The sequence below is a fragment of the Notamacropus eugenii genome, chromosome 1 (genome assembly GCF_028372415.1).
Source record: "Notamacropus eugenii isolate mMacEug1 chromosome 1, mMacEug1.pri_v2, whole genome shotgun sequence".
Lineage (NCBI taxonomy): Eukaryota > Metazoa > Chordata > Mammalia > Diprotodontia > Macropodidae > Notamacropus > Notamacropus eugenii.
In genome coordinates, this window is record NC_092872.1 from 204,108,454 (window position 1) to 204,180,542 (window position 72,089).

A 72,089-nucleotide genomic window follows, 5' to 3' on the forward strand; every position below is an offset into this window, starting at 1 on the left:
GGGGGTCTAGAATTTTTTGAAATTTTCCGGGACTTGCTTGCAACACTGTGATTGGTCGCGATAGATGTAACCTTCATGCAAATGAAGCCGCGACGCCACCCAGCTGCCTGGAAATCAATAGAGACTGGAGAGAAGGGGGCATTCGGACTGGGGCAAGCCCAGGGAAAACGTTCGCTAGCACAGAAACGCAAATAACCACGTTTCCCCCTCCCTGCCCCCTTTTCCTTCACCCACCCCATCCCGGCACAGAAAAAGGCAGCGTTAACCGACTCCCCCGCCCCCACTCTTTCCCCTCTCCCCCTCCCTTCCCTCCCTCCCTTTCTCCCTCCTTCCCTCCAACACCTTCCACCTAGACCATCTCTAAAGGGACTTCTTGATTTCCTGCTATTTCTTATGAACCCAGGATGGGCAGCAAAGAAGACCCTGGCAAATGTTGTCCAGCCACTGCCCCCATCTCCAGCTTCACTATCCAGTCCATCCTGGGCAGCGGGCCTTCTGAGGAGTCCAGGGAGATCCGGGCCAAAGGCGCCGCGGGCTGGGCCACCAGGAAAAGGAGTCTATCGGTATCCTCGGAGGAAGAGGAGGCGGATGACGGCTGGAAACACTCTGGCTGTTACTGCCCCGACTCGCAGGGCCCGAAGGAGTCGGGCCACAAGCACCATCAGCCTCTCACTCTAACTTGTCTCAGTAAGTAGTGCTCTGACGCCGGCTCTCTTCTGCACAGCAGGAAAGGAAGCTGAGCAGTGGGCGCCTCGGAGAGAGGCAGGCAGGATCTTTTCTCTAAGGCTACGGTTGGCCGTTCCCAGGCAGAGTTGGAGGGCGGGGAATTGGTCTCGGCAGCCTTTCTCACTCTTTAACCCTAGCCCTCTCCACCCGTCCTGAGCTCTATGTTCCCACAACCCGAAAGATGGATAGAGAACGAGACAAAAGTGAACCCCGCCGTTGGGGAGTGAATTGTGACATTTCTAGGAGGTTACTTCGAAAGGGGGGCGAAGAAAGAAAGGAGGGTCAGGGCTATAGGATTGACTGGAGGTAAGGGAATGTTCTTCTAGAAACAGTTTTTTTCCCTTTATTTTTTTCCTTTTGGACAATGAACATTTCTTTTTCTACGTTCTGGACAGTCATAGACAAAGCCGGCTGAATTCTTTATAGAAAAAGCTGTGTTGCTTTTCTTCCCTTGGCTCTTTGGAGCGATTAGCAATTTGAGGTGATTGACAAGGGTGCGTTTCAAAGATTGGTCTTTATAATGTCTGTGTGTGAGTATGAGTGTGTGTGTGTCGGGGGGGGTGGGTTGTGAGGAGGCGTTTGTTTTTAGCCTGACTTCTGAACAAACGTTCTACGAAATGCTGATCTAGACAGAGACGCAAGTCTAGTTATCTCAGAAATCTTATTATTATTATCGCTATTAATAAATCCACCAGCCGTCCATCTACCCTGATTGTGGAGTACAGCGGCTACAAATCATTTAACAAAGACAGAACAGAGAGAAGGAATGTCTTTGGGACCAAGAGCCACTGAAAGGAATTGTGTTTATTCTTCGAATTGTCTTGGGTGTCACATCAAAATGTTTCACTAAATGGTTATTTCAAACAAACTAAAAACTTCCCCGGTTCAAGGCCGCGTGTGTTGTGTAGAAGTGAGCGCTAGTAGAGGAGTCTTCCTTAGGAAATCTTCCAACCCCGTAGGCCCATTTTCAATCAATTCCCTGTGCTCCTTGAGGAACTTACAATCGTCATTGTTATTGTATTAAAGGTAACTCAAAGGCCAGCGGAGGAGGCGGATCAGTGAGTTCGGACAGGACGCCTTTCCTTTCCCAACCCCAACAAGACTTTAAGGAAGAGAAAGAGAAACACTTCCACCCCGGGTCACCATCGCCTGGAGCAGAGAGGCCACGAGATTCTGGAGGAGATCGGCAGGCTGGATCCGCCAAGAAGAAGACCCGCACGGTCTTCTCTCGCAGTCAGGTGTATCAGCTGGAGTCTACATTCGATATGAAGCGCTACCTGAGCAGTTCGGAACGTGCTTGCCTTGCTTCCAGCCTACAGCTCACCGAAACGCAGGTGAAGACTTGGTTCCAGAACCGGCGGAACAAATGGAAGAGGCAGCTCTCTGCAGAACTGGAGGCGGCCAACATGGCCCACGCCTCTGCCCAGACTCTGGTGGGGATGCCACTGGTGTTCAGAGACAATTCCCTCCTGCGGGTCCCCGTGCCCCGATCGATAGCTTTCCCGGCCCCTTTGTACTATCCGGGGAGCAACCTGTCAGCCTTACCTCTCTATAATCTGTACAACAAGATTGACTACTGACCAAACTGAACCCCAAAGGACCTGACCGCCCCCTTGTAGATTTCAAACCCTTTCTCCATCCCATTTTTTCTCCTTTGCTATTGAAACAGACTTCTGAAATTGACGCATTTCCCCATTTGTATAGGAATGAAGGCAATGTGCTTCTCTAAATATTAAGAAATACACCATGTGTATTAATTATTTCTTATTTATGGACTCCTTTCCTTATTTTTATTTTATTATTATAGAGTTTTTAAAGGTGCTTTTTAAGGAGAATCGCCTGCTTTCTACCCAACCTAATTTTCTTTTAAAATATTGAGGTTTTCTTTAGGAGGCAAGGGAAGAAATTTCCCTAGTTTGGGAAAAAGAATCTTGTCCAGATCTGCTTCGGCAGAGAAAAAATTGGAAGGGAAAAAAATAAAGATTTTATATACATATATATCTATAGTCTATATATAAACTTGCATATAGATATATAGATATAGATAATGTTTCCAAGCAGGACACTTGTTGACTTTTGCCTATTGTATAGATTCCCTTCCTTGTTCCTCTCATCCGGGAATGAGTAGGTACGAAAGAAGGATTTCAAATCTGTAAATATTTTTAAAAGAAAAAAAGGTGAAGACAAATAAAACACTTTAAACGTCGTTTGCTAACTTTGACTGGTTTGATTCTAAACGTCACCTTCCTCTGTTATGAAACTCTGCTGATTCCCCTTCAGGTCCCCCAACTCCTTTCCTCTCCATCTCCCCACCTAAAGTAATCCCTCTCCGTCTGGAGAGAAGGCAAAGGTCTCCTAAGCAGATATCCTTCAGAGAGTTGGAAAGGGGATATGGATTATAAACTGCTGCGGGACAGGATCAAAAAAGTCAGAAGCGTTATTTTCAACACGTGTGTTGAAGGTGTTCGCAGAGGAGTTAGCTGTTTCATAAATGTAGGGGGTGGGGAGAGTGACGGTGCGTTAAGAGAAACAAAACCTATAATTTTATAAGCGAACCCACACGAAGCCGGGAAAAAAAATGAAGGGAGACAGGGATTTGTGGGCTGAAGGAAGCCAGATCTCGAGCCGTAGGGGGAGCCAGGATGCTAAGGATTGGGCTACAAGACTAGTAACTTCTACTCTGGGACTTGGAAATGGTGGAATTCATTTGAATAATAATAAAAAAAAAGAAAGCTAATTGTCTCTAGCTGAGTTGTTAATTTCCTTTCCAAAGATGGTTTTGTTTTGTCTTGTTTTTAGGGATCAGTTGAGAAGAAGCAGTTTTGCTTAGTGTTGATTTACTCTCCTTTGAGGAGAAGCTGTGACTAAGTTTAGCTTTTCCTTTGCCCAGAGGGTCTCCTTCCCCTTTCCCTATCTTTCTAATCCCCAGTTCCACCCGAAATTGCTGGGCTTTCCACCTCACTGCTCTCTTCCTTTTTCACACACCGCACCTTGATCTTGTAAGCCTTTGAGGATGACCGCGGGAGACCCCTGAGCCTTATAGACGACACTTCTCTAGATGCATACAGAACCGCAGCAAATACCTCGTTGAGTGGCTCAGAATCCTGAGGACTGGCTCAGGGGACGGAAGGGGAGAGGTGGATTTATTTTTTTAATAGTTTACATTGTGTTCTGTTAAATGCCAAGATGACATGCAAAGCTCTCGGCAGCTCGGGTTTAATAGAAATGTGACATGAGAACTGAGGTTGTGATTGATTTTAGAGCCAAGGCTGCAGCTTGGTCTTTCCTCTACAGTAGGGGACACCTGCAGCCTCTGCCTGGGCAGCCCGGGAGTGGGTGATGTGACTGGGGTGGGGGGGAGGGAGGAAGGAAGGAATCGTTGAAACAAAAAGTAAATACTTCAGTGAATGTTATTCAAACCGCAGACACTCGGCGTGTTTTATCACAGCCACCTGTTCCCTTGAGAAGCAGAAAGAGGTCGGGGGTGGGGGGTGGGATATCCTTGAAAATGAGCCCAGCAAACAAGATGGATATTTATACTGGTTTCTTTGCTGCCGAGTGGGTCTAGTTTAAGCAATACTCGGTTGGACCGAGGGAAAAATAGGCCAATGTGACTTGAAGTGTGTGATAATCTGCTCTTTTGGACAGAAAACACAAATGCGAATAAAAGGCCTTTTCGAATTGAAACAAATCAGATCTATCTTCCTGATAAATATGGGACAACTTTATGGAACGATAATATGAAACTATGTAATATTTGTAATATTTAGTTATCTCATGTTCCTTTTCTAGCACAAGCTCAATAGATTCCATCTGACATCCCTTCCCTTAAGTCATAGTTTATTTTCCTCTACAAAATTTTGTAAGATTGTAGACTATATATTTAAGGCTAGAAGAGACCTTAACAGTTTGTGAAGTAGTCCAACTCCTTATTTTAAGAATTCATTCATGAAATGAATCAAAAGGAAGTTTTAAGTGTTGAAAAGTGATGTTATCCAACAATCACAGATCCTGATTTGGGCATTTAATAGTATACTGGAGAATATAAATAGGGACCTTGCACTATACAAAAAAACAAACCTCTGGCTACATTAGGCTTTTCCTTCCTGACTTTTATAGGCCCAAACAAATAAAGATCCAGGAAAATATGGACTTCAGTTTTTCATTTAGATACTCCATCTTATATACAAGCAGCTAACCTCATCATTCTTTACTCACAAAATTAACAGATAAAGAAATTGTGAATATCTCATTGTGTAACTGCAAGATGAGTAAAAGTAAGCAGCCAAGTGGTCCCCAGTTGCTATTTGATGATGCATGATATAACTGCCTAATATTTTAGGGTTTTGAGATTATGAAGGGAACAAGACAAACATTTATATCAATTTATCTTTCCATATCTTTCCCTACCACTCCTTCAAGAAGTAGTTTCTTACTACAGGGAAAGTATAAGGATATCTACACTAATAATAACTAAGCTTTTAAATGTAAGGAACTCTTTAAATTTTCCTCCTCCATTATAATTTTAAACCTTTCACCTAACTATTAATCATGAAACAGGAAGCCCAAGGTAATGCAACAGTGGAACACTGTTGGAATAGCTCTGGGAACACTTGAGTGTTGATCTTACTAAACTTATATAGTTAAGTATTGTCAATTAAAAGCCTAGATTTTTAATAAGTGTTTGGAAATTTTTCTTCAAAATTTTATTATTTCTAGGTTCTCCAGCCATCTGTTTATCAGAATATTTGAATAGTCAAAATAATCTTCCTCTTCCTGGTTCCCAGTTATATTGGAGTTTAAAGGATTTTTAGAGGATTAACATTTCTTAAAGCTAAAGTGAAATTCAGTTGAAACCCCATACTCAGAAATAATTGAATAATCCATATACAGTTTAATGAAATTATGCAGTTGTACCTAAAAAAAAAAGTTATAGTGTCATTCATTCTCAGAATTGCAAAGCAAAGAAAGAGCCAAATAAAGAAAAGTGGTGAAAGGACAAAACATCAGGAAATAGAATGATGTAGTCAGAGACAGTGTGGAGGAAGAGGATTGGAATTTTTTATTCTGCAGTTACCCTCTAGCACACCTGTAGTAATGTAGAGAATCATTCCCTAGATTTTGTTAATAATAATGATAATATTAATAAGGAGAATGACAGTTGGCATATATTGAACTTTGAATTTTAAAAAGCACTGTAATGCATTATCTCATTTTGATCTTCACAACAGTATCATGAAATAGACACTTCACCACTATAATGAATAGAAAGGTTTTTAAATCTATTTATAGCATGAATAGAAAAAAAAGTAAGAGTACCTAACACTGTGTGTTTGAATGTAGTATAAACATTATATTTCATTGAATACTCTCTATCATTTTGACCTCAAACCTTCCCTCCTGCAACAGCTGTTTCTCTGTGCAAGTCTCTGAAATCCTCTGGTCCCCAGCTGAATCTATTTGAAAATAATTGGGTGGGACTGGGTGATTATTAAGAACCCTTTCAGCTGTCAGTCCTATGATCTTCATACTGTCATTTGATTAAGGATTATATAGGGGTTAGGAGGCAGGAGATCTGGGGTAAATTTTCCTCTTACTAGTCCTGTGTCCCTAGAGATCAATTCACTTCATTGAACCTCAGTTTCCTCATCTGTAAAAGCAAAAGATTGAGCTAGATGATGTCTATGATTTGGTTTGGTCTGTGATTCTTATCAATGAAAATAATGAAGCCATCTCCCCAAATCCCTTCCTGAGACACAGAAAAATGGGGAAACCAAGATGGAGATACGGAGGGGAATAAACATGTGTTTGTGGAGACAAATCTTGTTTTTGTTTTTTCATTTTTAAAGAAAATCGATTGACATTACTGGTTGATGTCTTGACTTTCCAGTGATTGGATGTAAGTGAGGCAGAGTTGCACAAAGCCTCACTCTCTTCCAGAGTCATCAAAGTCTAGTGGCAAGACAAAAGTCAGGATCATTGGCCATGGCTTGGGAATGACCATGGCATCTTTGATGTCTGACTAAGCTCTAAGCCAGAGATCAGAAACCTGCAGCCTCTAGGTCCCTTAATAAAAGGATTTGTTCTGTAAAATTTGGATTCAAAGGGCTGCATTTGAGGACCTAGAGGGTCACATGTGGCCTTGAGGCTGAAGGTTCCCTACTCCTGCAGTCTAAACCCTCTGAAGTGCCTGATTTGGCTGCCTTCTCAGCCATTGTAACAGATTGTCCTAATCTGCCCATTCTGCTGGGAGAGGTCTTCACATGCTTAGGGTAAACAGCCCCCTAACTCATCGATGGGTTTGACACCTGTCAGTTACCCTCAACCTGGTTTAGCCCATCTGCTGGGAAGGGTTACTGGGGAGTGCTTGCTGTTCATGTTATAGTTTCTTGGAGGCACAGGTGAGAGTTAGGTGAATCAGGTGGACATCAAAGGAGGATGAGCAGCCCTGAAAAGGGCTTAGCAAGACCTTACACCAAAAGTGCTAGTCCTCCTGGAACACTCCATAAAGAGAAACTAAAAGAAACGGAGACAGATAGACAGACAGATGAAAGGCAGAGGCATAGGAAAAGAGATAGATGGGAAAGGGAAGAGAGAAAATAAAGCAAGTTAGGAGAAGAGAGATTGAGATATTGCTTAAGTCTGAATCTAGTGCAGTATGTTCAGGACAAGGTCCAATGGGATCAAACTAGTTTAATTTAGGTCTGACACAAGAGCTCTGTGAGTTCAGTTTAATGGGGAAGTGAGGACTTCAGGGAATCATGGATAATGCAGACTAAAAAGGAGTTTGTTTCTTAAAATATAGGAATTAGCGGTTTCTCTTCTCTTTATCCGCCCCCACCCCTTCATATATGAACCCAGCAGAATCAAACAAATAATCACCAAACATTTTTTTTTGCATTACGTATCAGGCATTGGGAAGACAGATAAAAATGAAACAGTCCTTGAATTCAAAGAGCTTACATTCTGTCACTAAGATAATGTGCTCATGTGTAAGTATACAAACATGTAAGTGATTTAGGGGAAAGATTGGCACCAGCAGCTGAGGAGATGAGGAAGCACTATGCAGAAGGTGGCACTTGGGCTGAGTTTTAAAGGAAACAAGGGATTCTCAAAGGAGGAGGTGAGGAGGGAGCATATTTCAGGTAAGGGAGCACAGCTAGGGCAAAAGCAAGGATGCTGTAGAAGAGCATTATACTAATTATACTGATGTATAATGAAGCACGAAAGATAGGGTGTAGATAGATTATAAAAGGCTTTCAAAATGTCAGACAGAGGGGTATGCATTTCAGCCTAGAAACAGTAGGGGGAAAACTGGCATTTGTGGAGTGGAAGAATGGCATGGTAAAATCTGTAGTTTAGAGGGCAGGGGAACAAATGGTCTGTGAAGTCCGGATTCAGTCAAAGGGCCACACTTGAGGACTAGGTAGGAGGCTGCAGGGTCCCCACCCCTGGTTAGGACAATCTTTTTTGGCAACTGTATCAAGAATAGTTTGGAGAGGGTAGTGATTGGAGGAAGAAAACAAGGCTGAAGGCCATTACCATTGCTCAGGGAGAGATAACGGGAGCCTGATCCAAGGTGACAATCTTGTGAATGGAGAGGACCCAGATGTGAGAAAGGGCAGGACTTGGTAACGGATAAGATAATACGGAGTGGGAGAGAATGAAGTCAAGGAGAATGAAGCTGGGTGATCGGGTAAGATGGTGGGTAAGATGTCTCAAAAGGCATCGAGAACTTGGCAACGGGATGTGTTCTGATGGGAAGGATCCATGACATCTGAGATACCTGTGGGACCCCCCATATCCCATAAACAGTTGGAGATGTGAAAGAAGTTCAAGAGGGAGGTTGGGGCAGGATATTTAAATTATATTATAACTCTAGGAGAGATGATATTTAAATGAATGATGAGGTTCCCTAGTTAGAGAGCCTAGAGAGAAGAAAGTCCCCAATTGAACCTGGCGGTGGCGGGGTATCTACCTACAATGAAGGGGTATATAATATGGCTGGAAAACCAGCAAAAGAGTCTAACTGATAATAGCAGCAGGTGAACCAAGAGAAATGTTAATGGAAGAGAGGGAATCGAGAAGGCAAAGAGGGAGAAAAGACTGAGGCTGTCATATTTAGTAATGAAGATATAATTTCACAATTAAGAAATTAAGTGTCCTTTTCTGGATATTAACAAGGGAAAGGACAGCAATTTACATACTTTTTCATTTAACTCTGCGGACAAAAGGAAGTTGCCTCCGCCACCCAAACACTACATTTCCCAATACAAAACACGCCAAGCCGGGGCGCACGCGCTTGAGACAACACGGCCTATTGAATTATGGGAATTGTGGTTTCGTTATCACAGTAGGCGGTGGTTGGGACCCAGCTTCTCCCACTATTGCGAATATGAAACCTCGTGACCCCGGGATGTTGTGCTTCCTTGTGACCCGGAACAGGATGGTGTTGATTGAAGTCCATGAGACAGCCTTCCGGACTAATCAGCGACTTAAAACTAGGCGTTGGCGTTTGAAACGGCCCAATCAGGGTCGCGCGCTGGGGTTTGTTCCTTAAAGAGAGCGCTGAGGAAGAAGGCGGCCAGGAGCAACGGACGGTGGCCTGCGAGCGGACGACAAGGTAGCCGGGGGAAGGCGAGGTGGCGGGACGCCGAGGGGCTGCGGTTACGGTTTTTTGGGGAGATTCTTGGGGCTTGGAGCTGGTGGAGCCTTCCGGAGGGGAGCCAGCCGGGTTCTCCCCGTTTTCCCCGTCTAGGAGCGGACGAGGAGGCGGGCCGCGAGGGGAGAGGAGAGAACCCGGGGCTGGATAGTATCAGAGGAGGAGAGAGGGGCGCGAGCTGGGGGCCGGCAGAGGCGGTTTGGACGGTTCCTGGGGGTCGGGGTGAAGGGCGGGGGTGTGGAGGCGAGGGGAGCGAGGCGCGCCTGGCTCCAGTTTTGCGCAGGCGCAGTGGACCCGCCGCCGAATCTCTGCCCTGCCCGCCCCTCCCCCCACCTCCGCCTTGGCTGGGACCCTGTTGGACCCTCCCCTGTCTGATCTGCAGATGACCGGCTCTAACGAGTTCAAGTTGAACCAGCCTCCGGAAGATGGCATCTCCTCGGTGAAGTTCAGCCCCAACACCTCCCAGTTCCTGCTGGTCTCCTCCTGGGACACCACGGTTCGGCTCTACGATGTGCCTGCCAACACCATGCGCCTCAAGTACCAGCACACGGGCGCCGTCCTGGACTGCGCCTTTTACGTAGGTCCTTTAGAGAAAGCTGCTGTTGGGGGGGACCCTGTCCCGGCCAAGATAGGCCTCCTTGGGCGTAGCTGACTTAGTCTCAGTGGTGTCCCCCTTTCTGCCCGTTATCTATTAGACTAACGCTTTTGGATTCTTACCAGTGACAAAAGGAGGTAATCCTAAAAAGAAAGCAGGCTTGGCTTCGCTTTTTTTGGCACCATGGACCCCTTTTTGGCTGTCTGGTGAAAACTGTGGATTCCTCAGGATGTTTTGTAATACATGAATAAAATAGATAGGATTTTAAATAAAATAGACTATATCCAAATATTAAACAGTTGGGCGATTCCAAAGTAAGAAACCTTGGTTTAGTTTAATATGCAAAGTAAAATGCATAGAATTAGAAGTAAAATCAGTTCAAATCACAGTTACCAAAATATTAAAAAAAGAAAGTTTAGAGATTCCATAGAGAGTAAAATGTTGGAATTGTTTGTATATTTCTATCCCCACCAACTCCTCCCCCCCATTTGTAAATAAACTACTTTGTTTTACAGTTGACTATATGCTTTCCCATTTATTTGCTTTTCCTTTTTTAAAAGGTCAATTGGGCAAAGTTTATTTTAATAACATGGTTGATTCTAAAGGTTATATAGATCTTCAGACTTGTTAGAAGTGTGATATAGTCAAAACTTAAAAAAAAAAAAACATTTTTCAGGATCCAACACATGCTTGGAGTGGGGGCTTGGATCATCAGTTGAAAATGCATGACTTGAATACTGATCAAGGTAAGCTGGCAAAATTTCTTATTTTCAGGGACTTGATTTTATAAGCTTTTTAGGATGTAGATGGTTCCTTATTGTAGCAAGATAGCATGCTACATATAAATAATATGTATTTGTGAAAATAGAATAGCTACGACTAAAGCTTGAATTTATTTTTAAAAAGTTGAAATGACTTTTAAATTATTGGCCATCTTCTGTTTTTTTCTTCAAGAATAAAATTTGAGTGCCATCCTAAATGTTGTGACTTGCCAGGTATTTGACTGTGACTCTGTAGTTAGATGGATCCAGATCATTTTTATTGCCTTTAATCTTGTTAGGATTTTGAGAAACTTTGCAAATTTAACCTTATTTTTAAGGATCCAGGTCATTTTTATTGCTTTTTATCTTATTTGGATTTTGAGAAACTTTGCAAATTTAACTTTGTTTTCATTAATTCTGATTGTACAAAGTTTTGAAATCTGTGAAATTAAAATATCTATTTCCTTTCCCTATTCTTGATACTTAGAGCTTTTTAAAAGCTTAACAGTTCCCTAATTATATTTGAGTCACTAGATGAATACTGCACTAAATTTTACTCTTAAGAGAATAACATAATCTTCTACTTTAGGAAGCTAGGGAATGGTGTGGATAGAGCTCTGGCCTTGGAGTCAGGATGACCTGAGTTCATATCCTGCCTCAAACACCAGCTGTTTGACCTTGAGGAAGTCATGTAACCTCAGCGTCAGTTTTCTCATCTGTAAAATGAGAATAAAAATAGCAACTACCTTTCAGGGTTGTTTTGAGGATCAAATTAAATAATATATGTAAAGTAACTTGCAAACCTTAAAGTGATAATATATGATAGCTATTATTATGAAAACTTAATTTGAGGTCTATATTTTGAAATATTACGGTGTGTTAGTAGCAGAGCTTGCAAGTGTCCCAAAGGTCTTTAGCTTGATCCTTCTTAGAGAATCTTTGTTCTTTATTCAAATGTAAGTACGCACACACGCACCCACCCACCCACATACTTGTGTACATATAATAGGAAAAGTTTTGGGGTACTTCAAAGAAGATCCTAGGAATAGATACAAGGGAGAGGGGAATACAGTTAGAGACAATATTTTGACAAAGTGGGGTTTTTGGTAGCACTTCATATACTGCTATAGATTATATATATTCTAGCATATGGCCGTACAGATTTGCTTGGACAAGTCTGTAGTCCCAAGATTTGAAAACAATTTAGAAGATACCTAAAGGTTTTAGCCTATGGCAGAATGGTATGTTTTGGGAATAGGAAACAAACTTTCAGGTCATTTAGGAGTCATTTCATTTAGAATCAGGAAATTATTGGAACTGGTAGCAGCTTTTCTGCTCCTCCACAATACTTTTGACATGTGACTTAGAAAGCACAACAGGACTGGAAATATATCTTCCAAAATTGAGCTATTTTGAAAGCCTAATGAAAGCATAAATTGCTGATGACCCAGGTCCCAAAACTTCAAAAGTAATATAACCACAAGAAATTTAGGTAGAAAATAAGGTTTTCTTTGTTTTGTTTTGTTTTTTTACTGTTAGTTTAGTATTTGAGACTTCCTTGTGAGAATTCAGGGGCACAGGTTCTTTCATCCAACAAATATTTACTGAGGACTAAGTGTTTGGTTGATGTACTTACAGAAGGACACAAAGATAGCCATTATGGTATTTATGATCTGGTAGATAACCTCTACTGCCATATAGACTAGCTGTGGTGTTGCATCACAACTCTAGGATGCTGTAGGATTATAAGGGGAGGAATGGGGAGTGAGTTACTTCTGGGCTGGTCTGGATTGTAGAGAAATTTAATTTTGTATACAGACTTCTGTGAAATGGTTGTTGCACCTGATTTATTAGGTACTATAAGAATAGCTCATTTTATTGTTCTTATGAGAAATCTTTTTAGTGGAGGCAATAAAGCTAGATGTTTTCCCCCCACACTTTTTTTTTTTGGTTAAAGAAAACCTCGTTGGAACCCATGATGCACCTATTAGATGTGTCGAATATTGTCCAGAAGTGAATGTTATGGTTACTGGAAGTTGGGATCAAACAGTAAAATTGTGGGATCCCAGAACTCCTTGTAATGCAGGAACCTTTTCTCAGCCAGAAAAGGTAGGTATTTTTAATAGTAATAGAAATTATGATACGTATTTAACTAGGTTAAATTGATTTGATATGTATTTATTGAAAATGACTTTATATTTAGAGGTTTATTATTATATCTTTTAAAACCCAATTAAACACATGTTAAAATTAATAGGAAGACTTTTTATCTTTTGTCTTAGTTTTGTGCTTTTAAAAAAAAATAAAACAACTTAAACATACTACCCTGTATTCTTCACACTGCAGCTCAGGGCTGGGTTGCAGCATGCTGCCATTTGAGTAGAAGCCATTTAGCAAAGACTGCCGGTTGTCCTAAATTGGGTTTGACATTCCCAAAGCAGAAAATGAGATGAAACATCGCTCATTTTCCTTTATGACCTGAAGTTTCATTTGAGTAGACTGTTAAAAGGGTAAAATGGGCTATCATTGCAACTTGTGATAAAGGTGTGCTACTGTTCCTTGTTCTTTTTTTAATAGTAAAAGATATACTTAGGAAACTAAGGTGTAAGTCTTTTTTAAAATCTAAACTTTTTGTATAAATTTTCACCCCTTGATCAGGAAGTGAAGCCTGATGTAGAGGATAACTGAGCATTCTCTCTGCATCCCTGTTAGACTTTATCAGTTAGTTAATTTTAAAGACAGATTGTTTTTAGTAAGAGAAGGTGTTCTTGAATTGAATCTATTTCCTTAGTGTAAATATACTATTCATACCATGTTAGCCATCATTATATACTGTATTGTATCCAAAGAGCCATTATTTTTGCCACATTGCAGTCGAATCTACTTCTGGCAAGACATTTGTTCAGAATAAAATAATTGCATTGTTTCTAGTTTTGATTTATAGTTGTATGTAGCATGTTAAGAGCTGTGATAAATTGCTGACAGAATATCATATAATGGACAGCCACACTGAATCAAGCTGCTTATTGGTTCAGCAAGGTTCATTATGTCACTTTTTTTTAATACTTTCTTTGATAAATGTGTACACCTATTCAGTAGTATGACAGTGGTTTCACTTGATTTATGATCATTGGGGATAGGAAACATAGTTAGAAACGTATGTGTCACCTGTATAGTAAAGATTTAAGATAAAATTCCTGATATGATTGTGCCATTATAAATTGAGCTCTTAACTGGATTCTGGGTTCGTAAACTTTAATATTTCACAGAACTTACTCTATGTTCTGTTATACGTATAACTTTTTTGTTTTAATTTTCTATTGATAAAGTCCATGGTAAATTTCTTTTGCTAAGGAAATATGAAAACCTTTTAAAATTTATTATTTTATTAATTTAATTTAATTCCACTTTTTTAATTTTTGAATTTTTTAAAAGTTGTATGACTGTTTCAGCTAATGTGACCAAGGTACACATTTAAGATTCCATTTTAGAGGGCCACTAAGTTGTTGAACATAGCTTATTACATGTGGTTGATTCATTCATGGAAGAGTTATTACCAAGCAGTAATTCAGAATATTCCGAAATATCCATAACTTTTTGGTTCCTTTTTAAAATTGTAAATACTGAAGGTTCAAATACTTGTCATATTAAGCCTGTATTGGCCTGTGAAGTGAATTTTTGAAAAGTACAGCTAAGTGGTTAAATACTATATTTGGAAAAGAATTTGTTTTTCCAGGATTGTGTATTTCTGTTTGATGTTTGGCTTTTTCATATACTAGTTTAAAATATGCTATATATTTGCTTTTGGGAAATAAAACACACCCAAAACCATCTTATTTAAAGTCAATGGCTTGGGAAGGCCAAGTTTTTAATAATTTGTGAAAGAAAATTTCAGATCAAGAGAAAAGTTCATAGAAAAAACTTCTGATTTCTTTAAAAAAAAAAATACAAGTTACAAGGCATTTCTGAGCCTAAATTAATGTTTTTTTAAATCATCCTTCCTGGGATGTTAGCATGTATAATTTTCTGTTATTTTTGTGTGTAGAATAATTTGAAAATGAATTTTTTAAAAAGGCAATGTTAGGTGAATTAGTTTTAATTTTAAGTGATTTGGTTTTAGCAAATGGTAATTGGCCCGAAGCATATTATTTATACTTCATAAGATCACAACAAAAAAGATATACTATTTATGAAAATTACTTGCTTTCAAAAGCGAAAAGCTATTATACATGTGATTTGTTTCTAACTGATTGAAAATACTTTGCTTCAGTCATTTCAAAATTTGGGGCCTGGTCAGCTGATTTTTAATGCCTTGATTAAATGTGTTGAACTTTGGAATAAAAATGCCATGTTCACAGTAACAATCTTTGTAGTAATTTTTGATATCCTTTAAAAGGTTTACACGCTGTCTGTGTCTGGAGACAGATTAATTGTGGGGACAGCTGGTCGGAGAGTGTTGGTATGGGACTTGAGGAATATGGGCTATGTGCAGCAGAGAAGAGAGTCTAGTCTGAAATACCAGACTCGCTGCATAAGAGCATTTCCAAACAAGCAGGTACTGATTTTTTGTCATTAAATACTGAAAATGTGTGATTTTTAAAATAACATTTTAAAGCAAATGCACTACTTGAACACTTAAAAATCTGAATGTACCTAATAGTGAAATTTTTGGAAGATTTGAGCTGCAACTCAGTTAATTCAGTTTTATTTTATTAGGATTTATAAGTCAGAACTCTGAAATCTGGAATTTTGATTTGTTGGAATTTTATATCCTCATACCATTTTAGACTGCTTTTGCACTAAAACTGCTTTGAATACTTTCCCTGTACAGTCTTCACAAATTTCGGATTAAAAATAAAACAAACTTGGTAGATAACAGGATAGATAAAGCTCTTATTCCTTCCTGACATGTACTTCTCATAACATTGCTACAGTTCTTGCTATATGGTGCAGCCTCCTTCCATTGTTATTTCTAAGTAAAGATTAGCTTATTTAATTCATGAAGTCTGGACCTTAAGTCTTTAGCTTTAGGACTACATATGTGGCAACTAAAAATATAGCCATAAAGTTTTAAGAGGAAGTAAATATGATGAACTTTTTTCTGTAGTTAGATTGGTCTACTTATTGATCTAGCAAGAAACTTTTTACTAAGAAGAAGAGCAAGTATAAACCAGCCATTTTTGGATAGACTTCTTAACCAACATTCCATGAGTGCTTCTTTGGTGATGGAGTCTGGAGTTCCCATATCATTCCATACACTTTTGGAATAAATTGTCTTCCTTCAAATAGTGTTTGCCTTCCTTTTTATCAGAAAAATGATATTTTTTTTATTTTTAAGTATTCATTTTCTTGTAAACCAGACTTTTTCTCTAGGAGTTCCATCTCCAGTTTTAGAATCGAAAACAACAGAAAAACATCCAGTAAATTTAATTTTTACGTTAAACTCTTCAGGAACATAACATTTAATAGATTAGAAGACAACTATACAACTATATTTTAGAAGGTCATTTTGAAAAGCAAAACATTTCTTTTATCTTTCATCTTTTACATTTTCTGCTTTTATAACTTCAAAAGAAAGTAGGGAAACATTTTGAAAAATGGGACCAACTTTCAAAAGTTTTAAACAAAAAACTTAAACTTCATGCCATATTTGGAATTTTAATTTATTATATGCAAAGGTGAGTCCCTGATTAGAGAAAAGTGAGTGGAGAAAAGGAAAGGAACAAGCATTTATTAACGCCTACTGTGTGTCATTTAGTAAATGCCTACTGTGAGCTAAGTGCTGTTTTATAGTCATCCCTGGGGAAATCTGTTATATATCTAAAATTAATTTTTTTGTTTTTTAGGCATTAATGTGATATCACCACTGAAGGAGAAGATTCTCCTACTAATTGAGACTTAATTTGTATGTGTTTTTCTCAGAAATGAAGCATTGAGCTTGAAAGATGCTTGCTTTCATCAGATTTGAATCTTTTTGTATCAGTATAGCTGGCTTTCCAAGTATCACAAAGAATTACTATTAAAACACTTAATCATAATTTAAATTTGGCTGACCAACACATTTGTTGAGTGTATACTATGCACAAGACACTGATGATGACTCAAATATGTAGAAACCCAATTTTGCTTTGAGCAGAAAGCATTGATATTTAAATTCAGGAATTAGATTAACTGGATCACCGGCTTTTTTCAGTATTCCACTTATATCTTGAAATATCCAGTTTTTGTTTGTATTGGATTCAGAAAATAATGCTAAGTAAACTAACTAGATGTTTATACCTTTTGTCTTTTTCTTCTTATTGTCAGGGTTATGTGTTAAGCTCTATTGAAGGCCGAGTGGCTGTTGAATATTTGGACCCAAGTCCTGAGGTACAGAAGAAGAAATATGCATTCAAATGTCACAGACTAAAAGAAAATAATATTGAGCAGATTTATCCTGTTAATGCTATTTCCTTTCACAACATTCACAACACATTTGCTACAGGTACATTACTTATTAAAGTATAGTTTGTAATACTGCCATTGTTATCTTAAATAAATTTCTTTTTTTACAGATATTTTTGATAATTATAGAACATTGAGTATTTAATATTTAAATTCCTTTTCTTTGTGTTTTATATTATGAAAAGTAGTCTAAGACCAAAAAAGCAACGACAAGAATATTTTCTTGGTTAATTAAGTTTTATTTAGTAAGTATATTGATCACAATGTGATTGACATTCAGAAATAATGAATTTATTTTGAAACTGCTTACAGGTGGATCTGATGGATTTGTTAATATTTGGGATCCATTCAACAAGAAACGGTTGTGCCAATTCCATCGGTATCCTACTAGCATAGCTTCACTTGCCTTCAGTAATGATGGGACCACACTTGCAATAGCATCATCATATATGTATGAAATGGATGACACAGAACATCCTGAAGATGGTATCTTCATTCGCCAAGTGACAGATGCAGAAACAAAACCCAAGTGAGTATGCTTCACCTGTATTTGAGCCTTTTCTTTGCATTCATCCTAGAATTTATTAATTTTTCCAAATTCATGAATAGCATTGTTGATGCCTGGTAGATAGTACAGCTGACTGTAGCGTTGGAGTTGATTTTATCTTGTTCTCCCAAGCTTTCAATATCCGTAGGTTGATAGACGTATGATGGATAAAATTGTGCCTAGTTGTTTTGTAGAGAAGAATGTCAAACTCTTATTCTTCTTTAAAAGGCACCATTATTTGAATCTTTGGAGTTATTACTAGCTCATTGCTACAAAATTAAGTTGAAGAATTCAGGAATAATTTAGTTAAGCATGTTCTTCTATTTAAGAGACTTAAGAATGTGAAGTGTTAAACCTTTCCTTTCTAGAGATGATTTTCCTATACTATTTACAGAAATTGGATAAATCCTAGGGCTTAACGAAAATCAAAAAGGTTATTTGCCCTTTCCTGGAATAGTTAATTTCTCTAATTTTGAAAAATCTGATAAAAGATGGCTTAGTCCTTTCATGTTGACTTAAAGAGGCTGCATATGTCAGTGGAGAAAAGCTTTTTATTTGGAATATTTTGACTGATTAAAAAAGGAAACTTAATACTTAACAAGTATGAAGTATTATTAAGTTTAAGTATGTGAAATGTAGTTCAGTATGAAGCATCTTTGTATTTCCAACAGCACCTAATGTGGGGGCCTGGCTGCATGTAGTAGATGCTCCAGAGATAGTTGTTAAAGAAGTTAATTTTGCAGTTGGATTTCTAGTAAATTTATAAATTTAAATTTAGTTTTGTCACCCTCATGAGTTAAAGTTTATTCTGGCAAGTGGCAAAATAAGCACTGTGTGCTTTATTGGGCATGATTTAAAAGCGAATAGAATTTGAGACTTGTTGAGTACAAGCTATGTTCTTGCTTACTAAAAACCTGTTCTAATTCTTTTGTTGTGGCTGGCCATTCTGATTTCATAAAGTTCTTTCCCTTTTTCAGCTTCTAGAAAATCATGTATATAACAGAATTTGACTTTAAATGTCATGTTGCTGAAGGCAAAATACTTTGCTGCCTTAATTAACAAAGAAGGGAATATCTGCTTAAAAATCATAAAAATTTTAAATGACAAAAAAAAGAGCTTTTTAGGTTTACTCTCTAAAGGTCATGAAATTATTAGCTGTAGTAAAGGTATTTTGAAGAGCAGAGTTAGAATGATTGTGATTATGTTACTGTTTGGATTTTGCAAACTGTATGGAATTTGAATTTTGTGGCACTGTTTGAACAGAAATCTAAGCATATAGAAAACTTCCCCACATTTTTTACTAGATGTTAAATAATAAAAAGATAGCTTTGCTATTTGTTTTCTTTGCTCTTATAGTTGCTAATTCTGAAGCTGCTTCACTGTGCCTCACGAGGAGGTTAATCTACAATTAAACAATATTTCCTCTTGGCTCTCCATTATTTTCTGAAGCAGATGGTCCATCATTTCCTGGGCTTTTAAACAAAGCGAGGTTAAGGTTAGACTCTTGGGAATCAGCTAGTTTTCAATCTTATTAGGGTGCAGAAGGAAAACTAATAAGAACCTCATAATATCATTTTGTGACTGTAAACAATTATTTATTAGCAAACAATTGATCCCAGAAGGGCAAATTGTTTGAGTCAGTAATGAGCTGAGAAAAGACAGAGCATATCTGTGTATTTGGAAAATAATTGTAACGTAATTGCAGTACATTTAGACAGGCATCTATTTGGACCTGTTTCTATCTCTAAGTGAATTTTTGAAAACATTAATGAGTTTTGCATACCATTCTGACATTTATATGATTCTTAAGCCTGTTTCAGTTGCCTAGCCTCTGGTGATTAAGAATTTTTTAAATTGTAGTGAGAATGAAATTCATTTCATTATAATTTTGTCCAAAAATAAGCACTAATTTTGGCTTATTTCTGCTGCCTTCATCTAGTAGCATTTTCATTTATTAAGTTTAGAAGCCAGTTTTGCTTAATTTTTAAATTTTTTTTAATGTGGGCAAAAAGAATATCTTTTTGAATAGTATTTGGTTTTACCCAAAAATCTACTTGACTCTTGATACATTTTTGCTCATAACTTTTTATTAACAGAGAGGTATAGTATTCTTTTACTTTACAAGTATTAATTTCAATGGAAAGTTAGTGTAAGCCTTCAAACCATCTATTGAAATGTATTTTCTTCATTGCAGGTCTACCTAATCTAATCATCTTGTGGAAGTGTGGCTTCTCTGTGGAAAGTTTTTGTGTACTTCCTACAAAAGATACTTGTCCTTAAGGGATAATTTATAGTAAATGTGGATGAACTCTTTTGCCATTGGATTTCTTTCTTTTCTCTTGTCTTAAAAGAAACCTGTATATGTACCATTTAGTGCTTTTTTAAAAAAAAATTAGAATCAGGACTACCTGTGTTCTTGTGTTGTAACTTGAAAAGAAATTTCTATTTGGAAATTTTTATCCTCCTTTTCTCCTTCCCCCTTCCCCCCCAGCAGCTTGACTATTTGTAACACAAACTGTGCCATCTATTTCCTACTTAATAAATCAGTTTCAGAAACTGTTTTAAAGTGTTGCATATTTTAAAATTTGGAAATTAGTGGAATCTACATCATAAGGCTACCAGAAAGCAAAATTGCTCTTTTCAAGAGCGTGCTGGGGATATATTTTACCCCTTTGGTGCTATAATGAATTCCATTTTAATTATGTTTATTTTTGATATACGTTTGGGACTCAGTCCTGGAAAAAAATGATCACTTGAAGTTTTACTACTATCATCCATGTCTCTTGAAGTTCTGTAGCCTTCTTGTGCAGGTCAGGTTTGCATTCTGCTTTGTAAGCAGCAGGGCTCTGCAGCTAACTGAACTGTTCAGCTTCTCAAACTGCGCTTGAAACTTGTGGAATCAGTGACCTTTTTGTTCACTTCTTTAATATCTCCAGCATAGTACTCAAGTAGTAACATAAATCCTTGCATTGAAATAACTACATTTGCCTAAAGAGACATATACCTAGTCATCAAATTTTAAAGCAGAAAGGCCTGAGGGATGGCAAATGTTATAACACATTATGGGTCTAATTTATTATATAATCTTTTACTGTAATTTAAAATATTTTTGCAACCATTCGAGTAAATATAAAACATGTATAGGATCTTAGAGTTGACTTTTTAATCAGTCTTTTTTGTATCTCCTCCATTTTGAATTTTTCTATTTTTGTACGTTTCTTACAGCGATTAGCACAGTGATGTGTCATAGTGTAGGTGCTCAATAAATATTGTTGAATTAAAGGCAAATGGCTCTCCCCCTCCTTCAAAGTCAATAATGTGATTTATAGTTTGAAATACCAGATAATTATGTTAAGCAAGATATAATCTACTTAAGGAAAATTCTTTTTTGGAGAGGTTTATAATATCAGCAATATGTCAGCAGTATGTTTGATTGGCTTCCATCATTATGGTTATTGTTTGGTTTAGTTACTTTTTATCTTGAGTGTAAGAGGTGTGGATAGGAGGCTGGAGTGACAATGGTAAGTCACAATCTGAGTCTGTTTCCTGATCTTTAAAATAAGGGGATGAAAGTATTTAACTAGATTAATTAATTATGATGTCGCTTCTGTCTATAAGATGTTGAATAATGCAGATAATTATGTAATTGAAGTGAACATTATACAGAATTGTGGTTGTTAATATATTGGTGTTTGATACTTTGTAATATTTCATTATAGGCATACATTGTAAAATGCCTGATAAGTCCATGTAGCTGTTTCACTTTCAAAGGGTTCAGATCTTGAGTGTGCCACTTAATAACTTATGGAAATGTCATTCTAGGTATTTTTTTTTCAGAATGGAGTATTCTAATTCTAAATACATATAATCCCTATGAATTATTACATATACTTCAACCAGATTTCTTCTCTTCATTAAGTGGTATCACTCAGGTCTAGAATCAAAGGGATTTTGAAACCTAGGAGCCATCTTTCATTCTTTGCTCCTTCCAAGTCATTTCTCAAGTCTTGTTAGTTTTCTACCCTAAAAACTCATAACATCCTTTCTTTATTCTTCTTATTAACCTTCTCAAAGGGTTTATCATTTTATACCTGGACTGTTGCAATATTTTTCTAACTGGTCATCTTTGCCATTATGTTTCCTAGTTCATTTCACATAGCACATCTGGAGATTGTGTGTGGCCACAGCAACATCTTTTTTGAGCTGATTAAGGGGATCTTTGGGCCAGAGGGTTTGCTTTTCTTCTAAAACTATTTCTAAACTACAATTTAGGTGCCTTGAATGAGCTTCCTTAACCATCTTATCTTCTTTTCCTGAATTCAGAGATCTGTTGTAATTTACTGTCCTTTTTGTCTGTTACTGCCATCATATTTTGGTATTCAGTTCTAGCACCCAGTCTTCTTCAGTGTTACCCTTTCTGCCACATACTCTAGTTTAGATGAGTATTTTCACATAAAAAAAGGAACATTATGTACACATAATAAAGTTAGAGTTGCTAGGTACTTAAAAATGTGTACAGATATTACTCATATAGATTGGGTGGTATCTGGAACTTCCAAATTTCTTTTCCTTTTTTTTTTTTTTTTCAAATTTCTTTTCTAGCTAAAGTTTCTTAGACCTAACTTCTCCTTATAATTCTCTTTAAGGACAGAGGGCTGTATCCTGATCTCTTCTCCCTTTCTGGCCTACTATGAGATTAATGGATTCTCATGTTGAAGATAGATATCTCATCTTAGTGCTTTGGACTGAATTTGCTTATTCTAAAATGCTGGGCTCAGTTAAGGAGCTTCCTGATAGCTGTACAATTTTTGGTGTTCCACCTCCCATTCCTGCTTCATCTTTAGTTTAATAGGTTTCTCTACCTCCTTATACCACACTTAATGCTCCAGATGGAGGAGAAGGTAAAACACTCAAAAAGATTACAGTTGTATGTTGTTACTGTCTGGAAAAATAACTCAGCCTCTCACAATGCTGAAGATAATTCCTTTTCCTTAAACCACAAGATTAATCTTTACTGTAATATTTAATAGTATTAACTAACTTGTAGAACTTTGTGGCTTAATTATTCTGCTGATATGTTCAAATTCCTCAAAATGGGCTCCTTTTTGCCTATCTATATTAGGAGCACCTAACCCTGCTATGATAAATTCTTTAAATTCCCTCAGAGCTTGAAGATCTGTAGGAGAAGGAAGTAGTTAAAACAGTAAAGTTCCACGACAGAATGGGAGAATGGAGTGTTACTAGGAGCAAAGCACAGTAAAATGGGAAGCTGAGCAAACTAAAGAAGGGGACATTGAAATGTCATTCGATTTAGACATCTTCTGATATATCCCTTCTCCACCTCTTAGCCCCCTAATCCGTTGAGTAAGACTCATAGTATACTCAGGCAGGCATTTATGGCTATCTATAAATCAGTCCATCTAAGTATCTTCCTCAACTCCCAATATTAAAATACTTTTTTTACTCTTCCCTAAACCATGCCTTCATTCATGAATCTTTTAAGTCTTTGCTCAAATTTTTCTTCCTGCCTGGAATATCATTTCCTTTTGTTTCTCTTTAACTTTACCCATTTTTCAATGTCTAATTTCACATGAGGCAATAAATAGTAAGTTAGATTATCTGTGTTCTTTTTTATTATTAGTATGTCCATAATAACAGTTATATCTGGAAGATTCATGGCGTACTTAATATAAATTCTCATTTGGTGCTCCCAGCAACCTTGTGAAGATAGGTCATGTTATTTCCGTTTTACAGATGTGGAAATTGAGACCCAAGTTTGAATCATAGCCCTTCCACTTAATATCTTTGTCACTTTGGGCAATTTATTTAGCCTGTATGCCTCACTACCACTACCAGTTGTAGGAAACTGAGTAGGGTAGAACAGTGTCATCAAACCATGTTTTGCAGAATCCTTTTCTGTGTGATCCAAATAGGGATTCTGTAACAAAATACTTAAATTTCCCTAAAATTTTAAATATACTCTTAAGTATTTATATGAGAGTTTTCATCATGAAAACTAAATCCCCTTTTATCCCAAGAATATTCTATATGTCTAAACCTCTTGGATCAACATTAATGGGTTCCCTCAATATATTTCAAGCCTAAAAGGGTTTGGCCAAAGTTGTTAGGGAAATCTCATTCTTACATTTCTTGACTCAGTGACCTAGTACTTAGTAAAGATTAGGGAGTTATGAAGGAAGTATAGTTCTTATTTCTATAGTGTTCATTTCTTGCTCTCCTTGTAAGAAAGTTTACTCTTGTAGTTTTCTTAAAAGGTTGTCATTTAGTGACAATTTTTCCTCCCAGATTTTGGTGCTTTTGATTTACATAAATCATGTCCTTTCCCCTAACGTTATAAAAATACGTTTGTGGATATTACAGTGCTTAAAATATTTGTGGTGTGTTTTCTTTGTAAAAGTAATGAACAGAGTGTAGGTAAAGGAAACCAAAGAAGCTAGAGAGTCATTTATTGGGACAAAAAGATTGAGAATCATAAAGGCTTTAGAGGAGGTGTTGGTTAGATGAGCTACCACTATCATCTTCATGCAAAGGGTGGAATTGGGGGTGAAGATTGATGTTACCTTTTGACATACCAGTTATACCTTGTCTTCAAACTTCCCACAACTTAATTTTTAAAAAAAATTTCAAACTTAGTAGTCATCCACAGAGTAAACGTTCAAATACACATTACTTTCAGAATGTTACAAGTTTCAAGTTATTTAAAATGTTTAAAATAAGCATTTCAGTTTTAACAAAGTGGTGTCTTGCTTGCTTATTAACAGTATCTACTGTTATTTTTCTTGTAAACATTTTTTGTTGCTTTTAGTCTTACATATTCTTAGCCTGTTTACATATTACTCAGTTTGTTTTCTGTATCATTTCATAGGTCTTCCTACAGTTATTTCTATTCTTTATTTTTATCACGTATTTTGCTATAAATTATTGGATGTAGAGATTTGTAGTGTTTTTCTATTACAAATAATAGATCTTTTTTTCCCTTTATAAGAGAATATAATCTGTGCTTGTCTTTAAAGATAAAATTTGCATAATCCAACTGGTTGCATCCTGTCAGAATTGAAAGGCTTGTCACCAATTCTCAAATGATATAGCCATATTCAAATATATCTGTGTTGTCATCTAAAATAAACTGTAGACTTGGCTTCATGGTCCTTCTCTCCCTTGACTTCTCCATCTTACCCTTTGAAATGTCTTTGGGTAGCTCATCTCTCACTTTGGAAAGTACTGATTTAAGCTATTAGGACTAGTTACTGCAGTTTCCTTTACAAATGACATCATGCAACATTGCTTTGATTGGTACCAGTGCCAAGAGAAATGAAAGCTGCAGAGCTTAGTAGCCACAAGATACCAATTTGCCCATTATGTACAAAGGCCCCTTTTCCTTGATCAGTGGCAAGCTTTAACGATGCTTTCATTTTAGAAGGATACCCACAGAACTTGTCCTAGGGTTGTGGTAAGGCACCTGCTTCATTGGGAAGCGTTTTGTATACTGGTAGAAAAAGTTTGAGGTAGCAACTAGATCTTCTACCATGATTTATATGTCTTCTAATTGGGGTGTGGGAGAAATACCTTGATTTAGCTTGTTCATTTATTTAATGTAAGTAATGCTTTGACAACAAAAACTTTTGGTGCTAAACTTTTTAGTGTACAAGGATTTGTTTTAACTACAAATTTTTAAATGACTTGGATGAAATAACCATAGAAAAGGAAAATTACACTTTGGAAAGGAGACTGCCTCATTTCTTTCCCCTAACCCTGACCACAGGTACACTAAGCATTAAGGTTATGTAGTTATATGAGTTTAGGCTGAGTATGTGGGAGAGTTTATTTTATTTGATTTTATTTCATTACATCCAAGAAATATTTTTTCACCTCTGACCATACTTGGCTGTGGAAATTCACAACTTTGTGCAGTTTACACAGGTTGGAGAAGCTGTATTAATTATACTTACTGGTCTCAGAAGCACCTAAATTTGTTTTTTCAATGTACCTTTCATCTGCTTAATAGGACTTTATTATAGCCTATTGCAGTAATATAACACCTATGTACCTAGACTTCTGACCTTGTTATAACATCACTTTATAATTCTCAAAGTAACTTGGCTTCTGAAGATTTTCTTAGTACCAGCTATGTGTTCTTAAGGACCTCTAGGATGATTTGTTTTCATTGTTTCTTTAGCCTTATCTCCTGGGCCAGAGGAGAAACATTCCTTTTGAAGTTTGGGATGATCCGTTCATTATTTCACACTGTAACATGGTGTCTAAGATTAGCCTTCTTAATCTAAAGAAAATCTCTTGCGGCAAACCAATCTCATAGGTTTATGAGGGGGGAGTACTTTGTAAAACTTCCTCATTTCAACCATGCAGATTCCAACCCTTACAAGACTCGTCTTCAATAGGATTCTTACCTCTGTCTTCCTGTCCACCCATTGTGCTAGGGGAATTCCTCCAAATCTCTAGACACTTTATGGGACTGTCTACTATCTTTCAGCCCTCACACTTAATGACATGACTGGCCCCACCTCTTCTGGATGTAGGTCTCTGGCCTTTTTGCAATTACTCAAGTGCCATATGTTTGTGAAAGGCAGTTTGACACATCAAGAGGCAGTGTTGTACAAGAGAAAACAATGGATTTGGAACCATAGGATCCAGGTTACAACGCTGGCTCTGTTTCTGTGTAATGTGGGGCAAGGAATTTATCTCCTTGGGCCCCCCTTTATCTGTAAAATTCTGGACTAAGTGATTTTTAAACGTTCCTTCAAATTCCAAATACAAGAAACATGAATGATAGAGGTGCAAAAGGGTTTTTTAGTGGACATGTATTTCCTCTAGCTTGCTGGTTGAATTTTGGTTGGTTGTAATTTTCTTTCCTGCAAATAGGCAACAATGGAGGTCTCTGTGTGGACAATGAATTGACACCTAGTCCATGTGCTAGATGACCAAAAATGCAGTGCATTGCTATTTTTTTTTCGCTTTTTATCAAATGTAAATCAACTTTTTGTTTGCCAGTAGGAATCAAAGGTGCTGTACTTTCTATTGACATTTTGATACATAATTATCTATCTTTACTGTTAAATCTGCTGAAGGTGGCATATTAATTTATTAAATCCTAAACTCTGAATCTGCTTGATTAGTTTTACAGTATGGCTCATAAGCACTTAGTTCAGTTAACAAAATTCATGGGTGAGGTATTGTGCTAATTCTGGGAATACAAAGACAAAAACAAAATTGTCTCTGCCTTTGAGGAATTTTTATTCTTCTGAGTGGTCCAACATAGATTCAGTTAAATACAAGGTAATTGCAAAAGGGAAGGAACATTAATGATCAATGCAGTAAGGAAGGGGGTCGGGGGGGGGGGAGATTTCTGGTGGTATCTGAACTTGGCCTTTAAGACCGATAAGATTCTCAGTGATTAAGATGAAGGTATGTGCTAATTTAATCCTTCTTAAAGAATTTGCCTCTCAAATCCAAGAAAGCAGTGAGCTAGTTTGGCAGGCACTTAGGGCATAAAGTGAAAGTGGTAGACAATAAGAGAGGAAAAGTAGAGCCAAAGTGTGATCAATTTTAAGCACTTAGGTAGAGGATTTTGTGTTTCGTCTTAGAAGCAAGAGGGAGCCATAGAAAATTTTTGATTAAAGTAGTGGCGTGATAGATCCCACTCATACCTTAGATAATGTTGCATCTTCCCAGAACATAGTCTGAATATAGAGAGACTTGAAACAAAGAGACATTAGGGGCCTGTTGCGATTGAGAAATGTTTTATCAATAGCATTTGGCAGTTTAATGGATAATGAGTGTGAGGAAAAGGGAAAGAAACATTAAAGATGACTTCAAGATTGGTTTTCAACCAGGATGACTAGGTGGCTCTCAACAGAAGGTGAGAAGCTTGGGGGAAGATATGGGTTTAAAGAGGAATATGAGTTTCCATGTTGAGTTTAAAATGTCTTTAGGACATCTAAATAAAGATATCTCGGTGACAGTTTATGGAATTAGAATTCAGAAGAAAGATGGAGTCATCTGCATATTGACCTAAGGCTTAGAGCAGAACCTTGAGGATACTGTACTTATGGGGGTAAGAAATACATAATTTAGCAGAGGACATTGAACAGAGTAGGAGAAAAAAGAGCAAAGTCACAAAAGCAAAAGCAAGAGAGAGTATATGAATAAAGGTGTCAAGGTGCAGCGAGGTCATGGAAGTTTGAGGAAAGGCTATTGGATTTACTAATTTGGTAAACCTTGGAGAGACTAGTTTCAGTATAGTTGTATGGTTACAAGCCAGATTGCATGACACTGAGTAGGTGATAAAAGAAATGGAGGTTGTGAGTCCAGATAATTTTTCAAGGATTTTAGCAGACAATGAGGAAAGCTCCATGATAGATTGAAAGGATTCAAGGATCAAAAGAGATTATTTAAGGATAAGAAAAATAGACATGTTTTGGGCAGCAGGAAAGGAGCCGGTAGATATTGAAGAAGGAGAGAGAGGTAATGATGGCGGTCTTTTTTGGAAGAAAAGGGAAGAGGATTAGATTAGGGCACATGTAAATGAATTGGCATTGGTAAGAAGGACCATTTCAAATTAGAGCAAAGGAAGGAGGGGAGGGAAGGGCTGTAGTTATAGAGGAGTTTTGAGATGTGGTATAGGAGGAGGTAAGAGGACTGATGACCTCAAACTTTTTAGGAAAGTAACAGTTGAGATCTTCTGCTCAGGGTTAAGTAGCATAGGGGGCTTGATGAGTGTGTGTTTGTCCTTCGTTGCTGGAGAAGACCATGCCATCAGAGAAGTAATGATGTAACTTGCACTTGACTTTGAGTGAGGGAGGGCTGAGCAGGTCACCAGCCTCACTTCTCCTCCAGAGCCATCTGAATTCAGTAACCAGATGTTCATCAGGATGACTGGAGATGACCCAGGATGAGGCCATTGGGCTTAAGTGACTTGTCCAAGGTCATGCAGCTAGTGAGTGTCTAGTGTCTAAGCTGAGATTTGAACTCAGGTCCTCCTGACTCCTGCATGGGTGCTCTTTCCACTATACCACCTAGCTGCCCCAGGGGGCTTGATGAGAGGAAGTTTGGAAAGAGCCGTTAAAGGGAGCATGTTAAAGAGGAAGCAAGAGAAAAGTTAAAGATTGCTGTGAAATAGTGAGTGCTCAATTGAAATCGTTTACCAAGAACTTGTAGTGGACCTATTCAACACAACTATGTGACTTTCTCTGGTTTTCAAATTCATGAGAATAAGAGCATAAGAGGCAAAGATAGTAATTACTTAGGGTTGAAGATGCAGCAAAGCATGAAAGGCAGTATGAGAGAAAGGGATTCAGAAGTGGAGGAGAATATATTCAAATGATCAAGTAGGGTCAAGATTATGGAGAGAGAAATGTGAGGCCATTTCAGACATGAACAGGGAGAAGTGGAGGGTATTGAAGGTGAGTTATGAGGTTTAAAGAATGCCAAATACATGGATAAACTGGTCAGTAGTCAGAATAGGGTCATCAAGGTGAAGGACCTTGATATGGCAGGTAAACACTGGTTGAAAGAACTGATGTTTATTCTCTCGAAGAGAAAACTTAGGGGGATAAGTGCTTGAAAGACTCTTAGAGGCAGGATTAGATTTGTTCTGCTTAGTCTGAAAGACCAGAATTATAAGCAGTTGTTGGAAATTACAGAGGCATAATTCAGCTTGTTGTAATGAATAACTTTCTAATGATTAACACTACCATTAATGGAATGAGCTACTTGAGAGAGTACTCCTCAATGGAAGTCTCTTGAGAGGACTAGACGCCCCCTTGTTGGGGATGTTACAGATGTTTTTAACGTTTTTTGTGGCACAGGTTTTTGTGGTAATGTGTGGTAAAACCTCTGGGCCCCTTCTCAGAGTCATGTTTTTAAATGCATAAAATACATAGGACTATAGTAGAAACCAATATACATTGAAATAAAATTATCAAAATATTTTTTCAAAAAACCTAGTTCACAAATTCTGGGTTAAGAATCTCTGTTACAGAAAGATTCTTGTAAGAGTTAGATCACAAGTTTCTGAGATGTCTTTCAACTTGAGATTTCTGTGATTAGGTTTAGGAGTGAAAGAGAGAGAGAGAAAGAAGAACACAAAATTATGATCTCAGAAGGTAATTTTTTTCTTCTTTAAAGTATTACTGATGTATTTTTATGCTAATATCTTCCCCTACCATTCTCACTTTCGTCTTCCAACCTTCTTCTAAAAAAAAAAACAGTGAAGCAAAACCAGCAGACAGAGAACTTTGTATGACTACATATGTGTAACATTTCACTATTTTCCAAGAGGAAGAACTTGTTACTAGTTTTCAGAAACAAAGATTGATTATTGCATTTAATCTGATTCCTCATGTCTTTTAGTGCTGTTCTAATTTACATTATTATAGTCATTTTTGTATATATATTTTCTTGATTCTGCTTTCTTTGCTCTGAATTATTTCCTCTCTTCCCATGTTTTTCTGAATTTGTAATTTGTCATTTCTTACAGTACAATAATACTCTATTACATTCATATACAACAGGGACTCACTTTGTTCTAGTTTTTTGCTCATACAAAAAGTACTGCTTTGAATATTTAATACTTATGGAATTTTCTTATTTTTTAGTGAGGTTATGTGGAGCCCAATTAAAATCCTGACTCTGCAACTTATTCTTCCAGTGTGACATTGGTCAGATTACTTTTCTGGGCCTCAGTTTATTCTTCTGTCACTGGGTGACCTCTCTGCTTCCTTCTAGCTTTAGATCTATAAGGTCCTGTGGCTTTAATACCCTTGGAATTTATGGCCAGAAATGACATCATTGGGTCAAACATTCCCCAGTTTAGAAAGCTGATGAAAGTCTATCTTTGACTTTTTTTCCTCATTTAACTTCTTAGACTAGCTGCATTGATTTTTTTCTCTAGTTTGTAAAAAGTTATTGAAATGAGGATAATTTACTATTTTGATTGCCTCTGAGCTTTATTTGATAATGAATTCTCTAATCATAATTTTTCTAATTTCCTAAAATCTTTTAATTGTTTACGGTGTCAATCTTTTATATTTAGGTCACTTATTCATTGGAACTTATGGTGTATATATGTGTGTATGTATGTATATTTGTATGTGTGTACACACACACCATTTAATAACGTATGTAGTATGAGATACTAATCGAAATGTAATTTTTTTGCCACAGTTATTTTTAGTTTTTCCAGTAGTTCCTAAATAGGGAAGTCTAAGTAGTTTGGGGTTCATTGATCACTAGGCTATAGTGTACCATAAGACAAATCAAATCAACAAGCATTTTAAAGCACCTGTGATGTGCCGGGAACTGTAGTAGGCACTGGAGATAAAAGGGCAAAAAAGAGCTATCACATCCAATCCCTCCACATCCAAGTTCTTTCTCATTCTATTCCTTCCCTGGCTACATTCTACTGCCTTCCCCATTTTGACTTCTTAGTGAACTAGTCCAACTCCATTGTCTTCTCACAGGTCCCTTGTCCTCTTATTGTGTCGCTGATCTTGCCCTACCAAATCTCAGCCTTCTATTCCCTTTTATTCATAAGTTGTTGAATGAAGATGGAGAAAAAACTACTGACTGGGTCTCCTACAAATTTATGTTAAATAATCTCAACTGGGCCCTTAATGGTAGCAAGACAATCCTTATACCCCTCTCTAATCAAGTCACTAACCCATTCATCACATCAGCTTTTGGAAACCTCTATTCCTTCTTAAATCTCCCATCTGTCTCCTCACCATCTTATCTGAGAACCTTGCCTCATATTTCTTTAAAAATAAGTTTTATTGATATTTTCTGTTTGTTGCGTCACCATAGTTATCCCAAACCCACCTTGTCTCAAAGAGACATCTCATATGACAATTAATTTTGGAGAGTAAAAAACAAACCCCAGCAGAGCTTACTGACACATTGAAAAAGTGGATCTCCCATCTCCATGAAGGGGTAGATTGAAGCTGTCTTTTCATATCTCTTTATTTGAGTCCTGCTTGATCTCTATAATTTTGTTACATTTACTTTTGATTTTTTGGGGTGGTTTTCCTCATATTTTCCTGAGAAAATTGAGACCATTGAGAGTTTCCTCTTCTCCCCTCTGCATCTCACATTATTCAGGTTCTTTCTGCCATGATTTTATCTGTCTCACATGAAGAACTGACCCTTCTTGCCAAAGCAAACCCCTCTACATGCACAAGTGATCCTATTCCATGTCTCTGCTCCAGCAGATTGGTCCCTCTGTTATCCCCACTTTCACTCATTTTCAGTCTTTTCCTTTGTACTGGTTGCTTCTCTGATGCCCACTAACATTCCTTGTATATTCCATCCCCCACCCTCAAAAAATCCTCACTTGATTGGTCCATTCCTGCTAGTTATAGTCTCATCTCTCTCTTCTCTTTGTGTCTAAACTTCTTTTTTTTAAAAAATAATTTATTTATTTATTTAACTTTTAACAATCATTTTCACAAAATTTTAGATTCCAAATTTTCTCCCCTTTTGTCCCCTCCCCCCACCCCAAAACACCGAGCATTCTAATTGCCCCTATCACCAATCTGCTCTCTCTTCTGTCATCCCTCTCTGCCCTTGTGTCCATCTTCTCTTTTGTCCTGTAGGACCAAATAACTTTTTATACCCCTTTACCTGCATTTCTTATTTCCTAGTGGCAAGAACAGTACTTGACAGTTGTTCCTAAAACTTTGAGTTCCAACTTCTCTTCCTCCCTCCCTCCCCACCCCTTCCCTTTGGAAGGCAAGCAATTCAATATAGGCCAAATCTGTGTAGTTTTGTAAATGACTTCCATAATAGTCATGCTGTATAAGACTAACTATATTTCCCTCCATCCTATCCTGCCCCCCATTACTTCTATTCTTTCTTTTGATCCTGTCCCTCCCCATGAGTGTCGACTTCAAATTGCTGCCTCCTCCCCATGCCCTTCCTTCCATCATCCCCCCCACCCTGCTTATCCCCTTATCCTCCACTTTCCTGTATTGTAAGATAGGTTTTCATACCAAAATGAGTGGGCATTTTATTCCTTCCTTTAGTGGAATGTGATGAGAGTAAACTTCATGTTTTTCTCTCACCTCCCCTCTTTATCCCTCCACTAATAAGTCTTTTGCTTGCCTCTTTTATAAGAGATAATTTGCCCCATTCCATTTCTCCTTTTCTCCTCCCAATATATTTCTCTCTCACTGCTTGATTTCATTTTTTTAAGATATGATCCCATCCTCTTCATTTCACTCTGTGCACTCTGTCTCTATGTGTGTGTGCATGTGTGTAATCCCACCCAGTACCCAGATACTGAATGATTTCAAGAGTTACAAATATTGTCTTTCCATGTAGGAATGTAAACAGTTCAGCTTTAGTAAGTCCCTTATGACTTCTCTTTGCTGTTTACCTTTACATGCTTCTCTTCATTCTTGTGTTTGAAAGTCAAATTTTCTTTTCAGCTCTGGTCTTTTTATCAAGAATGCTTGAAAGTCCTCTATTTCATTGAAAGACCAATTTTTCCCCTGAAGTATTATACTCAGTTTTGCTGGGTAGGTGATTCTTGTCCTAGTTCCTTTGACTTCTGGAATATTCTGTTCCATGCCCTTCGATCCCTTAATGTAGAAGCTGCTAGATCTTGTGTTATCCTGATTGTATTTCCACAATACTTGAATTGTTTCTTTCTAGCTGCTTGCAATATTTTGTCCTTGACCAGGGAACTCTGGAATTTGGCCACAATGTTCCTAGGAGTTTCTCTTTTTGGATCTCTTTCAGGCAGTGATTGGTGGATTCCTTGAATACTTATTTTGGCCTCTGGTTCTAGAATCTCAGGGCAGTTTTCCTTGATAATTTCATGAAAGATGATGTCTAGGCTCTTTTTTTGATCATGGCTTTCAGGTACTCCCATAATTTTTAAATTGTCTCTCCTGGATCTATTTTCCAGGTCAGTAGTTTTTCCAATGAGATATTTCACATTCTCTTCCATTTTGTCATTCTTTTGGTTTTGTTTTGTGATTTCTTGGTTTCTCATAAAGTCATTAGCCTCCATCTGTTCCATTCTAATTTTGAAAGAACTATTTTCTTCAGTGAGCTTTTGAAGCTCCTTTTTCATTTGGCTAATTCTGCTTTTGAAAGCATTCTTCTCCTCATTGGCTTTTTGAACCTCTTTTGCCAATTGAGTTAGCCTATTTTTCAGGGTGTTATTTGCTTCAGCATTTTTTTGGGTCTCCTTTGGCGGGGTGTTTACTTGTTTTTCATGCTTTGCTTGCATGTCTCTCATTTCTCTTCCCAGCTTTTCCTCCACCTCTCTAACTTGATTTTCAAAATCCTTTTTGAGCTCTTCCATGGCCTGAGCCCATTGAGTGGGCTGGGATACAGAAGCCTTGACTTCTGTGTCTTTCCCTGATGGTAAGCATTGTTCTTCCTCATCAGAAAGGAAGGGAGGAAATACCTGTTCACCAAGAAAGTAACCTTCTATGGTCTTATTTTTTTTTCCCTTTTCTGGGCGTTTTCCTAGCCAGTGACTTGACTTCTGAATATTCTCTTCACACCCACTTTGCCTCCAGATCAGCCCAGCCAGCACTTGGGGTCTGAGATTCAAATGCTGCTTCCCAGCCTCAGGGCTTTGGGTGGAGGTGGGGCTGCTATTCAGTGTGAGATCAAGTTCAGCTGCTCAGGTGGGGGCAGGGCCACCTCAGGGGCTCAGTTCCCTCAGGGGGTTTATGCAGAGACCTTCAACAATGGATCCTGGCTCCTGCCTGCTTGGGGAGCCCCACTCTGCTTCCACCTCCACTGCTGCTTCCTGAGGGGGCCTGAGTTATGGGGGCACCCCACTCCCCTCTCGGCAAGCCAAGAAGACCCTCTCACCAACCTTTGGGGCCTGTGGGTGGAGGGACCCGTGCGGCCACTGGAGATTCTGTCCCTGAAGCCTGCTGGGATCAGCTCCTCTTGGTTCCTGGTGGCCAAGGCAGGGCTGGGCTCAGCTCTGGGGCCTGCAGCGCGAAGGACCTTTTGCAAGAGGTTTTCAGGGCTCTCTGGAACAGAAATCTCATCTGCTCCATTGTTCTGTGGTTTCGTACTGGTCCAGAATTTATTGGGAGTTCTTTTTTACAGATATTTTATGGGCTGTGGGTTTGGAGCTAGCCTATGTGTGTCTTTCTACTCCGCCATCTTGGCTCCGCCCCCTGTGTCTAAACTTCTTGAGAAGGCTGTCTATAATCAGTGCTTCCATATCCTTTCCCCTTCTCTTACCTCTGTAGTTTGGTTTCCAACTTCATTTAACTTAAATTGTTCTCTCCAAAGTTACCAATGATCTCTTGATTGCCCTGGACTCTGTCCTGGACCCTCTTCTGTATTATAGAGCAGTGGTAACAAGCTCAAATAGAAACAGGAGCAACTAATCCATACATAAGGATCCCTGTAGGCAGTATATTGTCTTAATTTTTTTTTTTTATTTTGTAATGTTTAACAATCACTGCCATACAATTGTGATTTTATCCCCCCCACCTACCCCCCACTCCCCCCCTCCCTCCCCACGACTGCATACAATTCTGTATAGATTCTACATATACTTTCCTATTGAGTATATTTTCACTATAGTCATGCTATGTAGTCAGACTAAGATAAATGAAAGAAATCGTATAACAAATCAGAACATGATACACAAACACATACACATACACAAACATGATCTGCTACAATATGTGAGTGACTTCCATATTTCTCTCTCTGAGTGTGGCAGGCATTTTGCCTTGAGATCCTCCATTGGGATTTTTTTTTTTTTTTGGTAAGAAGTTCTTGTGTTATTACACAAATCTAAGTCTACCAGAAAAAACTCTCACACACTGTGGTTGTTGCTGTGCATAAAGTTCTCCTGGTTCTGCTCCTTTCACTCAGCATCAGGTCATATAAGTCCTTCCAGGCCTCTCTGAAGTCTTCTTATTCATCATTTCTTATGGCACAATAGTACTCCATTACATTCATATACCATAATTTATTCAGCCATTCCCCAATTGATGGACATCCCCTTGACTTCCAGTTTTTGGCAACTACATAGAGTGCTGCTATAAATATTTTTGTACATGTGGGACCCTTTCCCATTTTTATGATCTCTTGGGGATATAGTCCTATTAGCGATATTGCTGGGTCAAAGGGTATGCACATTTTTGTAGCCCTTTGGGCATAGTTCCAAATTGCTCTCCAGAATGGTTGGATGCGCTCACAGCTCCACCAACAATGAATTAGTGTTCCAACTTTCCCACATCCTCTCCAGCATTTATCATTTTCTTGTTCTGTCATGTTTGCCAATCTTATAGGTGTGATGTGGTACCTCAGAGTTGTTTTGATTTGCATCTCTCTAATCAATAGTGATTTAGAGCATTTTTTCATATGATTATAGATAGCTTTAATTTCTTCCTCTGAAAATTGCCTGTTCATATCCTTTGACCATTTATCAATTGGGGAATATTGTCTTAATTTCAAAATGTAACATTAATAGTGTTTTATTGTATATTTTTTAAAAGATTTACCAATTGCGTTTTAATCTGGTCTAGGCGTTACTGGGGAGTGTTGTGGGCAGTGTGTTTGACACTTCTGCTGTAGGTGATTCCATCAATTCCCACGGATTGTTACGTCTTTGCAGAGGATTCTCACATCTAGTTATTAGCCCTAACTTTTATCCTAGCTTCCAGCCTCTAAATTACTCTTGCCTGTTATGTATCTTGAACTGGCTATCCCATAGGCACCTTAAACTCAACATTTCCAAAAATGAACTCATCTTTCTTTTCAAACCTTCCAGTCTTCTAAACTTAATTATTATTGTCAAGGTCACTACCATCATCCCAGTCACCCAAAGTCTGTAACCTTGGTGCCTTGACTCTGCACTCTTCTCCCCTTTCCCCCATATCCAAACTGTTGCCCTGTCCTGTTGATTTGTAACGTCTCTTCTATATGTTCCCTTCTCTCTTCTGACACTGCTACCACCTTGGTGCAGGTTGTCATCACTTCATGCTTGGACGTACAGTAGCCTGCAGATTTCCATGCCACAAGTCTCTCTCAACCGTAGTCCATTCTTCACTCAGGTGTCAGATTGGTCTTCTTAAAGCACAAATCTGACCATGTCACTGGTGCACCCACTCAATATGCTCCATTGATTATCATCTTCAGGAACAATATAAAGTCATCTAATGTTCAAAGCCCTTTATAACTTATCCGCTTCCTACTTTTCCTTCTTACACCATATTCCCCTTTACCTACTCTGACATCAAGTGACATTGACCTCCTTGTTATTTATACATAAGTACAGTCTTATTTATACATAAGGCATTCTTCTCTCCCAATTATGGGCATTTTCATTGGCTGCCCACCACGCCTGGATTCCTCTCTATCCTTATGTCTTTCTCCTTGATTCCTTGATTTCTTTGGGTCTCAGCTAAGATTCCCCACCTTCTGCTAGGAGCCTTTCCTGATGATCTCTTTTAATGCAAGTGCTTTCTCTTTGTTGATTACCTCCAATTTATCTTATCTGTATCTTGTTTTTGCATAGTTGTTTGCATATTGTCTATTCACCTCCATTAGACTGATCCTTTGAGACCAGGAACTGGTTCTCCCCTTACCTTTGCTGCTCGTTTTCTTTGTATCTCCAGGTCTTAGCAGAGAGTCTGGCACATAATTATGCTTAATAAATTATGCTTAATAAATTAAGCATAATTATGCTTAATAAATTTGTTGAATTCATTTGTTTCTTGGTTTTGCTTTTCTGGTTTTTTATCACAAAATAATTTTGATTACTGCTTTATAAAATGGTTTTATATCTGGAAATTTTAAAAAATTTTAAAATGTTTCTCTTGGAATTTTTGTATTTGTTCCTCCAAATATTGATATTATTTTGTCTAGTTCTATATCTCATAGTAGTGTAGCATAGCACTACACCTGTACATTAATTTTGGTAGTATAATTTTTTACTATTATTTACTATTACCATATTCCATTTAATTGTTTTGTAGTGTTTTTTATCTTTGTTCTGAGGGTATAAGCTAACTCCTAGATAGTTTTGCATGGTTATTATTTTGAATGAAATTTCCCTATTTTTCTTGGCTTTGTTAACAATATTCAGAAATGCCAATTTTTTGTGAAAAACAAATTTTTTTGTTCCACTACTTGATTAAAAGTATTAAGGAAAACTTGAGTTTTAATAACACTTCTGGTACTTATTAGTTGATTGACCAAGGGCAAGTTACTTAACCTTTCAGTGCTTCAGTTTCTTAATCTTTAAAATGGGGAAAGTAACGTTAGTTATATCTCAACAGGGTTGTTTTGAGGTGCAAATGATAGGGTGTATGGATGTTTTTTTGCATATATATATATATATGCAGATATATATGTATACACACATGTAGTTCTTTTAAGACTTTAAGGAGTTATGTAAATATTATTGTTTTATTTTTTGGTTGATTTTAAAATAATCAAACAGGTAATTTTGTTTCTTTTTCATCTCTGCATGTTGTACCATGTGTATTTCTAGCAGTGTTTATCAAATAATGTCAGAAGCATTGGTCCTCCTCACTTTGCCCTTAGTCTTATTGGAAAATGTTCTATGCCATCTTCATTACAAGTAGTGTTAGTTGTTTATTTCAGATAAGTTTTGATTCTATTAGGGAAAAAAAATCATTCTATTAAGTGGTGTTCTTGGTTCATAGCCTCTTCTGTACCAATAACATTTTATGATTTTATTATTTTGTTATTAGTCTTCCTCATGTTGACCTATCCTTCCATTCTTTTTATGAATCCAAGCTAGTCATACTAAAATTTAAAAAAATATATTGCTTTAGTCTTCTTGCTAATCTTTTATTTAATGTTTTTGTATTAGTAATCTTTTATTTAATGTTTTTGTACTAGTATCGCTATATCTCCTGAATTAGGAGAATTTTGGTAATGTTCAGTCATTGTTTTTGCAGTTTGTGTAGCATAGGGGCTTTGATACCAAATACCAAATATTTTTCTAAATATATGTTAGAATTCATTTATAAGTCCAGTAGACCATGGCTTTTATAGCTTTCTTCATTTCTTTCTGAGATTATATTTAGATTTTCTACTTCATTATTTTGGATATAATTTTTTGGGTAAATATTCATCCAATTCATGTTTTGAATTTGTTAGTATATAATTTAGTAAAGCAATTTATGATAAATTTCTTCATTTTTTTCCTCATTTGTTGTGAATTCTTTCTCATTTTAATAATTTGGTAAATTTGTTTTTTCTCCAGGGGCTAGGGGCAGGTGATGGAATATTATATTTACTAGTGGTCACATTTTATTGGTAAAAACTGCCCTTGGCTTAATTTTTTAGCTTTTAATATTTTTGTTTCTGATTTTTTCTCCTTTTTTCCTCTCCTTTTTTCACCCTAATTTTTAGAGTTTCTGCTTCTGTGCTTATTTTTGGATTATGTCTTCATTTTTTTCTTCGATATATTCGAAATTATTTTGTTTTTTTTAATGTAAGTGTTCAGAGATTTTTTTCCCCATCCCACAAATTTTGGTGTTTTTTTCATTGTCCTTTTTTTAAAAAAAAAAAATCATTATGTGATATGTTCTTTTATCTATTCATTCTTTAAGCTTATTGTTCATACTTCCTTTAATAATTACAATTTTGATTTTATCATCTTTAAAGCATATTTAGTATTTTCACCTTTCTGCCTTTATACACTTGTATGTGATCAATTTTATAAAGGTACTGCGTGATGTTGAAGATACTTGTGCTTCTTAAAATTCCTAATTAGTAATTTTTTAAGGTCTGTGTAATTTTTTTTAATCCATGCAGATCCTTTTTTTGTATTCTGTTAAATTTATCTAAATCAAGAAGCATATTGAAATCTTCAGCTATCAGTGTATATGATCTACAATTCAGTTTTTCTTTGAAAATACTATGCCAATTGGTGCATGTGTATACAATATTGATGTTTTTTGTTAGCTGTATACCTTTAAGTCTAATGAAGTTTCCCTGCTTGTCTGCTATCTGCATCTATGTTTATCATTGTCTTGTCTGAGATTATGACCATCATTTCTATTTTATTGAATTCATCCTATTTCAGCCACTAATTATAACTTTTAATTAATTGTTATGCTTTAATTGTGTTTGCTATATGTGGAAAACTGTTGGAGTTTGTTTTTCTTACTTGTTTTGACACTCAGTCTTATGCTCAGGCTATCCCATTCATGTTTATGGTGGTAATAATGATCGTTTGTTTTTCCTGTCATAAAAGTATACTAAGATATTTTTTCTCTCCCACTCTTGCCTCTGTCTTCTGTGCAAATTCATTTTCATCACAGTGGTGAATACCTTTGGTGGATATATGGTCTCTGTTTTGTGCCTCACTTTGACTTTTTTATTATTAGAGGACTTATTTCTGTGTTAAATCGTCCAAGGAATAGTGAATGATTTCGTTGATGTATGGATGGAAGACACCTTGTTGTTGCCTTCAGGATAGTGTTTTGTTCCTGGTTTTTATATATAGTTTTATGCAGCTTTTCTATCATTAAAAAATAATTAACAAACAATAACCACAGTCAAATCTTATAATCTCTGCCTATGTCAGCTTAATTGTGAAATGATAAAAGTTTACTGTGCATTGTTGAATGTTAATTGTGAAAATCTGCTTGTTTTTCTACTAATATCCTTATCAAGGATGCCTTCTTATAAAGGTTTTGTGTAGGTGGGAAAGTTTGCATATAGGTTGGTTATTACTTATGTTCTCTTTGTCACCATTTTTCATTATTAATAAAGTTTAATATCTTGTCTTTTAGATAATTTATTTATCACTCCTTTAATACCCTCATAGTTGTTGGTTCCATCCAGCATGGAGCTTCTTTGTATGCATTTGGTACAGGCCTGCTGCTTTTCGTGTTTTTGTTCTCTTTAGTTGCATTTCTACCAGGACTGGTGTTAGGGCCCAACTGTGGTGATTTCACTGTGCATTTTGCCTGAACTCTTTTCTGGAGCAGTAGCTTGTGGATTCCATTGAATTGCACTTTGCCTTCTTTTTCCAATACTTTGCAGTTTTGTTTTGTGATTTAAAAAAAATGATATTCAGAGCTATTTGTTTCTTTATGGTCTTTTAGGGGCTTGATAATTCTTGGCCTGTCTCCATATCCTGTTTTCCAGGTCAATTGTTTTTTATAATAGATAGCTCATTTGCTTTCCAGTTTTTTTGACTTTTTGCTTTGCTGTAACATATCCTTTTCTATCATTTAGTTTTTGAGTTCCATTCCCCTCTTCCTTTATTTTTGTCCTCCAGTGTACCTACTGCTTTGCTAAGTTTTTCCAAATTCTGTTCTATCATGTTTTCTTCTTGTGATTTTCATTAATAGTTTGAACTTTTCTCTTTTTTTGTTCACTTATTAGAACTGCCAGTTACTCTGAGAGTTTCCTTTATTTGGCTCTAGAATTCTAGAATCTGCCTCTTTTTCCTGACTTTTGTTCCTATAGTATTTGTTCATTGTATTCAGGGCAGTGCAGTGTATAGAGCCCTGTAGCTGGAGTAAAAAAGACCTGGGTTCAAATCCCCTCTCAAAAACTAGCTGTTTAATCCTTGGCAAGCCACTTGATTTTTATTTTCTTCAGTTTCTCAATCTGTAAAATGAGAGTAATAATAGCAGCTATTTCCCACGGTGATTGTGAGAGTCAAAAGAAAATGTTTGTAAAGTACTTTGCAAACCTTACATAAATGCCACTTACTGCTTGTCAATATCTCTGATGCCTTTTCCTCCCACTAAGGAGTCTTAACTCCTCAGTTTCTGCTTGTTGAGGGGTAGAGTCTGATTGATTTGCTGAGGGGAGGCTCCTCTAGTTTACGATAAATTTTGGGGTGGTCTTTGGTGGGAATTTACCTCAGCCATCTATTTCTGTGGCTGTTGAAGCTATCCTTGGTATTTGCATGAGGGTCCAAAATAAAGTGAGGACTAAAGCACAGGACTGAATAAAAAGTTGAGATATGCAAAAAAATTTCCTACCAAACATTCAGGTACAGTCCAGTATATAGCTCCTTTCTGCCTCTGTTATCATGGTGACAGAGAGGTGAAAAGAGGGACGGAATCATGGTTTTTAGACTTTTTCTGATCACATAAACAAAATAAAACCCTTATAAGTGTTAATTTTTCTGTTCCATATATGAGATCATTTTCAAGTGACTAGTGAAGTGTTATCCTGCTGGAAGAGCTAAATCATATCAGTTTGGATGTCTTATAAATGAAACAGAAGACAAGAAGTTACAGCTGAGTGAAAGGATGGATCACAGGTTCTTTTTGAAGAAGCAAATAATATAGCAGATTTGGAGAGATGATTATGTGTGTCCAGAGGTGACAGGAAGCATTTCTCATAAGACCCTTGATAATCTTAGGTTGAAGTACTTACGATAAAACACTACCATGAAGATAACTATATCTTTTTCACCAGCATATGTAACATAGTCTGAAGAGGACTAAAAATTTAATGAAGAATAACATAAAACCTTTCAAATTAGATCAATTTCGTACTCAATGATTTCAATAAGGTAAGTATATAGGGGAAAATAGTGAAAAATACAGTTTAGGAATGAGAAATGAGACATGCCAAAGGTTTAGAAATCTCGCATGTCATCTGTACTTTTTTAAAGAAATTTTTTAGAGGTAGGACATAAACATAAAAATAAAATCATAAAAGTTAAATTGCAAGATAAGAAAATATATATATTAAAGTCATTTACTAGTCAGTTGTCTGTATTTGTGGTTCTCAAGCATTTTGGCCTCGAAACCCTTTATACTTTTGGCAATTATTGAGGACTCCTCCAGAGCTTTTGTTTATATGATCAGTATTTACTATATTAGGAGTTAAAACATTTTAATATTATTATGAAAATAATTTTGACTCTGGACTTGCTGAGAGGGCCCCAGGGACCCTAGGGGTTCCTAAACTGCGTATTAAAAATCTGTGGTCTATATAGTCAAAGTATTAATTTGTTAGAGCAAAGATAGAAAAACTAGCAAAATGAGAGGGAGGAATGGATGGTGTGCACTTAAAACCACTCCAACCTCACTCAAAATATGTAATTTGCTTTTTAGCACTTTTTTAAAAAATGGAAAATGGATAAAAGAATGGATATCGGCATCAACTGTAACCATGAAAATAAATCACCCAGATGAAAAGGCCTTAGAAATTGCTTGAGCCAGTGAATATGTGATCACTTCTAAGCAGAGTGATGTGACAGTCAAAGATAACAGCTTGTTTATAAAATCTATTGGAGGAGAATTGTTGAAGATTATGAGCAGTATTAACTCAAAAAAGTACTGCCTCAAAAACAGTAGAGATTATGGAAAGCTTGATGAAAAACTCATTTAGATTAATTTAGATTAGTTTTCCCAAGAGTTTTAATATTGATTTTGAAGGAGGATAACAAACTGTTGAAAAATGGATAGATTTGTCAAGATTTCTATAATAAATTGTGCTCTCCAAAAATGACAGTGGATATGATGATAACTGATATGATATGATATATGATATCATGATAGGTGAATAAAATTGAGCTCTTCAATTCAACCAAGATTTATTATGATTTAATTGAATAAGATTCAGCTAAAAATTAGTTGAAACAAGTAACAGGTTATGAAATAAACCTACAAAAATAACAGCCTTGTTGTATATTAACAATGAAATCCAGGAAGAAAAGATAGAAGAAATTCTGTTCAGAATAACAAAATGTAGTTGTTTGAGAGTCTGTACTCAGGTATACTCAGAAATGATTTGAATAAAACTATAAAACACTTTACAGAAATAAAGGAAGAGAAATAATGGAAACATTTAATTCTTCATGCTTGTGTTAATGTAAAAATGCCAAATTTTATAGAACTAGACAAAAATATAACAAAACCCAACTGGATCAAAATGTCAAGAATCTCAAAGGAAATATAAGTTTCAAGTGACTTAAATATGAACATATAAATTTGAGGCAGGGAAACCAATTAGTAGGCTGTTGCCATAATTCAGGTGGGAGGTGATAAAAATCCTGAAAGTAGCATTGTGGCTGTGAGAATACAAAGAAGCCATTGGATGCAAAAGATTGGGGAAGGGGAGTGTTGTAAGGGTGTAGAAACAGCAAGATTTAGCAAATGATTGGATTTATAGGGTAAGAGAGTATATAAATAGTCAAGAATAAAACCAGGAGAGTGATGGCGGCTTTGACAGAAAGAGGGAAATTTGAAAGGGGTGGATTTTGGTGTAAGAGTTCTCTGACTTGAACATACCAACCCATACTCTTAGGACATCCAGTCTGAAATATCCAATGGGTAATTGGCATTGTGGCCCTGGAGCTCAGTAGAAAGCCTGGGGCTGAATATATAAATCTGCATTTCATCTGAACAGAGAAGATGATAGGAATCTGGTGAATGGGATGGAATCTGGTAAATTGGATGGAATCTGATGAAATTATAAAGAAAAGAAAGCCTAAGAGAGAATCATAACCATGATAAAAAAGGATTCAACCTTATTGTCCTATATAGGAAAAGCAGGTGAATGAAAAATATCTGTTGTGATGTGCAGTTGAATGGACAACTACTAGATCTGTTGCCATTAGCGTATGTCTTGGACTAACACTTCCTAGAATTGCAACTTGCATACATATTTTCAAGTCACCTTGATGACTTAACAGAGAAACTATGAACATCCCATAAACTTAAATTCTGAATTCTCATGCCAAAATTTAAAAAAATTAAATTTCACGTACTCTTTGCTTGCTAGATGGTAAAAATTAGATTTATTTTGTTTGGCATTAGAGGGTAGAAATAAGACCAGTTTATGCAACTTTAGGTTGGCAGATCTATCTTCAGTATTTTGTAGCTATCCAAAACTGGAACGAGCAGTTTTTTTTAAGCATTTTTTATAAGATAATAAGTTTCCCTGGTAGAGAAGCATTCCCAATTATAGGATCCACAATTGGAGGTGACCTCAGAGGCTTATCTGATCCAAGTCCCTATCTTAATAAGAATCCTTTCAACTTCATACCAAAATGCTTATCCTGCCTTTTCTTGAAAACCTCCAGTAAAGGGAAACTTCTTACTACCTGCCAAACAACACATTGTGCTGGAATAGCTCTGATTTTTCTTAGTCCTAAACTAAATTTGCCTGTTTGCTTTTTAACTTCCATCCATTGTTCCCAGTTCTATCTTTTGAGACTAGGCAGAACAAATCTAATCCTTCTTTTACATGGCAGCCCTTTTATATACTTGCAGATGACTATCCTGTCTTCTCTTCAGGTTAAACATCCTCATTTCCTTCAACCAATCCTCATGGCCCTTCACTATCCTTGTTGCTGTCCTCCTAAACACTCTATCCCAGGCCAAGAGCCTGGTCTCCCTTATTTTAAGCTGTAATCCAAAGCACAAATGCCATCCTTAGAGAACTTATTAACCAGCTGTTCACTTCCCAAGTCTTCTACTCTCTTCTGAAATCTTTCACTTGAATTCGCAGCAGAATTGAAAACAGAACCTGTGTCCCTCAAGTCTTCATTTCCTTGTTCAAGACTTGGTAGTTAGTACTTAGTAATGCTTTCTGGAATCTTTCTGTGCCCATACACATCGTCGGAAATAGGTACTAATTATCAAATTTGAGAAATCTTTGGAGCATCTTTGTTGTATCTCACATATATGCCCGGAGAAGAAAACAAAGCTCCCTATTGTTGATGCGTTCAGTGTGGTCAACTGGTTAACCACTTTTTGAGGGATTATTGAAGAGGTAGTTGAGGGAATGGATTAGATGACTTTTCAGGTTACTATTCATTCTCTGTTATTGTGATTGCATTATTTTTATCTTTTGCTAATTTCAGAATAAGCAAATTCCTAGAGGAGAAAGTATTTAGAGCTTGCTTGACTACCACTGTTTCCTTAAGTACAAACTCCAAAATTTCTTTCACATTATTTTTTAATCAGCACTAGTTCTTCTCTTATCAGTACGGGGAGTAACCTTTTACTAGGATGCCAGGTGAATGTGGAGTATATTCCTTTGAATATAAGTAATTTTGAAATAACAAACTCTTACATTGTGTCAGTTAGCAGCTTATATTCACTTCTAAGGTTCTGTTACTATTTAAGACATTTAACAGCTTTATATTTTGACATTTTGAGGGGAACCTGGTTCAACAGAAAAGTGATTTAGTTGAAACCAGGAAGTAGCCATGTTAGTATCTGAAACTAGAATTATTTTCAAGTAGAATACAGACCTTGCTTTTATGAGAAGATTAATCCTTCTTTTACTAGCTCTCTAGAAATATAAAGGCAAGAGAAACTGAAGAAATCATGTGAAGCAGGCCTCCTGATATATATATGAGGATCAGCTGAACAAAGGCTATGCTGACCTCCTCATCAGGAATTGAGATCTAAAAAAGCTTTTTAAGTCATTGCCTTTTACTGAATGTTGAGGCCCTTACAGAAAACATGGAGTCATAGCTGCCTTTCTAATAGAATCATCCATCATTGTTGACTGCTGTAAGAAAAAAAAATCACAAGTCCCTCATAAGAGGCTCATAACACTATGGTATTAGAAGCCAAGTGGCATCTGTGCCCTGAATGTTACAATAGTATGCCATTGAGTGGACCTTTTCTCTTGGTCACTGCTTACTGATAATCATGCAGTCTTTATAATACTGAGACATAGTTTTTTCTTTTTTATCAGTCTCCAAACAATATAGGATGTTTCCCCATATTTTCATTCTTTTCAGATAAAAATCAACTGTAATGGTTCTAACAAAGGATAGTGAAAGTTTTGTTCTTTAGTGGTCCATTTTTAAATGTATGCTGCTGCTCTGTTGTGTTGTTTGGCATAAAACAGTCCAGTTATAACCCTGCAGCAATTATTAAACCAGTCTGTTGCATGTGGACAAGGAACAGCTCTGGTTCTGATGCAGTTTGAGTGTACTGTGAAGTAATTGGGGTTTTTGAGTACATGATAAAATAGTGCACTTTACTGTCAGTACATTAAAAAATTAAAATCTGCTCATTTTCGAGTGACTCAGCCAGCCAATTGCTTAGGAAATTGCTCTTAGTCCTGGTATTATCGCACACTTCTGTCCACAGTTTGGCTTGAACTGAATATTCCTCTGGGATTTCAGAGGACTGTGTATATTCAGAATAAGTGTTTTTGTTTTGGCCACACTGGACAATTAAATACATACATATTAATAAGATGATTATAGTAGACTATTTGGTGTAATAAGTTTTCTAGGTCTTTGGCAAATTTTGAAGAAAGAGAAAATAAGTTTGGAGAAATATGATCTTATTCCTGCAATAAAAATCATATCCAAATTGTAACATGACTCAGAATCAGAAAACTTAGGTTTAACATTGGGTTAGTTACCAACTCACAGGACATTTCTGGACCTTAGTTTTATTCATGCCAGAAATGTTAATGTTGACGTGATGTTCTTTTCACTTGTGAAAATCTGTGAAACTATGTATTTAGTTGCTGCCATGCTTTTGAAATATAGTTTAATTTTGAATTTTTAAAAAAATCATAGCCTAAAAATATTTTCTTCCCCCACTCCCGGTTTGTAGCTTCTTTTAGCCTTACAGTCCTTATAATACAAGGGCCTAGTACATATTGATGAATTAATATGAACAAAGTGTTATTATTTTCAAGTCACTGATAAAATTGTATAGCTTGAGTGTTTCAGTTTTGAATGTATGTTACACAGAACAAAACATAATCCACTTTAAGGTACACTTCTAGGAGAAGGCTATTAATTCATATATCCTCTATTATCATTATCTTTTTATATGGCTTATTTTTTGGGGGAAGAAGTGGGAAATTGGGAGTAATTGTGGAACCTTTAAGCTAGGTCAGTTAACCTCTCTAAACTTTGGTTTTCCTTATCTACAAAACAAAGGAGTTGGATTAAACGATTTTCAAGATCTCTTTTAGCCCTAAGATTATGTGGTTCTCTCTGAAGTATTGCACACAACTTTGGACAGCATGACTTCTTTGACTCCCAATAAATTGGATTTATTAAAATGGCATTTTATCATGGCAGTGTCTAAGTAATTGTTTCTTTTTCAGTCTTTCAGTAAATTGGGTGCCACTGGGCTATGGAAATAGGAAAGGTTCAGGTTGGTTTCAGTGGTACTCTTTAAAGGTTCTTCATCTAAAATATGTTATGTGATTTCTTTAAATCCAGTAGCTTTTTTTTGTTGTTGTTAGAATCTATTTTTTCACCTATAGAAGAGGTGGCAGCATTGATTCTGTTTGGTTGAAGACTGGAGGATAGAACCATTATTATTCCATCTTTCCATAAACTGTAGTGCAGAAGCAGCATGGTCCAGTGGATAGAACAGTGGGATGAGAATCAGGAGAGCTGGGTTTCTATTTTGTCAGGGTGGTGTAGTGAAAGATTTGAATTTTAATAGAGGACCTGGGCTTAAATCTTGGCTCTGCTGCTTAATTCTGAACACCTCTTAGCTTCTGTTTCCTAAACTGCAAATTGAGGGATTAATTTTGTTGATTTTGATTAGGTTGTGAGCTCCTTGAGGGCAAGAACTCTGCCTTTCTTTATATCTCCAGAGCATAGTTCCTGGCACATAATAAATGCTTATTGACATGACTCAAAGATGTTTTCCTCATCTAAATCCTATAAATTAATCACCTCATCTGGCTTGTAGGGGTGAGTAGGCACTTAGCCATGTGACTTTAGGCAAATCATTTAACCTCTGTGAGTTTCTTCATTTGTAAAATTTCACATCATACTTGTACTATACTATCTTTCAGGGTTGTATAAATTGTTAAAGGGTACATAAATGTAAATTATTATTGCTTACTCTGCAAAATAGGAGTGGGTACTTTTCAATGAATTGATCTATCAAAAGTTAATTTACTGGGCACCTTCTATGTTTCTATCTCTTTGCTAGGGACTGTTGGTAAAGAAGATGATTAACCAGTGAAATCTATCCTTGATTTATGTTTTTTAAATAAATAAAAAAACATTTGCCTCTTTTTTTCCTTTAAATTTTCTTTGAAAATAATTCTTTATTTTTTCCCTTAAATGTCATATAAAATGGGCGTAGGGGAAGAAAACTGACATTTAACAAGACAAATTCAATTTGGACCAATTCAACTTAAAGGTTTTTTTTTCTTTCTGAAAGACAACTGAGTTGCAATATATTGCTTTGGAGATCAAGCTTGAAGTCTTTTAGTATACCCTTTGAACATATTTAAATCATGCTCCTAATCACATTATCTGTGGTTTGAATTATTTAGCATCTTTTGGGGATTACATTTTTTATTCCTAATTATATGACCAAGATATATACCATGAAATATTTATCATGTAATTATGACTAAAATGTACGATTTTCCCAAAGATGTGAATAATAACTTTAAGTACCCTTATACTTAATTAAAGGGAGGTAGAGGATTAGAAGTAAATGTGAGGGACTATCTTTTTCTTTTTCTTTAAAAACCTTTAACTGGTTTATAAAATTCAGTGCCATAAGAAACAAACAGAAATAAATGATCCATATTTTTAAATATTCCTTCATTCCCTGATTAAAAAAAAAATCGACCAAGAAAACACAAGTAACTCTTGACCTCTGTGCCTGCTTTCCTACCTCTTCTTACTTTTTTGAAGTAGGAAGGGCTGTCTTGATCTAAAGAGAGTTTCATTCATTAAAGTTTTTTTGCTCTGAAGTTGATGATGAAAGCAAATATTTAAGAATAACAGAGTGGCAAGGGGTACATTTGACCAGGCAGTACTCTTTGGCTCCTGTAGATTCCTTCAAGTACCTACAGTATCAAGCCTCTTGGATACATGTGCTCAAACCTTTATTGTGGTATGTATTGGCTTAGACCAATACACTTGACCTACTTGACCTACCTTAGTTAAGGGCATGTGGTTTTTTGTGGATGTACCAGTAGTGGAAATGGGTTTATATGCTTTTTGACCTGGCTGTTCATATTTGTTAAACTGAGGCTCTTCGAGGGCAGAGGGACTATTTAATTCCTGAGTCCAGCACAGTCCCTGACACAGAGTATCTATTAAATAAATGCTTTTTGATGAATTAATTAGGCATATGACCTCTAGCTGTGGAATGAAGTGAAGTTGACTGGATCAAACCCTTGGCTTCATTCAGTGCCTGAGACTGGGATATTGTTAAAGCTGGAAATAAATGAACCATTGACCGGGCCTTAGAAACTTTTTTTTTGATCCTGAGAAAGAAGTTTGTTGTCTTTGTATTTATCCTCATAAGATTCAACTTGTAGTCTGCACAGTTTTGTTTTGTTTTGTTTTTTTGGTATAACTTAATTTCTTTGGGATTTCTCTTTATATAAGTTCAATGTCATTCCAAGTCCAGATTTCTTTTCATTACATCATGCTACCTCTCATCACCTCTCAAATACTTGCTATTTATTATCTGATAGAATTGGGGTACAGTTAGAAGGTACAAACACAATACATATATAACAGATCATATTCTTTAGTTACTTCTCAGTTTTCAAGATCTGAGTCTGATCATTTGATATCCAAGTGTGCCACTAATCACTTGTGAGATGTGTGAATAATTATATTCTTGCTTATCCCTGCTTCTAGAAAAATAGTTTAAAATGCAAGCCTGATGTAGAAGAGCAACATATTTTATGCCTGCCACTTTGTACTTTAGCATCTCCTTCAGTACTTTGAAGGACTTTTTAGATACAGATGTTTCCAGTCCCTCTTTAGCTTAGGAGGTAGTTATGAACTTGGGTGAATATATCACTTCATAAACTCAAGGGACTCAACTGGAAAGATTCTTAGAGATAGTGTAGTCCAGTTATTTAGTGGCAGAACCAGAACTTTAGCCCAAGTGCCCTTTCTATATTCTGGGTTTTAATACGGTGATAGTAGGTGCCAAATTTGTTCCTTGGGCTGTGCCTTTTCCCCAAAGCCAGCAAGGCACATCACTGGAGGCCAGACCCTTAAAAGAACTTAGGCTACTGTTATGTCCTCCACCCAAAACCAGATCATCCCAGAATATTAGTTGATCTGGTGAATACATTCTTTAATTTTTAATATCTTAGAGGAAACATTTTAAAAAATGGGAATTCGGGGAAAAATATTGAAAATTCATGACTAAGAATGTTAGAAATGATATCTTGATATAATAGATGCTATACATTAATTACATTTATGCTTTTCTCTGTTTTTAATAACAAGCCACATACAAAATCTCCATTTTCTGGATTCTTAATGCAGTATTCTTTAATTTGCAGTATTTGAGCTCAGAAATCACCAGAAGAGTTGTAAAATTCCTCTTCCATATTGTGACACTCATTTTTTCATTTCTCAAATCTAAATTTGAGGATTAAACTACTTGATAATATCTCTGAGACAAAAGAAATGGAAACTGACTTTTTTGTAGATAATGATAATAATGATTATGATATAGTACTTTAAGGTTGGCAAAATGTTTCACATATATCTTATTTTATTCTCACAACCTTGGGAGGTAGGTACTATTATTATACTCATTTTTCTGATGAAAGAACTGAAGCAGACTGAAATTAAGTGACTTGCCTCAGGTTACACAGCTGCTAAGTATTTGAAAAGAGGGCATTTGAACTCTGGTTTTCCTGGAACTAGTAAATTTTGATGACAAATCTTTTTTTTCTTAAGAACCACTCCTTAAACCCAAATAGCTGTGGCTGTCTTTGATTGGTCAACAATAGCTTCCAGGCCAAGCCCCACTTGATCCTTGTTTGGGCCCTGATTCAGAGTGAATGTAAATAGCAATTATTTTCTGTTTTGGTCAGAAATCCTGAGAGTCCTTCTCTCCCATATTGATTTTTTTTTCAACTAGATAAAGAAATCTCTGCCCCATTTCTTACTTAGCCTCAATCACTGAATGGACTTTGCCTCAGTCAAACAGAGACTCCTTAAAAATCTTTAAAAAAAAAAATGTCTTTAAGGGGTCTCATTTTGATGGAGGCAAAGCCCATTCAGTGATTGAGGCTAAGTAAGAAATGAGGCACAGTGTGTGAGGATTGATTTTTGATAGACTTATCCCTTCTTAGCAATACAAGGACCTAAAACAGTTCCAAAGGACTTATGATGAAAAGTGCCATCCACATCCAGAGAAAGAACTAGAGTTAAATGCAGAGGAAAGCCCACTATTTTCTTTTCTCTTTTGTTTTGGCTTTTCTTTCTCACACTGTGGCTGTTGGCTCCTGCTACTTTCACTGAGCATCAGTTCATATAAGTCCTTCCAGGCCTTTCTGAAGACCTCCTATTCATCATTTCTTATAGCACAATGGTATTCTATTTCATATACCACAACCTGTTCAGCCATTTCCCCAATTAATGGACATCCCCTCGATTTCCAGTTCTTGGCTATAAATATTTTTTCACAGGTGGGGCTTTTCCCCATTTTTGTGATCTCCAGGATACAGCCCTAGAAGTGGTATTGCTGGGTCAAAGGGTATGAACATCTTTGTAGCCCTTTGGACATAGTTGCTAGTTGCTCTCCAGAATGGTTGGATCAGCTCAAAGCTCCACCAGTAATGAATTAGTGTTCCAGCTCTCCCATCTTCTCCAGCATTTATCATCTTACTGTTTTGTCATGTTAGCCAATCTGATAGGTGTGATGTGGTACCTCAGAGTTGTTTTGATTTTCATCTCTCTAATCAATACTGATTTAGAGCATTTTTTATATGACTATAGATACCTTTAATTTCTTCCTCTGAAATCTGCCTGTTCATATCCTTTGACCATTTATCAACTGGGGAATGACTTGTATTCTTGTAAATACTAGTTGTGAATACTCTTGCCCAGTTTTCTGCTTCCCTCCTAATCTTGGTTGCATTGGCTTTGTTTAGACAAAAACTTTTCAATTTAATGTAATCAAAATTATAAGTTTTGCATTTCATAATGTTCTCTATCTCTTGTTTGGTCATAAATTCCTCCGTTCTCCATAAATCTCACAGATATCTGTTTATAGTATGTCTATATATAAATTGTGTTCCCATTTGAACTTTATCTTGGTATAAGGTATCAGATACTAGTTTATGCCCAATTTCTGCCATATTATTTTCAAGTTTTCCCAGAAGTTTTTTGTCAAATAGTGAGTTCTTATCCCAGAAGCTTTGGGTTTATCGAACAGTAGATTGCCAATAATCATTGACTACTGTGTCTTTTGTACCTAACCTATTCCACTGATCTGTTCCTCTATTTCTTAGCCTATACCAGCCTAGTGGTTTTGATGATTATTGTAAAGACATTAGTTTAAAAAGGCCATGGTCTCCTACTGTATGTAGGGTCATCTCCAGGTGTCCTGCTCTATATTTTGCCACTGGACCCAGATGACCCTGGAGGAGAAAGTGAGACTGGTGACTTTGCACAACCTTCCCTCACTTAAATCCAGTTCACTTGCATGTCATGGCATCTCTTCCTTGATGTCATGGTCCTCTTTGAGAAGGAAAGACAAACAATAACTAGGGCTCTGTGAACTCTGGTGCCACCTAGCTTGTTTGGACACAGTGCTTTTAGTGGTTTCCAGTGTTAATAATTGGTAGCCTTGTCTTCTGCGCCTATTTTCTTTAAAGAAATTAATTATTCAGGAGATTTGTAATTATAATTAATTGTAAATATATTAATAATAATATATTATAAATTAATTATAATTAATAAAAATAATTATAATCTTTGTAATTCGTTTTTATGGTCAGCTAGGTGGCACAGTGAATAGAGTGCTATGCTTGAAGTCAGGAAGACTCATCTTCCTGAATTCAAATCTTACTAGTTGAGTATGATCTTGGGCAAGTCACTTAACCCTGCTTGCCTCAGTTCCTCCTCTGTAAAATGAATGGGAGAAGCAAACGGCAAACCACTTCAGTTTGTCAAGAAAACCAAGTTGGTCACAACTGAAGCAACTCCACAACAAATTAGAGTTTGATTTATTTTGTATTTACTTATTTTGATCTCAAAGGCATCCACAATGTGTCTTTCAGAAGAGCAAAGAGAAATAGAAAAACAGTCGTTTTTCATCTTTTCTAAATCATCAGTTGAATCACCTATGTGAATCTGAGGACCTCAGTGGCTAAGTGGTGAGACTCGATGTACAGAGTTCTTCAGTTAGCTAGAAGGAAGCTTTGTCCTTCCATTTCTCCTGTGATGTGGTTCTAAGCAGGATAATGTTAGTGTATGTGAGCATTTTCTTAATTCCCTCATCCTTATACTTTACTGAGGACCTTCTTTTGTGGACTTTTGTGGGTCTGATCTCTGACCTATGGATTGTAGAATCAAATCCAATCTAATCAACAGAGAGGAGGTATTTCAAAGGGTAGTAGAGATATATGCTAAGTATAAGTAGGGTGTAGCATTTCAGTGAATTGAACACAAAAAGTAAAATTTCATGCAGAAAATGTATGATTGCAAAAGGAGATGGGCTGATCTTGTAATAAGAATAGGGCAATAACATTAAAAAGCTTGGAGTTTTGCACTTCTAATGGAAAGGTTAATCTCTAGAAGAAAATATCCAGTGCATTGAGTAGTTTTTCAATGAGAGGTTATATTGGATTTATTTTTTTATATGAAAATAAATTGTATAGGATAAGGCAAAATGGATTGAAATATGCTCTGTTGGAGAGATTTTCCACATTGAGTTCATTAGTCCATTAAAATAATATGAAACAAAACCTTGTCATTCATATTTTAATGTGATTATTAAATTAGGATCTTTTCAAGCTTTTTTTAATAGGAATACAAATTGCTGAAAAAATATTTATGTAAATAGAAGTGATTCAAATGTTTCACAAAAGGCCTGTTATCTGTTCAAAGGCTATAAAACCATGACATTACGCCACAATAAAGACCAATCTGCAGGTATGTTATAATTTTGTTGCCCAAACAGAAAAAATGAAGTATAGCTAGTGAAATGTTTTGGATTTCATTAGAAAATCTCAGGTAATTAGAAGTACTTGAACAAATGAATAATAAGTAGCTTTGCTTATACTGTTACTACCTTCATTTAGTGGTATGGTGAAGGAAACCCACAGTATGTAATCAAGTCTTAGCTTTCCCATTGAGTACCTTGGAGATAAGTACCGAGTCACTGACTCTTGGAGTATCATCTGTAAAGTATGATTTTTTTAGCTAGTCTCATAGGAATGGTTTAAGGACACAATGTGTTAATAAATCATGTGAGATCACTCTGAAAACGTTTTTAAATGACATGTTGAAATAAAGTATTATTAAAGTAGTCTTACTGAGGGCCTTTATTATCAAATCTATGAAATCCTACAGCCCCAAATGAACTTTTTCCTGCTGGTACTTGAATAGTATTTTGTGCACATCTCTTATTATTTATATATGTGTTGTATGCCATCTACTACATTATAAGGTCCATGAGGCCTAATTCCTGGGCTTATTCATATTTCTGTATCCTTAGAATCTTTGATCTTCGAGACATTTAATAAATGACTGTTGAATTGAAGTAGATTGAATTAAACAAATGGTTATCAGCCTGTATTACTGGAACTTTATACCTTGGATTCTTCTCCTTCGTAATTTTCCTTTGTTTATGTCTCATACACTTTGTAATAAAGAAAGACTGATAAAGCATTTATTCGGTGCTTATTGTGTGCCAGGTACTGTGCCAAGTACTAGAAATACAAATATAAGCAAAGGATACAGTCCCTGCCCTCAAGGAACTTACATTAAAATGGGAGAATACTCTGTATTTCTGGGTGTTGGCAAGACAGGAAGGTAAGAAATGGGCCGTGGCATGAGGCAAAGCTTACCAATGGTGGGTGCATGGGTAGGTGGTCTGAAGAGGTTTAAATTTTATGGAGATTTCGATAAGTGACAGCTTAAATCTTTTTATTTTGGGACTTTAAAATGCCTAAGCTGTATTTGTCTGTTGTCAACTTTTGCCATATTTCATCTTTCAAGTCTTTCATTGTTTTTGGTTTGTTCTTTTTTCATCTTTTTCTCTGTAAATAACTGGATTTTTTCTTCCTTTGTCTTAGGGAAACTGGGTCTCAGAAAGGTTTGGAGTGACTTGCTCAAGGCCCCAGAAGGAAGAAAAGAAGTCACACATGGCCACAAGGACAGTAGCTCAGGCCTGACTTCATGTTTCCTATCCTCCTGTTCACCTGACTTGAAACTTTCTAACAATATATGTCTGTTATGAGCACTATTTATAGTATTATAAAAACTGATATTTAGCAATTGGTTTACCTGCTATTTTTTGACTTCATTCACTTGTGTTCAGTCACTCTGAATAACATTTGCATCTTCATGACAGAGGAGTACAGAAGAGGTAGGGGGAGGAATTAGTACTATAACAATTTGTATATGTGGTCCTTTATGGTGTATAAATCACTTTTCCCACAGCAACTCTGTGAAATAGATAGTAGTACAAGAATTATTTTCAGTTTATAGGCTTATAGAATTGGAAAGGACCTTAGAGAGATCATTTAGTTCAACCCTTTATTTTATAAATGGGGGAAAGAACTTGACATAAATATTACAGATGCCAGAGTTCATTCAGATTCTGCTTTTTTCTTGCAGCCCTGTAATGTAGATGTTTTTAGATCAGGATAATGAAGTTTGCAGAGGTATACCCGTGGTCACCAGTCTGACTCCTAAGTGCTGAAATCAGCATTTGGACCTAGGCCTTTCTAGTCCTGTGTTATCTCTCACACATATACATCAGGGCTGAAGTTTAAAAGACATGTGTTTTTCCACAGGCTGAACAACTTTGTACTCTGTGTGAAAAGTATAAAGCAGTCTAAGCTGTTTTCCCCTGTTACTATCTTGAAAAAAAAATTTTCTTTTTTTTTTTTGTGGTAAAATTAGGCAGCAAATAGTGAAAAGAAATACATAAATGCCAAATTAAAAGAAAGTAGTGTTAGTCATTGTCTTCCTTTGCCTTGAAGGAAAGTACATGTATGAGCCAGCCTTGTAGAGGGACTTTTAGACTTTCTGAAGGCTTGGTCTCTAGGAATGGAATTGGAACTTCCTTTCTTAATTCTGCTTTCACTCTTGATAAAGCCTTTTTAGATATTGATCATTGTTAGCTCTGTTTCTCAGTATAGCTAAAGAAAGCCCATTTCTTTTTCCCTTCTCCTGATTCATTTCCACATTTCTCTTGTATAGTCTTCAGAAACAGATCATGTTACTAGGATTATGAGAGTAACTTTTTTTAAAGGAAGATTTTTTTTTTCCCCCCAAAAAAGTGAGAGTAGCAAATAAATTAGTTGTTATAATAAAATTGGCAATTGATAAAATGCAAAAGTGGGGAAAAAAGGCCTGGTGTCTGTTCAATGACTAGAAAACCATGGCATTATATGCCACAATAAAGGCCAATCTGCAGGTATGTCATAATTTTGTTTTTGAGTGAATACTGGATGAAACTACCTTTGTAAAAAAAAAAAAATGGATGTAGCATCCTGAACCTCAGAATCTTTCATCTGCTATCTGTCCTCTATCACAGTCTTGAGGAACTACAATTAAAAAAGGGGTATTTTTTTTTTCAAATCAGTTTCCATTATTGTGTGAGATTATGAGTCATTCTAAATCCTGGTATCCAGGAGAGACGCCCCCGCTTTTACAGCTCCTTTCAACAGTTGTTTGTGGCAGTTTCAGCCTCTTTCTGCTTCTGAAGCTCTTTATTTTTAAAGCAAGGCAGACGAGGCCTAAAATTATTCCATTAAAGAGGGGCAATTTTTGTAATGGGACTTAGAGTGCTCTGCAGAAGTGCAGGCAAGTTTCTTCAATATCCTGAGCATTATTCACTCATTTAGTTAAATGATGTTTCTAATTCCCTGGTAATTACATGTAATGAGGCACTTTTTCTCTTCTTGATGAGACTTTAGCTTAATATGAGATGGCATATTTTTTTCTTCCTTTTTTTCATGGGGATAATTACCCCTTCCTAGGAAAAGCAGGGTTTGTTGTGCAGAATATAGAAAATTATTTTATTTCCTGCCATCTTGACTGCCAGTAAATTATAAAATTAAGTTTCAGAGGAACATTAGCACCATTTTGGGAAAGGCTTGAGACTTTTTTTTTTTTAATTCATGTACTGCTGTCCTCTGGGATCATAGGGGCCATTATTCATAGAATAGATGTTTTTCTGCCAATTCCAAGTATTCAGATGTATTAAGGCTGCAACATAGATTTAATTTTCTGGATGGTATCCAGTATAGAATGTTCTTGTAATCTTCTTTGTGCTCAGGTAATTATCATTACAAAGTTAAGTAATACGTTCCCTCTTTCACCCACCCTCCTCACAGCACACAACACCCTTCCCCCATTTATATATCAAATTACTCTGTGTGTGTGTGCGTGCACGCGCACGCGTGCTGATTTCAGTTACATGCAAAGCAACTATATTTGAACACATGTAGGTAGTGACACTGACTATTAATAGGTAGGAAGTTCAAAGGTAATATAGACGTTACTTAACTCTACCTATTGTTAAAAAAAATGATGTAATGAGAAAAATTCAGGAATAACAGCAGTAAGGACAATTTCATACTGAATTTTCAATTTCCTGAGCTCAATTTTTGTTAGAAATTTTAAAGGTTTTTTTGGTGGGAGGGTTGGCTTTCTGTTTTTTAGAACAGTATTTCAACAAATAATTAAGAGAGCATGTTTCAGGATAGTCATTCTTTACTGTCCCATCAAAGGATATATCTGAAGATTTTCTTTAATATGCTACCTGCTTATTTGCATATTTCAGGCTTGTAGGTATTTACCAATAATATGTCCATTCACAGTTTTTTTTAAAAATTAGTGTTCCTATTCTCCAGGGGCAATGCAGGTTGTTGAAGAAGTAAAGTCATTGTGTTATGACTGGTTGATGCACTGGACTTGAAGTCAGAAGACCTCTTTAAGGCCCTGATGTTTATTAGCTATGTGAATTTGGGCAAAATACTCAGTGGCAACAACTGTATATAATTCATTTTTCTGTTTTCCCCAGTGCTCAGCAAAATATCTTCCTACAGTTGATTTGTAATATATGTTTGTTGAATGAATAAATGAGCCTGTCTGTGAACTGAGTCAGCTTACAGAAGATAATTCTGTATCTGAGTAGTAATAACCTTTTACATTTGTATAATGCTGAACATTTTTGGGAAATGTTTTCAAATGAATTATATCATGTGATTCTCAATTATTTGTCAGCAAGCTCAATTGACAGATATGTGGTTCTGAGCTGAATCTGAGACTCCCTTTCCCCACTGATGTGACCTATTTTTGGACTATGATAATGCACAACGGCAAAATCACAGAACCATATAAACAATCCCAAGAACATATATGCTCCCTAAAGAAATTGGAGGAAAATTCTTTCCTTTGATCCTCTCATCATTACCCCTCTGCCCTGTTATTCCATTCCAGGCATTCTTTAATCCTGAGTCTCTTTTTAAAATATTTTAATAACTGTATTTCATTGTAATTGGTTTTTCATTGTCATTTTACATATTTTTAAAAATGTATTTCAAAACATTATTCTGACAAGGGGGATAAGTTTCATCACACTGTCAAAACAAAAACTTATCCCATGCTTTATACTGATGAGCCTACTGTATGATCTAGGTGGGTCAGGCATTATTGGCAGTTGAGGGTGTTGATATGCAGAAAGAGTAACTGACTTTTTGTCCTTTATTTCCCTAATCTGTTTCTTTAGCTTTTTTCTTTTCTATCAAAAAACATTTCAATGTACAAAGAATATGGAAGTATTCTATGTGAAACCATTTGTTTTTAATGTGTTTTAAATTTAACAGGGTAGTGACAACATTGCCCTGTTTGTGTTCCTTTGGAAACTTTGTTTTCTGTATATTAAAAGAAATATTTGATGTTGTTTTTCTTTATTCCCCCCTCTCATTTTTATCAGTTCTTCCAAACTCATACTTTATTCCCTCTTGTAACAAAAAAATAGAGGTTAACTGACTTGTCCAAGGTTTATAGGATTCCCAAAAGTCCTAGTGCAGGAAACTTGGGGACACTCTGAATTACCTGTTAGTGCAGAACTGGGACTAAGACCCACATGTTTACCTTTGTGCAGTTTTTTTTTTTAACTAGATGCTGTCTTGGGGGTTGGGAGGTGACTCTAGGCCCATTCCAAATGAGAATCCTTCCATCAAAGATAGAAAGGAGGACCCCATATGCACCAAAATAAAGTAGCAAAGAACTGGAAATCAAAGATAATTGTTGATTGGATAATGGCTAAACAAATTGTGCTCCATTAGTTCTTAAACATTTTGGTTTTGGGATCCCTTTCATGTGCTTAAAAATTTTTGAGAATTGTAAGGACATAAGATCTGTTCAAAAGAATAGTCTATCCTGATTATGCCAGTTGTAGGATAGTAGACCCCCTGAAAGAATACTGGCATACTGAAGAAAGAGGGGCCCATGCCAGCTTGGTTATTAATAAGCCTTATTAGAATGAATTGGGGAATTTCCCTCACAAAAGGCCAGTTGTCCTGGGTGGCAGCAGGACAAAAATGGTAGATTGCTCACACCAATCCTAGATCAGGCCAGGTATTATATAGAAACAGAACAAAAAAGGCATAGTGCCAGGGATGACCCGGGGTCATGTGCAGATTCACCCATGGGATAGTTGGAGCTTCTTTTGCTCTTTATATTTACTCAAGGTAGTTTACATTCTCTGTGTGTAGGTCACATTCCCACCATACATTATACCCTTGGTAATCTACTCATACAGTATTTTTGACAGTATCTTCTGCAAGGTTCCCTGCGTGGTACATAAGTGATAAGTAGTTATCATGTGTAGGGAGCAGAGAGAGGAAGGACTCAGCATTGGAGACACAATTCATAACAACGATATAAGTATATAAGTAGGGAAACAACATGACCTTTAAGAGAATTACAGTTGTTGTAGTTTTCTTCTATCCCACCCCAGGGGAAGGAAGAATCAGTGGCATTTGGTGATTACTGTGAGAACTGGATTTCTGAGCTTAACTTGTTCTAAGGTAGCTAAATTTCTGAAGTAGGTTGAGAGACAAAAAAACATGACTTGGGCAATTTTATATTACATTGGGGGTGATACAGAATAAAGTGATTTGCAAAATGGAGTCAAAACAATTTGATTCTTCTCAATTTCTCCTTGTCAATGAGAGATTTGTCACAATTTTCCCTGACTGGTCAGTATAAGAGCAACAAGATGGATTAATCACAGTACAAGCCGTAGCAAGAATGTCTAAAGCCATGGACTTATTTAAAGGGGGAATTCACGTGACACCAAGATAACTGAGAAAATGAAATATATAGGTAATAGTGGAACAAAAAGACAAAGTAGTACAATAATGGCCATTAACATTAACATCAAGTCTCTCAATGTCCACTTAATCAACATGTTTTATCTTGGATGTCAGATGTTTCATGTAGCTGTCTTATCTCTAGAAACATCTGGTTTTGAACATTCTGGGATAGGTCTGTTTAGTAGAATTTCTTTCCTGAGTCCATATTATTTGTAAAAAACTACTTAGATGGTCCTGCTAAAACCTTCTACAAAACAGATAATACAAATTAGTACAGCCTCTCAAATTTTACCTCTCCAATAACTTGTTCATGTGGCAAAAATTAGCTCATTTTTGTGGTTATTGTCTAATTAACAGTAGAGTTATAAGAAGGACATCAAATTAGGAACCCATAATTCACTTGAAACTTCAGAGAATTTGTTTTTAGATATTCCACTAGAATCATTTACATTTGACATATCTTCAGATCTTGTTGCTTTCTCAAAGTTTTTCCATTCCAATTCCAGTTTCTTGAGGAGGATCAGATTGCTATTGAAGCTAATCCTATATATGAAAACATAGGTAGCAATACTCTTTGCAGGTAGAGGATCTCTGCTCCTAGGTTTAATGGTTACACACATGAATTTATTTACAGGAGGTTGACTTCACTCCAATTATAACAAAAGATCTAGGATGGGATATGTAGATACACTAAGTAATTCCCTCTTGTGTACAGAAAACAGTATATGTCAAGAGTTGTATTAAAACATGTTCAAATGGAATAGATATTACATCCTGACTATTGTTCTAAGATGACTGATTGCAATGAAAATCCATTCCTTAAAACAAGAGGTTTTTTACTTTAACCTTGTAAATAAATAGACTCACATCTTTGTTTCACAAGTTTTTTTTTTGTTGTTTTTTTTTTTACCTTTGTCCAGTTGTCACCACAGCATTCTGAAAGACAACATTCTTCAGGGACTTAATCTTATACATGACTGTGTGATTATTAGCAGGCAGATGAGAAGCCTCAGAATTAGTTTACTTGGTTGTTTGGGATGTGGAATGACTGCACGTTCAGTTGCATTGTGTTCATATCTTTTATTGATCACCTACCCTTGTTATAGAAATTTACTATAAAAGGAAAAAGCAAGGACATGATTAAAACCGCATTAAAACTGATCCTTCAGGCCTAAACCTAAGGGCACAGAATGACAACATGTGTATATCAGGATAAAGCAGACGTGCACAACATATAGCCCATAGGCTGCTTGTGGCCTTCCAAAGGATTTAGGATGGCCCACAAAAAATATATAGAGGATGTAAAAAAAAGTAAAGATGTAATGGTTGCTTTTTCCATTCCCAGCTTAACCCACTTTCCACTAGTCACTATTGTACCTTCATGTAACTTGGCAGGTGGGTTGGCACTGTGTAGTCTCTTCTGTTTGTCATGTGACGTGCAGAGGAGCAAGAGTCCTATGTTTTTGCTGTGTTTATGGTCATTACTGTCATTGAACAGAGACAAATGAGTGTAGCCATGTGTCAACGTAGCTGATGCCCCCATGCAACAATATGAAGGCTTCCTGCTTGATTGGCTGCCCTCCAAGTTACATGAGTGTCTGGCACTCAATCCAAGGTCAAACACTCAGTTTAGTATTTCTTTGTATGTGAGCAGTTGCTGTAGAGATTTTTTGGTTCTAACATTAAAATTTTTGGGGTGACTGTAAAATGGGTGATGAAAAGAAACACAGGATCAAATCAGAATATAGAGTGTTTAATCTGCAGTGGGCAGATAGGTACTTGTTTACTTCCATGAGAGGACAAAATATTGTGCTTTGTTTGCCCATAAGTAATAGCCTTTCCAAAGGAATACAATTTTTTGTCACCATTTTGATTCAGAACATCCTGACTTAAGCAAATTGGACACCAATGAAGAACAAATTAAAGTGTCCAAATTGTTGAAAAATCCCAGTGCAGAACAACAGTTTTTCAAGAAAATAAACTTGGAAAATAAGGCAGCTACTACTAAGGTTAGTTTTTAGATTTCTAAGGAAATGGATTTCAAACATGATTTTGGAGTTGATAAACTGATTGTTGACAAGTGTAATATGTCCCATTAATGAAATGTAAACAATAAAAATAACCCTGAAAAATGTATTAAAACTTGTAGTGCTTGGTAAAGTAATTTTTTAAACATTAATGTGATTTCATGATGAATTAAAATCTTAAGTAATAACTGTAATTAATTGATATTAAGATTTCCCTTTTTAAAAATATGGTTTATTTGCAAAATAGTTTAATCAGTAATTATACCTTTACTTGGAAAGTGAGCCACTAAAAACCTATTTGCTGCCCAAAGAAGTTTAGCCTATTTAAATTTTTGTCCCTACCTACTGCCAAGTTGTGCAGAACTGGGATAAACCATCCTTAACTCTGTTTGTCACAGTTGACAATCAGTCATACAGAAACAATTTCACCTCATAGCCAGACTCAGGATAACCAGGTGATGGAAGTATCACAATGGGGAAGTTGAAGAGCCTATCTTTGGCCATGTCAGGATCATCCCCTCAATTTTTTTTTTCCAGTTACAGACCACTTTCTGCCACAGTTCAGGATCTCACTCCCTCTGAGTAGCTTGTGACATTTTTCTTGTATGGTGGATTACTAGCTTGATGATCCTTTAAGCAACTATACTTTGCCTAAGGATAGACTTAAGGATACTTTGATTCAAAACTCAAAACAGTATCAGATTACAGTCCCTAGAGATTTTACCTAAAATGCCATGTTACACTAATTGCAGTTTAGGGCTGGATACAGTTATTTTCACTGTTATGGTGTTAAAATAAACAATAAAAATTTACTAGGATTCACATACATAAAGAGATTTCACTTAACATCCATCAGTTTTTTTCTCCTTGGGTTTAGACTCATCCTGGTGCAAGATCATTATTAGAAATTACTTCTGTATTATAAACAAACTTGTAATCCACAATCCTTAATGAACTCTTTTCCCAGGGGTGATGAGATGTATGTGACCTTGCCTAAACATTGATTTCAAGAAATCTGGCAAGTTTACAAAATGGGGCGAGGGGCGCTGTAATGATAATTGAAATGGGAAGATCTTTCCCATTCATTAAAAGGCCCATGTGACCTGCCTGGGCCCCATGGAGCCTGTGGTGGGATGAGCTTGCTGAATGGGTGGAATAGGAAGAGGCGGAGCTAGAACAGAGCTGAGAGAAAATTTGGTCAGAGAGCGAGGAAGGATGTAGGCAAGCAGGCAGCTGGCTAGCATGAGTGAAGGAGCTTGTTTGTGATTTGTTTAATGGAGCTGGTTTGTGGGAAGCTTAGCAATGGGAAGTCTTGGGGATGATGTTGTCCTCTGTATTGTTATTGTGTATCGATTATGATAGATTTGGCTTTCTGGTGTTAGAATAAATGTTTGGTTTTGTCTTCCATGTGGAGAGGCTTGTATTTCTCAATTCAAGAGTTGCACCAGAATATTCATGACTGCCAGAGGTGCTGTGGATATCGCTTTGGCATGACAGGGACCTACAAGTTTTTTTCTTTGTATCTTTTCACAAACAGTTAATTACCAAGTTTTCCATTTTTTCCCATAATTTTTCTAGTGTCTACTGTGTCTCATCACCAGTAATGGACTGATCAGGCAGGATTTTTCCCAAGCTATTGCAGCCCATCTATCTGGGAGTTCTCAGGAGGGTCAGACTTGCTGCTCTTGCTCTCATAAATAAGTTCTTTTTGTAGGGAGGAAGCAAGAGAGTTCTTAAAATTAAGACTGAACATAATCTATGACAAAAATGGATAGGAGTCTCATAATTTGTAGCAAAGTTACCAATTTCAAGAAACACCAATTTAAAAAGTTATTTTAAAATTGATCAGTACTTTACTTTCTAAGACTCCCTAAGTATCTAACTAGATGTTCTGATTAAGCCCAGTTACATTTTTATTGTTTCCCAATTCACACATTTTCTTTTTTTTCTGTGTACTAGATAGAAAGGGTTAATAAAGGAGGCAGGCAGTTTCTAAGTGCCAGGTATAATCTCCCCTCCCTACCCAAATCTTCACTGCCACTAAACTCATCTATAATCAGTGAGATTACCTCTAGCTGTAAAAACAAATCTGTCATTCTAGGAGTGGGGCTGGGGAAATGCTCTTAAATCCCTTAAAACAAATTCTAAAGAATGTTAGCTCAGAATTTGCTTGCATATTTATAAACATTTACACTACAAGCAGGGATTCACAGAGAATTTACATTTTAGTGTGCACAATTACAAACTCAGATACACAGAAAAACACAGACTGTTGAGACGTTGGCCCCTAAATTAGAAGTTACTTTTCTTGCCTACTTTAGTTCCCAAATCTTTGTTCACACTGTCAGTGCCTTTCTTTAACTGTCCATCCATTATCTCATTCTTACTTACGTTCTTTCCATATTCATATTCCTCCAGTAGACTTTAATTAAAGCCCTTATAAAACTGTACAGGTCTTGTTTCATATTATGATCTGATACTTCTTATCGTATCTTCGCAGAGTTTTTCTTTCTCTGTCTTTCTCTCCTGCGCCTCTCTGACCACGCAGTCAGAAACGGAGGGAAGAAGAAAGAGATAAACCTCATTTTCCTCAATTTCTTCAACTGTAAAATGAGGATAACAATAGCACCTAATCTCCCAGTGTTGTCGTGAGGATCAAATGGGATGTTAATTGTAAAGTGCTTAGCACAGTACCTGGCACATAGTAAATGCTAGGTTATAATTATTATTATTATTAGCTGTGTGACCCTGAACAAGTCATATAACCTTTGTTTGCCTCAGTTTCCTCAACTGCAAGGTGAAGATGATAACAGCGCTTTACTTGGCAGAGTTATTGCACTTAGCCTAATGCCTGGCACATATAGGTGAAATGTAAATATTTATTATTCCCTTATCTTTCTCTCATGATAGTGGCTAGTATACCTGAACTGTCCCCTAAAAAGTTAGAAGCTCTTTGATAGTAGCAACTATATTTAATTCAGCCTCTTATCTCTCATAGTGACTAATAATGCTTTATGTCAGTGTCATATACTCCACTGGTACAAGTAACCCAGTCATACTTTTTCATTCTTTGTGATTTTTATCTCTATCTTGACAAGACCTCCACGAAGGATCTATTCAGTATTCTGGAGGCATTTTTTTGGTTCTTTTGATATTTCATGGGTGCTATCACTGAGGCTATTTGACTATTATCCCTCAGTGTTGCTATCTAATTAGCCTACCTCCTTTTTCACTTACATTCTTGATGTGCTTCACAGTCTCTGGTATGCCTAGTCATTGGTTATATCTTGTAGTCTACTTGTACCCACCTGAACCAATGGCTTTTTGGCACATAATAGGCATTCTGTAAATATTTGTTGGATAGTTGAATGGATGGCTAAAATGAAGCATTTGCATTGAAATGGCCTTTTGTTTTCCTTGCTGCAAGATACCTATTGTTAAATTTTTATTATTGAATCTTGAAGATAACACTTTATAAGAGTTTGTCTTTCAAGAGTTGCCTTCATATATGCATGTCATAGGTTACTATGAAAAAAGCAGCAAGCCTTCTGGTGAAGAGTTTTATATTTACTGATTTTTTTTTTAGTCACCTAACCAATCAATGAAAATAAATAGCTAGTTGTAATATAAAATGTTTACTTTTCAACTGACTAATGACAAAAACAATAGTAAATGATAAATGTACTTAAAGTTAAATTGTATGTATTGTTTCATTTTTAACATTGTTTATATATAAATAGACATTTTCTTCTCTTCTGCCACGGGTGCACTTGGTTACAGTCTTACAGAAACTCTGCTAAATGAGTGACCCACTGTTACTTGACAGTTCATTTGAAAATCCACCAGATAGAAGAATTGTAATCTAGCTTATGTTAAGATGATAGTTATATGACTGGGAGCAAGATCAAATGTGAGTTATGGATGAAGAGAAGACTTAAGATTTAACCATTGGAATTACATATATTGAGTAAAGGTTAAGGCTCATATTGTGAATGAACATAGGAGAATGGAAGACTGGGTGGTGCCCTCAACAGAAATTGGGAAATTTGTAAGAGGGAATAGGTTGTGTGGGAAAAGAAGAGGTCTATTTTGAACATATTGAGTTTGAGATGTATATGGGATAGGCAGTATGTGCAGGACTGGAACACAGGCAAGAGATGGGCTGGATAGATATTTGAAGTCTTTTGCATAGAAATCCTTGGGAGTCAATGAGGTCACCAAGTGAGATAGTGTAGAGAGAGAAGAAGGTTCAGGACCTAACTTGAGCTCAACCCCATTTAGGGGCAAGAAGCAGTTGTGACTGTCAGGAGGAAAATCAGGAGAGAGAACAGTGCCATGGCAACCTAGCGGGCAGTGTCTTTGTGGAGACTGAATAAACCATGTCCAATGCTGCAGAGCTTAGAAAGGATAAGAATTGAGAAAAGACCATCAAATTTAGATTATTGGTAACTTTAGAGAACTGTTTCAGCTGAGTGATGAAGTTTGAATCCGATGTGCAAAGGGTTGAGTGTGAGGAAGAGGAAATAGAGATAGTAAGTCAGTAAGTAAGTAGGAGCTGAAAAGCTGACTCCCCTAGCAGTTCAGCTGTGAAAGGGAGATTATTCATAGAATGGAAGTTTAAGGGTCTGAGGAAAGAAGTGAAAGTTTGGAATAACCTCTGTGGGGAGTGAGAGATCAGGGAGGAGAAAAAGGATTTCCTTGTTCCAATGAGGGCCCAGTTTTGTTTAGATAACAGATGTGTAGTGGATTTAAAGCTTAATCGTTACTTCTGCCAGCTTTATTCAGTATATTATGCGAGCAGAAGTGGAGAATAGTGGGAGAATCCAGGATTAGGGTTTGTCCTAGCATGTGCAGTGATAAGATAAGGGGTCAGTGAATTTGAGAGTAGGGCAGTGGAGTTACAAGAGTCTGGTATGGGGTCATGATTGAGGAGGGGGAAAGTAAAGTTAGTAGGAATGATAACTAGAAAGGTGGAGGGATCAGAGGTCCGAATGAGGAGAGGTAGAATGATGGGTCACGATCAGAAAAAGGAATTTAAAAGTTTTGATCAAGGAAGTGGAACCTTGTGGGTGATGGTGAGGTTAAGTGTATAATCATTCCTGTGTGTATCTGAAGTGGAATGGGAGAACAGGTGATGGGATTTGAGGAAATGGAGGAACTGGGAAATTAATTTGAGGAAACCTCAGCATGTATGTTGAAGCTCTTGCTCTTTGCAAGAATGTAAGAACTCAGGATCTGTGAAGCATCAGAATACATCTGAGGAGAATCTCATTAAACTTTCAGAATACAGTGATATCTGTGGTCATTGCAAAGAGATTAGCCAAACAGCTTGCACAGGAAAAGAAATGAAGATTTTTCATTGCCTACACCCTCACTTGCAGCTGGATGGGTAGACCATCACTAGTTCATCAGTATCTTAGGCACTGACAGTGCACATTGAGCTAGACCCAGAATTGATTAGGAAGAAGAAAACAGAATGGATTACAGTTATGCTGCATTTTTAGTGATTGCTAGTTAGTCCTTGAAACAAGAATCTCGTTCTTATTTTTAATGGTAAGCCTTTCTTTGTTTTAAATATGTTGGTTTTTTCCCCATTTCTCTAATTCCTCAATGACTCTTCCCTAACCCCAGTAAAACCATTGTAACAGATAAGTACAGTTGAACAAAATGGATCAGCCTTTAGGTTGTGTATGGAAATGTATGCCTCTTTCTAAAACTATGATTCAGTCTCCCTGTGAAAAGGCAGGAATCATGTTTGACCAGCATTCCTCTGGAGTCCCAAATGGAAGGTGAGATTTTTAACTGAGACTTGAGGGAAGGTAGGAGAAGATGAGGAAAGGACATTCTAGGCATGGGGGACATCCAACTTACTAAAAGTTGGCTTCCTAAAGTATAGGTTTGACCACGGCACCCTCCTACTTAGTAAACTCTTTGCTGCTTCCATCATCAAATCTGAAATCCTTTGAGTTTTAAAGCCTTCCATATTTGGCTGCTTCTGGCCTTTTCGGTCTTCTTACTTTTTACTCCATTCCATGTACTCTGTGGAGCACACTAGCCTCCTTGCATTTTCTCACACACACAAAAAAATGCATTTCCTGGCTGCGTTTTCACTGACTGTCATCATGCCTGGAATCTTCTTCTTTATCTCTGTCCTTCCTGGCTTTCTTGGCTTCTCTCAAGTTTCAGCTAAAATTCTACCTTTTGTAAGAAGCCTTTCCCAATCCCTCCTAATTTCCTTCCTTCTGTTGATTATTTCTTATTTAGACTTCCTTCTGAAATTATCTTCAGTACTGGGGAAGGTGAGCTCTGACAACTGGCACTGGTTTGCCTTTTTTTAATCCTCAGCACCTAGCAGATCTTGCACATAGTATCTGCTTAATAAATAAATGCCTTTTGTTGACTGACAGTATTCTGTTATATTTATTTACCACAGTTTGTTCAACTGTTTGCCCATCAGTGGGCACGCACTTGCTTTACAATTTTTTGCTACTCCAGAGTGTTGCTTTGAATATTTTTTTTAATATAGGACCTTTTCTTCTGTATTTGGCCTTCTTGACATATATGTTTTGTGGTGGTGTAGCTGTGCCAAAGGTTATGCACCATTTAGCAAAGTTTCCCTTCTTTTTAGTGTGAGACCATTTCATAGCTCTACCAACAGTACATTAGTTTTCTCACAGTCCTTGTAACGTTTTCCATTTATGTCTTGTAAGGCAGGTAGGTCCCACAGTGGAGAGAGAATTGGCTCTTGAATCAAAAAGACCTGTGTTCAAATCCAACATGAAACACTAATTGTGTGACCGTGGGCAAGTCACTTTGCTTCAGTTTCCTTATCTGTAAAATGGGGATAATAGTACCTACCTTACAGGGTGATTGTGAGGATCAAATGAGATAATATTTGTAAAGGTCTTAGCACAGTGCCTGGAACATAGTAGGTACTATGTAAATGCTACTTATTATCATCATCATCATCGTTATTAATTATCTTGCCAACAATAGTAATATTCTTTTGGTGATGCTGTATACCAGTGTAAATAATAGAACACTACAATCTCTAAAGAATCAAAATTATGGATAACATGTCAGTGTACAGATGTTTGGTGGTCATAAGTAGACTATATTGCCAATAATCTCTCTTACACAATAATGTAAGAAAATGTGTAATTCATTTGAAAAAGAAACATGTTCATCTTGTAGGCAGAGTGATGGATAATACATTGATGGCCCAAATTCTGTACCAGTAACTGAAATATTAAAAGACGTATAGGGAAGGTTTCCAATGCCATTGAGGAGATCTCCTATGGAAGATTAATAAATGAATATGGATGGGTATTATACCTCATGAGGTGTGTGTGTTTGTGATTTTATAGATCCATTAAAGAAAGCATTAAAGTAATTATATAAATATGAGGTACACTGTTGAGATGAATAAATCAATTTAATGCATAAAAAAGAATTTACTAAGTACTTTGTATGTACCCTGTATGGTGTTAGATGAAGAAGATGCAAATATAAGCATGATAGTCTCTGTCCTCAAGAAGAAAGACTGGAAATTCCTGGAAAGTAATATAGAGGTCCACTGCTAGGCAAAATAAAGAAAAAGTTTATCTGTCAGAGCCCTGAGTCCCAGGCACAGATTTTGGTGGGAGGAGGATGAGGAAGATGGACAAAGTGCAGTTGGTTTAGTTTGGAAATGGTTAGAAAGTGAAGAAAGTGTAGTTTTCTTCAAGCCTACAAGGAACATGAACTTGGAATCAGAAGACTTGGGTTCAAGTCTCACTTGTGCCACTTTGATTCATGAAAATTAGAGGGAACTTCAGAGATCATCTACTCTAGTTCTCTCATTTTCAGATGAAGAGTTGAAACCCAGAGAAGCTGACTTGCTCACACTGGTAGTCAATGTGGTACAGTGAAGGTGCAAGAGACTTGGTCTCAGGAAAGACTTGGGATCAAATTCTGGTCCTGCCACTTAGAAGCATTATGACCTAGGACCCATCTCTTAACCTTTCCAAGCCGCAGTTTCCTTATCTGAAAAGTAGGGATAGTAATGCTTGAATGACTTACCTTACAGGGATAATACCTTACAGGGAGGAATGTATTCTGTAACTTTAAAGCCCATATAAATGTAAACTTATCTATTTTATGTATAACTCAGGTCTTCTGAGTGCCACCTGGCACACTGTCAGGAAGTATGCATCCTTTGTGCAGAGATCCCTTTAGAGCAGGGTTGTGAAATATTTTTATAGGGATGCAGTATTCACTGATCCTGGATCTTCATTACAGCCCCTCCATCTAGTTGTAACCATGATTAGCAGATGGCATCAGCAAAAGGTACGCTTGATGCCTCAGGGATAGAGACAAGACAGACCTCATGTTCTTTTAAAAATTTTCTTAATCTAAATTTAACAAACACCAAGTAAAGTGGCATTTCCATATACATAGTAGAAAAATTTTTAAGAAGTCATACATGGAACTGAGAATCTCTTACATCCTTCTTGCTTTTCTTTTAAAATACATAATAAATTTAGCATGTAACTTTCAAAGCTATCTTGCTTGTCTGATTCTTTCTGGCCTTCTGTTCTCTTTGATACACTAAAAAAGTCTTTCCTTTCTTCCTTCCTTCCTTCCTTCCTTCCTTCCTTCCTTCCTTCCTTCCTTCCTTCCTTCCTTCCTTCCTTCCTTCCTTCCTTCCTTCTTTCCCTCCCTCCCTCCCTTCCTTCCTCTCTTCCTTCTTCCCTTCCTTCCTTTCTTCCTTCCTGCCTTCCTTCCTGCCTTCCTTCTTTCCTTCCTTCCTTCCTCTTTCCTTTTCTTCCCTCCCTTTGTACCTTCTCTTCCTTCCTACTTCTACCTTCCTGTCTTTGGGCAAGTGTCTGCCTCAGTTTCCCCAATGGTAAAAAAATGCCATTTACCCCACAGTGTTGTTATGAGGATCAAATGCATAATACTTGTAAAGTGCCTGGCACACAATAGGCTCTTAATAAACGCCTGTTCGCTTCCTCCACCCTCTTCCCACTTTTATCCCTGTTACTCTTCTTTCTCCTTACTTTGTTGGCACACTTCC

General features: G+C 36.7%; 2 protein-coding genes across 4 annotated transcripts; both read left to right on the plus strand.

The window, feature by feature from the left end:
- Positions 1-116: 116 nt before the first annotated feature.
- On the plus strand, positions 117-2,932 carry HMX2 (H6 family homeobox 2). The gene is made up of 2 exons (XM_072639091.1): positions 117-687; positions 1,753-2,932. Exons 1-2 carry the CDS (start codon positions 405-407, stop codon positions 2,304-2,306), a joined length of 837 nt encoding a protein of 278 aa, XP_072495192.1. The 5' UTR covers positions 117-404; the 3' UTR covers positions 2,307-2,932.
- A 6,115-nt stretch (positions 2,933-9,047) lies between these two features.
- On the plus strand, positions 9,048-55,944 carry BUB3 (BUB3 mitotic checkpoint protein). 3 transcript variants are annotated; one of them, XM_072624857.1, is made up of 8 exons: positions 9,048-9,349; positions 9,771-9,965; positions 10,660-10,729; positions 12,702-12,853; positions 15,141-15,299; positions 17,051-17,228; positions 17,501-17,717; positions 19,930-20,296. In XM_072624857.1, the coding sequence occupies exons 2-8, from the start codon at positions 9,771-9,773 to the stop codon at positions 19,937-19,939; spliced, it is 981 nt and encodes a 326-aa protein (XP_072480958.1). In that variant the 5' UTR covers positions 9,048-9,349; the 3' UTR covers positions 19,940-20,296. The 3 variants fall into 3 exon arrangements, with proteins under 3 accessions (XP_072480958.1, XP_072480949.1, XP_072480968.1); XM_072624848.1 differs by lacking the exon at positions 19,930-20,296 and adding an exon at positions 55,743-55,944 and having other exon boundaries at positions 9,142-9,349; XM_072624867.1 differs by lacking the exon at positions 19,930-20,296 and having other exon boundaries at positions 9,142-9,349; positions 17,501-17,721.
- The last annotated feature ends 16,145 nt before the right edge of the window (positions 55,945-72,089 follow it).

Excerpts from the sequence above, each read along its gene's own strand:
- HMX2 (XM_072639091.1), top strand. The coding sequence starts at position 405 with ATGGGCAGCAAAGAAGACCCTGGCAAATGTTGTCCAGCCACTGCCCCC. Across the intron at positions 688-1,752 it reads TCTCACTCTAACTTGTCTCA|GTAACTCAAAGGCCAGCGGA; the intron begins GTAAGTAGTGCT and ends ATTGTATTAAAG.
- BUB3 (XM_072624848.1), top strand. The coding sequence starts at position 9,771 with ATGACCGGCTCTAACGAGTTCAAGTTGAACCAGCCTCCGGAAGATGGC. Across the intron at positions 12,854-15,140 it reads CCTTTTCTCAGCCAGAAAAG|GTTTACACGCTGTCTGTGTC; the intron begins GTAGGTATTTTT and ends ATCCTTTAAAAG. Across the intron at positions 17,718-55,742 it reads GATGCAGAAACAAAACCCAA|GGAAACTGGGTCTCAGAAAG; the intron begins GTGAGTATGCTT and ends CCTTTGTCTTAG.